The following is a 71,312-nucleotide window of genomic DNA, read 5'->3' as shown; positions in this document are numbered from 1 at the left end:
TATATAAATCAAAATATAAAATCAATAATCTTCATATCTTCTTTCTCATCACCCATTTTCTGAACTATATTTTTCTTACTCATAACACAAAGAAAATCATGGTCGTCAGATTGTCATCTATTTTCCGAAGATCAATTTTGATATCTAAGAGGTTGAGTATGGCAACAAGAAGAAGAAGGAATGTTCCCAAGGGTCACTTTGCCATTTATGTTGGGGAGGAAGAGAGAAAGAGATTTATAGTGCCCATATCATATTTGAACCACCAATGGTTCCAAGACTTGCTGAGTTGTGCTGAAGAAGAGTTTGGATTCAGTCATCCTACGGGAGGTCTCACTATTCCATGCACAGAAGAGGCATTCCTTAATCTCAGTTCTCATTGAACATGCTCTGTGATGGTGTATATGACCAGCATAACAGATTTCTGAATTTTCACTGTGTAACATTCTTTATATTCTTTATGTACTGAAAATAGAAACTAGTTCGTATAGGTCATATGTTTGTTACTGATTCTTGTGTATATATATGGATATACTTGAGCTTATGCCTTTTGATATGATAGTGAAACTTCAGGTTCTTTTTCTCATTCTATAGACTACAGAGGAAACTAAAGGGCAATAACTACTGTTTATGAATGGATCTTTTCTGCAATAAGAATAAATTCCTTGACTCAATCTATATCTCCTGGTACAATGTATCAAAAAAATATTTGCATGACTTGTCTGAAAAAAGAAGTAGAAGAAATAGTAAGCCTGATGTTGAAATTCCTAATATTCATGAATTCAGGACCATAACAAAGAGCCAAATTTTGGGTTCTACCGGCAAAAAATTTTCATCAAACAGGAGACCACTAATTGCTTTTTCCAATTTTAGCATACAGCATAAATTATTCAATCTCTGTGCAAGTTTTTGTACAAGTTGTGCTGCTTTCAAAGCAAGTTGTTGAAGAGGTTTTAATATTTGTCCTATTCCGGTCATAAATTCCTTCAATCCCATCTAATTCGCTCTATTCATGGAATGGAATTGTGGATAGCTAATAGCTTATCAATATATGACCCTTCTTTTTTTTTCTTAATTTTTTCAGAATAAATACTAATCAATATGTGATCTACAGTAACTGAGTAAATCATTTTATCAATTGGAATTGTTTTTCAAGAAGTCCTGTATTTTCAACATCTTTCGGTTAGTTGCTTCACAGACCTTTCTACCAACACTTTGGAAGACAATAAAAAAACTTAATGTAGAAGTGCCAAAGAAAAAGAAGAAATCATTGTTGTTTGATTAAAGCTTCTTGAAACGAATAATTGGTCAAATGGTCATAGAGGGTCATTGTGAATGAGTCAAGAGCAGACCCAGATAACGATTTTCGCTAATACCACAAACAGAGGACCTTAGAGTGGAATATACCGTGTTTGGATAATTGCTGGGGCCTACAACTAAAATCATCAAAAGGCTGATTATTAGCTAGTTGTCACAAAACAAAATGAAAAATCACTGAATTTCCCAAGTCCAAGTTCAATGCTTCTTTTGAATAAGCATAAGTGAAAAGAAAATCATAGAATCCCCTTTAATTGATACTAACCTTTAATGCCAACAACATGTCTACCATGAAAAAGGAAAACAGAAAGCAAGTGCTTTTTTAGTTGAAGCATTTTCAGATCAACCATTTTTTTTTTTAAATCCTTCTTCCAACTTGCATCTCCTTTTTCTTTGATTCCTAAAAGATGGTAGGGCATTATGTCCTATAACTTATCAGGCAAAACCATGTGAATCTTCAACAAGTCCTTCACCTGACATGTTTCTCAAACATTCTCTCACCACCTCTCTCACAGATCACAATCCTACTCATTTTTAAGGTGTTTTGCCTATGTCTATAATTATATAGGTAGTGACTGATAATCCAAAGTCAAGCCAACTCTTCACTCTTCCTGATCAATCATCAATCACTCTTTTGAACTTTCTTTTTCAATCTCAAATTTGAGAAACATTTATTTGTTTTTGATCATTTTTTTTTATTTTTTTATTTTTTTTTCTGAAATGGGTATCAGATTGATGGGGATAGCTAATGCAAAACACAAACTTCAGAGAACTCTATCAGCAAGATATGGAATATTGGTTGCTACAGCCACTAATTGCCATGATGTTCCAAAAGGCCATTGTGCTGTTTATGTTGGAGAAACACAGAAGAAGAGGTTTCTGATTCCAATTTCCTATTTGAATCACCCTTTGTTCCAAGATTTGTTGAATCGCGCTGAGGAAGAGTTTGGATTTGATCATCCTACAGGAGGTCTCATAATTCCTTGCAGTGAAGCTCATTTTATAAGTTTAACTTCAGCTCTAAGTTCAGAAAAAATGGCGTGACTTTGTCAATGTTGAATAATTCATTTGGCCTATAATTGGTCCTTTTTTTTTTAGTTTTCTTTGTTTTTATAATTTGATCTTCTTTCTTCAAAATCATCAAAGTTGAGACAAAAAATTTATCCAGTTTAGTCACTTCCAATTTTGTATTATATACTGTGGGTTTCTTGGAACTACCAATGAAATGATTGTACTTAATTAATTATTTTCAGTAATCAAAATTTCCTCACCCCTAGATTATGAGAATTTTTCACTAAGTACTATGTAAATAATAGACTTGTTATTGCGTTTCTCTTTTAAGTTTATATACAACCTTAAAATCTTTACAGGAAAAATGTAGTAGCAATATCCATATACTCCGTATATAAGGTACATAAGGTCCTGGTTCAAATCACTCAACTATCAATATATATATATATATATATATACATGTACAAGATTAAAAGGTAAATAAGTAAAACACTAAAAAGATAAAAACAATACAATGCAAAAATATACATATTGGATCCAATTTTTAATACTGAGCATACCAAATTGTTTTTTAAAAATTTTGATAACCAGCTATGTGATAATTTTTTAATGGTGTTAGATTGATATTGTCCTATATTCGTAGGAAGATAAATTATTTAAAAAATATCAAATCATGGATATCAAAATTTTAATTAAAAAATTTGGTTATTTTCGATTTATCCTTTAATAATTTAGGATACATTTAGTTTATAGAATAGAATAAGGATTCCTAAAATTTTGATATTCCTTTATTTGGTTGGATTTTTAAAATTTATCTTATCTATTCCTATAGAATTCTTATTCTTTAAAATAAGGAATTGTTATTCCTTCTAAAAATTTCAGAATCTGTATTCTCTAAAATAAAAAAGTACAAAAAATGCTATTTTACATTCTTTTGTTTTTTAAGCTTTGATATTTTTTTAGTTTCATATTAATTTTTTTGCCTTTTTTCTACCAAACTAAATAATAGGAATAGATATTTTATTCCACCTTTTTATTCCTAGGAATTACTAATCTTTAATTTTAAAAATAACCATTATTTTAACCAAACGTAAATGTGTCGTTTGATACCTTTAAATGTGTGTAATTTACTCAACTTAAATATTAATTAGTGGTAACTAGAGTTTATTAGATATCTAAATAAAATATAAAATTAAACGAGAAAAAAAAATACAACCTAAATTGAACAGAACTTTAATTTTTTTTTTTTTGGGGGCCAAGCCACCCTTATAGGATGTTTCGGTAATGGTAAAGTTAGTGAGAATTTAAAATTCTCTAAAAAAGTGAAAGTTTTTCCTGTTTGGATAATTTTTAAAAGAAAGAATTTGTGGACCTCAATGAAAAATAAATCTCATAATGTGGAAAACTAACAGGGAAAATGGATCCTCCTAAAGAGGTGTCATTCTAAAATTCTCTGAGAAACTGATATTACGTATTTTTTTAAATACAATTTTATCATTTAATTTTAATGTATAAATTTATTTAATTACTTGTAAGTCCTATTTTATTCTATAATTAACCAAACACTATAAAAAGAATTCCAAAAAAATTCATTTTCGGGAAACTGAATCCCAAGAATCAGTTTCCTTTAATACTTTCATTTTTATCAAACACCCTATTAAAGTATTATCTCAACTGTTTGACGAGGCAATTTGGTAACAGGGCTTAGAAAAATAATTCTAATTTTTGAATTATATTGGACCCACTTCTTAATGGTTTGATGTTTTAGGATACGTTAAACTTTGACTCCGGATATGAAATGTGAAAAATAAAGAGAGCTGATAAACGTCCTTGTAATCTTCCTTTCATTTTTTCTTTTTCTTTTTTAATTTTTTAATTTTTTTTTATTTGCAAATATGCACATCACAAGAAATACATAGGTACTCTTCAAACCTCAGAATTTTTTCTGACAGTACTTCAAATTCAATATCCAAATCACCTTCAAATTGATCAACATAAAATTCATCATGTCCAGAACAATGTATCTAGCATAAACATTGAGGACTAGCTGGGTCCTCTATTGTCTGGCACCAATAATAATATATTTGGCAGGCTTTTGTAGGTTGTGCTGGTCATAATCGTTATTAATTTATTACAGCATATATAAATACATAACTATATACAATATACATATACATATATATACATATACATTTACAGTAGTGCCATAAATATCAAGCAATTTATCAACTTGTTTATTAAATCATGTGGCAAAAGTAATGTTAGTTTTACAGTCAAAAATTAATATATCCTAAGTATATATAAGTGAATTTCTATACAAAAGAAGTGAAATTTAATACAAACTAATAAATAACTTAGTATTCCTAATGTTATTGAAAAATACATAATACAATTTTATATGTTAGGAAATCTAATTCTCGTTTTATGTTAAAATTTATTAACATAATAAGTTTCTATGATACATATTTATATATATATATATATATATATAATTTTTTTATGGTACGGATACACTCAAAACTGATGATTTTTAGATGAAAGCATCGGCTTTGCTGATACAGCAAAACCAACGTTTTCATCTAAAAATCATCAGTCAACATACAGATTTTTTACATTGTAGAATTCTCCTATATATATTTATATATATATATATATATATATATAAATTGATACGTCGTGGTAGGTATTAAAAAATTATTAATTTGATCTTTAAATTTAAATAATTAATTGAGATAACTATAAACTTAGCCTTATATTTGGAAGTATATTTCCTACGTAAGATAACTTTATCTATGTTCTGCCAAAAAGCCTGATGGTCACATGGATTGCTTTTGTTGAGTGTGCAGAGGCATACTGACGAAGACGTAGAATTCATGAAAATGAGTCCAGGTTTAAAGGATCGCCGATATTATTGTTTCTGCTGTTATATGTAAATAGATTAGATATATATATATATATATTTTTCCTTTTTTCCTGAATAATACATAGCTAGCTTAGCTATATATGGCATATTCTAACACATAACAATAATACCAGCAAGCAAACACCCCACCGATTCTATGTGAATTTTTGTCAGGGTTTCTTTTTATTATTTTTCCAAGTTTATCTTATATACGCAAGGATGCTGTTTACTTTACAAGTAGATCAATCATGCATATAAAAAATCATATCCTTTATACATACTTTCTAATTACCATGGCAGAAACGCTATAAATAATAGACTTTTTAATTAAGTGCCAGAAAAGATATAAATATCATCATTATTTATAGAATTTTGGATATATATATATATATATATGAATACTAAATATATATGATTCTTTATTTGTATATACAATCATATTCAAATTAGAATGGAAAATTGAGAATATCTTGAAAATTTATATCCCACAAATTAACAATAATTTACATAAAAAAAAATTGTTCCTCTAACATATTGCGTAACAAATTTGCTCCAGCAACATATTACAGAGATGTTGCAGAGATGTGCATCCACACTATATTTTCAACTTAGCATTTTCATTGGAATTAGATTGTATGTATATTGTTTCCCAAAAACATAAAAGAGTTGAAATTTCACATAAGTTTATACTTGTTGTGCAATGTTTACTAGACATGTATTGGCGTTATTTTTTCTTAATTAATGATTTTGCAATTTACATTAGTAAGAATATCATAATAAGTTATGTAGTATTTCAATATGTTTTCATATATGAATAAAATAATTAACAACAATTTTCTTTTAATTTTAAACTGAATTAATCTAAATTGACTAATTACTTTCTTGCAACTGACTGATTATTTTAATATGTTGTTTGACTAACAGAGTGATGCATGATGTAAAAAAACATGTCCAATTTTTTTTTTCTTTTTTATCTTTTGAAAAGAAAGTGAAATGCATTTTTTTTAAAAGTTATTAATAATTAATATTTTGATAAATTTATTAATAATTAATTTGATATATACAATTATTAATTTTTAATTCTTCAAAAAATAATTAATTTGATATATAGCCGTACATGAGCCTATGTTGACATGTCATTATCAATATTTATTATAAAAGCTAATATATTTTATTGAAAAAAAAATATTTAGTACTCCAATTCGAGTTGTACTCTCCATTACGTACACAAAGTGAATTAAACTAAAACATTTGCAAATGAATATAAGCGCTTTATATAATATTTGATCAAAAAATATAAAATTACTTTATGATGATTTTTTTTACTGGAATGATGATTTTTTTAAATGAGTTTTGAAAAATTACATAAAATGATTCTAGAGAATCACTCCCAAACCAACCCTTAGTGGGAGACTCATGTATTTGTGTGTTTGTGAGTAAAGAGTATGGTAGTATGAATTATTAAATATATTTACTAATAATTAAACCTCAAATCAAACACCTGATAAGAGGCATGTTCCTTTTTAGTTTCTAACACTTGTTAATAAATAAAGTAACAAGGATTAACATTTCCTTCACTTACCAATCTAAAATAAAACCTAATTTTCTAATTTTGTTTAAATTTAATTAATTTGACCAATAAGTACTTCAATAAGTTTATTCAATTTTTTTTATGATAATAAAAAAGAAAAAAGTTTATTCAATTTTTTAAATACTAACTTGTATATAATAATTGTATTTTGAGATACAAAACCGTTGTTTACTTAAATGAGAATATTATAATATAAATAAAATGCTAAGAAATTATAATAGTAATATAGTAGTAAATTATATATTTAATTTAATTGGGGTGGAGGAGAAATATTCTACAGTATTAAAAGTCCAGTACTTCGGATTTCATGTGAGTAGGGATGAGCATGGATTGAGTTGGTTCGGTTTTGGATCGGAATACAATCCTATTCATACTTATCAGTTTTTCTAATATGCAATCAAAACCAAACCATTAAAACGTTAAATCCATGCCATGGATTGGTTGATCGTTTGAAACTTACTAATTTATAAATATATAATACAAATAAAAAATTTTTCAAATATAAAATATAAATAATAAATTATAATTATCCAAACATAAAATACAATTAGAATAATACAACATAGTCTACAATGAAAAAAATAAAGAAGAAAATGTAGCAAATGATACACATCATGCACTTATCAAGTAGCAAGAATTAATGTCATCATCTCACTCCTACAGAATCAAATTAAAATTGTTATAACAAATAATGCAAAATAATACATTCATTAAAATTCATTCACTCAAGAATCGATTTGGGATTTGGGGATGTAAAAAAAAATATATATATATATTAAAAATTTATATATAAAAAATGAAAAAAAAAGTTAAAAATTAATATATAAAAATGAAAAAATATTAAAATTTATATATAAAAATAAAAAAATATTAAAAAATATATATATATATATATAAATTTTTAATTATATAATATATTATTTGGATTGGATTGGATTTATATTTCCAATTCATAACTAATCCAATCTATATATTTTATAATATTTTGAACCCAATACAATTCAATTGATGTAAAAATCCAATTCAAACCGTTAAAAATGGATTGGATTGGACGGATTGAAAATATTGGATTGGATTTTGTCCACCCTACATGTGAGTAAAAGTTTGTACTCCCGGAATTTTGAAGATTTGAATTTCAAATTATAAAAATTGTAAATTAATCAACCAACATTATATGATAAAGAAATCAGCAGTGATTGGAAGAAAAGCAGTATGTGTATAAAGTTGATCATCAAAACTCACAAGTTTGTTGGTTTCGAAATTAAACAAAAATTATGGTTCATGACAAGAAAAGAAAATGTTTGTCTTTATTTTGATGTTTTATAAAATTATTATTATTATTATTATTATATATACTCGGTTTTTTGGGCCTTAAAAGGTCAAATTGCAACTATATATAGCAATTAATGTTGGAATTAGTTGCGGCCTTTATCTTTTATCTGGGAAAATTTTCTCTTATCTAGGCAATCCAATCAGTCACTAACTAAATACCTTTGCCACATGCACTACCTACCTATTTGACCATTATTCTTGCCTTTTCAGATTTAGGAATACTACTGTTAATAATTTTTGTTTATTTATTTATCTGGGCCAAATTGCCTCTTCCAATTATATTTATTTACTTTTGTCTGCGTTTTTCTCAATATTTTTTAATGGATAAGATGATATACTCTCCGTGCACATGTTGTTGCTTCCATAGAATGTGCCTGACATCATCAGGTTTTTGCAATACATTTGAAAACAGCGGCTGTTTGTTTCTGAAAATTAACTATCTCTCAGTTTATAATAATTAAATAATAAAATTATATTTGTAATACATATTTATATATATATATATATATATATGTGTGTATATAATATTACTGAACCTTGTATCATAAATTGGAAAATAATTCTAAAAGGATCGAGTAGCATATAGTTTGGAAGATATAGGTAGATCGATGTGACAGATGTTAGATGTTAAAAGCGATTTTTATTTTTATTTTTATTTTTTATAGGATGTTACCAGTGAATTTAATAAAACAGTTAAATATAAATTGACATAATACTACACATTAAACTTATTTTTTTAATAGTTTAAGCTTTTAGGATTATTAATTTAATATTAGAATAAACAAAATCTAAACATTTAAGTTTAAATCACATTACTATTTCATTAAAAAAATTAATAATTATAAGATCAAAATGATTTGCGATTGAGGGAAATATTATGTACGTAGTTCTCTTTTTTTTTTTTTTTTTTTGAATAAAACAGGGGTATCTCCTAATAGTATTACAAACTTCAAGCCGAAATAACAAGTCTTAGTAATGTGATGATTTTATCAACTTCCACTATGCTATACTATCAGTGATTAAATGTTGACATAGTAAATGTGTATATATATATATATATCTAACAGTAATATGTGATAGTTGAACAACATAAGTAATCTTTAACAATTGTTATATGGATATGTTTCCCATATAAAATGGGAATTATATTTCGAAAATATCAAAATCCTAATATAATATAATATGATATTTTATGGAAACCTGTGGGCAAAGTACTATTTGCTATTTATGTATAAGTTGAGCCGGAATCATATACCAGAATCGTAATATATATGCGCAAGGACAAAAGTACATGTTTTCTTAGCAACCAATTAAAGTTTTTTTCCAAAAAAGGACAAAGTACATGTTGATTCAGAACTCTACTCCTAAACGGATTCTAATCAAAACTTTTTTCTCCTATAAATACCCACTTCTACTGAATCAAACCCTCAAAAATATTCTTCGAGAGAATTTCCTCTAAAAAATCTCTAGTAGTGCCATTGTTGTACTTGTGCGTTGTCCAAGCGATACTTTTCAGAGAAAGCTAGCTAGAAAAGTACTTATCCAAGCCAATTATGGGTGGTCTTCATCTTCTTAATGCGGTTCTTCATGCCAGGCAACACATTAAGCACTGGTCGGCGGCAGCCAAGCACGGCGCTTCCTCTTGCAGATCAGGGCATTTTGTTGTATATGTTGGTGATGATGAGGAACAAGGGAGGAAGAGGTTTGTGGTTCCTATTTCCTACTTGAAACACCCTTTGTTCAAAGACTTGTTGAACAAGGCAGCTGAAGAGTTTGGATTTGATCATGTGGGTGGTCTTACCGTTCCCTGTGATGAGAAAGATTTCATTGATCTTACTTCTCGAATTAGTAAATCCTCAAAGTCCAAAGAGTAGCTAATTGCTATAAGAATATTATCCCCAATTTTGTAAGAATATAGCCGTGTAGGTGTTATGTTAGCGAAGTATATTAATTGTACAAATAGTTGGAATGGATTATAATCATTCAATATTTTTGTTGTTATAGTGTATTTTAATCTTGTTGTGTGACATATTAAGATGATATGTGTAAATATTTGACCAATTTCTGATCAGCAGCTCAAGTTTTTGGCAATATTATTAATTTAATATGGTATCAAAGAATTGATAGAACATATCTAAAAATTTTGCATATTTTAGTAAAAGCAAAAATACAATTTTATTTTGTATCAAAATTGATTAAGGCTAGCATATATATGAACATGTATTAAAAATATAGTATAATCGTGTATTTTAATTGGGTTTAAAATTTTCTTTCATAACACCCAATTTAGTTGGACTTTAATCCACAAAAATGTGTAGGATATCAAAAAAAGTCTTTCGTAATATGCCGTGTGGACTGTGTTTGCATGTGACTACTTTCTTCAACTGATGTTGTCTTTATTGTCTGTTTTATTTTTTATATATAATTCTAATGTATAAATATACTATATATATATATATATATATAAATTCTGCTTTTAGGGCACCATAACGAGGAAAAGTTGAAAAACAGAACAAAAATTGATATAAAAAGAAAACCGTTGTTTGCTGAGGAACAAAATTTAATTGTGATTAGACGTATATCATAACATTTTATGGTATCTTATGTTTATTATTGTACCAAATATAGATTCAAAATAAAATATTTTTGCAACTAATTAAAAACTGTATTATTTTGTTTAATTTTTTTAATTTTTTGGTGTCATATGATTTATTGTGGTTTTTCTAATATCTTTTCATGATGCAGTTATCATAGCTACTGCTCTATTTTGAGAAAATAAAAATAAAAATTTTGATTGTGAACTGATTGACTGATTATATTTAAACAAATTAAAAAAAACAATAAATAGGTTTGCTATACTAAATAAGTATTCCCTGATGGAACAAGAATATTCGTTTAAAGGAATTAAAGATAAGGAGTATTTGGTTATGTCGATGGATTAGGTTTAATGATCTTCCTATTCTTTTGAAATTTTTAATATTTATTTTATTTATGTTTATGTTCTTTATAATTTTAGTTGAAAGTTTTGTTTATGTTTTATTAAATATATAATTTATTATTTCTAATTTTTAATTATTTTATATATACTTTTATGTTTATGTGATTTGTAAAATATTTGTTATTTTTATACTTAGATAGATAATACATCAAATTTAAGATTTTTAATAATTATCAATTGTATGTTTAAAGTTTACAACGATTTGGGTCAAGAAATAAGTATTCTTTAAATATTTGATAAGGATTAACTATTTATTAAAATAAGGGAACAGACAATTCCTGAAGAATAAGTATTCTCTTCGCATAGGAACAAATCAAACATAAATTTATCTAATCCCACCAAGTATGCACATGTCAGCAAAATTTTTATCGTATGATTAATTTGTACTCATAACATAATCACAATATATATTGTAGAATTTTGTATGTTTTAATTACAAAATTTCTATTGCTAGTCATGATCACTTTCCTTTATAATAAATAGAAACTATATATATTTCTTCAAAAAAAAAAAAAAAAAGGAAATCAGAAAAGTACATCATGTTCGTGTGCATTTAAATTATAAAAAAGCATCTGGATCTTAGTCAAAAGGGGGAAAAAAAAAAAAAAAAAAAACAAAAGTGTCAATTATATATAAATTAAGCATCAGAAAATTATATAATCGTACTTCCCGAATACTGAAGATTTGAATTCCAAAGAATAACAATCGTAAATTAATCAACTGACATTATATAATAAAGAAATCAGCAATAAAAGGTAGAAATAAGCTGATCAAAACCCTTACTTCAAAAAAATAATAATAATAAAAAATAAAAAATGGTGATCAAAACTCAAAAGTTTATTGGTTTCGAAATTGAACAAAAATCAAAGTCATGCAAAAAATAAAAAAATCATTGTCTTTATTTTGATTTTTGATGTTTTATAAAATTATTATATACATACTTGGTTTTTGGGGCCCATATCCGGCCATGATTCGGGTATGTGAATGGTCTTTGACTTACCGCCTGAGATCTGGATTCTGGACAGAAAACCGAGCCATACAGTGGTTCAGCACCTGTTTACAAACTTCTTCAGCACAAGTCAAATTCAAAAAACAAGACAAAGAAAGAACTGGGTCAGAGAGAAACTGGAAAATTAAATAGAAAAATTTAGAGCAAAGCCAAGGAATTTAATGTTTTTTTCTTTATTTGGGTTTTGAAGTGGTAATGGCATGAAAGTAGTGTAGGGTGACTGTGACCCACCTTCCATCTCACTTGCCACGTCGTAACCAATGTCTTTAATCTCCTATCCCTTTTTTTTTTTTTGGTTTAATGTTGAATACCTCACTTACAGCACGGGTGCAGAGAACTTCAATGAAACAGCCACCTGGCATAGTCCCATTTGTTTGGGACCCGACATATAAAAAAAAGTAATAATAATAATCTAACAAGTAACAAGTTCCAGATTTTGATTGATCATAAAACAAGCAATCTAAACTTGGCTTCGGCATAAGGATTTTGTGCGGTTCAAATCTACGGCAGAGACTTTCAAAGTAGAGCCTCCGATGGTGACTAGATCAACGCATTATTACTTCAAGAGAAGCTCCCATCGAAGTTCACTATGAACCTTTGGGTACCTGTCATGAGATTTATGGGTCCTATCTAATAGTAAGAAACATAAAAAAAGAAATTCTTTGTATATGCATTCGAACCATTGTTGGGTCAAGTCGTCTGTGTATCTTTCTGATCTCCTTTCCTTATATTTATCAGATCTTTGGCTTTGACTAATTCAAGGTTCAAAATAAATGGTGTTGGCTAAAAAAGGAGGAAGTTCTTTTCACCCGAACAGACTGAACTGATTCGATAGCAACTCCTATTGAGTTGCCTCTCCTAGGAATCAACTTGCCTGCTTCTACACATTTTCCTTAAGCGCTAGAAACCCACCCGATGGACTGCCGAGCTACAAGTGCCACAACACAGGTGTGGGATTCTTTGAAAAGCCAAGGTCGCGGGTGGCCAAGAGGGCCCACTTGGAGACTTGGGATCTCAGCAGGAAATGCGAAGGTTGCTTAAAGCCGGGCGGTCGATAGGCGAAAGAGAATCAACTAGTCTAGTTCTTATGTGAGTAGGCTTATAATAGGGAATACTCTAACCCTGGGAACCGAGAAATGTAAATGAGAGTCTTTCATGATCGACATTTCTACTAAGTAGAAAGGAGTATGAATCGATGTAACCGTGGTAATCCATCCGCAAGATACCTACTGCGTCTAGACCTTATGGCAGGTAGGATGGATGAGCTCCCTATTGATATAAAAGGGGATTGAGGTGCAGTCTGAGCCTTGGATGAGGGGGAAATATAGACACTGGGAAAGGAATCATGGGAGTCCGCCCGAATAAAGGGAGCCTTACGTGATAGGGCCCTTGAGGAGAATTGGAATAATGAGAGGAAGAAGCCCCTGGAATCATGGTAGTACGCCCCAAGATTGGAATGAGGGGAAAGAATGGAAAGAGAAATGGATGGGGAATCCCTCTATGTGCTGAGAATAAGAGGAGCCAACAAACTGAAAAATACCCATGGGAAAGCATGGGAGCCCCAAGCCTATGTAATAGTATCCACCCTTAGAAGATAGTTTAGCATCACCCTACCAATGCTTTGTCTCAACAAAAGAAAAATCGTTTATTCAAGGCTTTTTTTTTTTTAAGTAATTCAAGATTTTTTTTGTTCCTATTTAATTCTCATGTTTGTGAATACGAATCCATCTTACTTTTTTTTTTTCCGTAACCAATCTTTTCATTTACGATTAACATCTTCTGGAGTCTTTTTTGAGCGAATATATTTCTATGGAAAAATGAAAAATCCTGTAGAAGAATTTCTAATGATTTTCCGGTGATTTTATGGTTCTTCCTTTTCTTGACGCTTAGTCATCCTATTCAAATTTAGTTATGCTAATGGAACAAGAAAAGTTTTCAGATGATATGGACCCCCAAGAGATGAGCGAGAACCTCAAATTGCTTAGGGGTTGCACTCTGCCCTGCTTGGTGGACGAAATCTTCTCTCCTTTTTTTTTTTAGAATTCTTTCTCTCGGAAAGAACAATCTTCAAAATATATATATAATTTCAATATATATATATATAGTAGGGGAATTTGGCCCAATACCCTCTCTAGAAGGGCCATGACGATATATACCCTTATATTGGTAAACTTTTTTGTTTTGTCCTTCAATATCCATTACACCCTTAAAAAAATTTTAAAAGACCTAGATGTCCTTTATTTTAGATCTAATACAAGAAAACCTTCTGTGGCTCCTTTAATTCAGCTTCTGGGTTTTCATCCAAAACCAATGCTGAGATTAGAAAGAGGACCAAATCAAGGACAACAAGTTTGAGTTCGATGAAAGCAATGCTCAGATCTTCAAGCTAATGCTCGACGATGCCCATCTTCAATCTCGCCTTTATTTCTACGAGTATCGAAATGCTTTTACCTTCTCGCTTGTGGTTATTTCTTCTTTGTTGCTTCAGAAATACTTGAATGGTGGATCAGAAGAATCTGGGTCTTTAGCAAATGGCGATTTTGTTCCGATTCTACTAGGATTTGTGGGTGTTTTTAAGTTTTTGACGTTGCTCGCCAAGGTTTCTTTTGAAAAATGTGCATCAAAGAGGTCGGAGAAGCAATTGAATGTTCTCTTTGGGGCTTTGGAGCCATAGCTGGGAATATGGTTTGCTTCCTAATTAGTCCTTTGGTTCTGGATTTCAATTTTGGTCCACTTGATGGTTTTGGTAGATTTTCAATTGCTGTTTTAATGGCGAGCAACGTTCTTTGGTTCTAGATTACCGTAGGGCCTTCGAAAATTACCGATGAAACCTACGGTAATCAATTTGTAGTTGTTGGAAAAATTACAGTAGGTTTCATCGGTAATTACCGAAACCGGTATGGTTATCACATTTTACCAATTTTTTGGCTCCCACAAGTCCCCTAATGTGTGTTAAATGCAAAAACATTCAAAATATACATTCTTCAATGATCCTAAGGAGAAAAAACTCCAAACGTTCTGAAAAATTTCTCAAATTGGCACAAAAATTTGATTACCATAGGGCCTTCGGTAATTACTGATGAAACCTATGGTAATCAATTTATACTTGCTGGAAACATTACCGAAGGTTTCATCGGTAATTACCGAAACCCCTGTAATAATCACATTTTACCAATTTTTTGGCCCTCACAAGTCCCCAAATGTGTGTTGAATGCAAAAACATGCAAAATATACATTCGTCAATGATCATAAGGAGAAAAAGCCCTAAAAGTTCTGAAAAAGTTCTCAAATTGGTACGAAAATTTGATTACCATAAGGCCTTCGGTAATTACCGATGAAACCTATGGTAATCAATTTATACTTGCTGAAAAAATTATCGAAGGTTTCATCCTTTAATTACCGAAGGCCTTACAACAATCAAATTTTTTTGCCAATTTGAAAATTTTTTCAGACCTGTTATGGTTTTTTCTCCTTAGGATCATTGAAAAATGTATATTTTGTATGTATTTGCATTTAACACATATTAGGGGACTTGTGGGGGCAAAAAATTGGTAAAATATGATTACCACAGGGGTTTCGGTAATTACCGATGAAACCTTCGGTAAGTTTGCCAGCAAGTATAAATTGATTACCGTAGGTTTCATCGGTAATTACCAAAGGCCCTACGGTAATCAAATTTTTGTGCCAATTTGAAAACGTTTTTAGAACTTTTGGGATTTTTTTTTCTTAGGATCATTGAAGAATGTATATTTTGCATGTTGTTACATTTAACACACATTAGGGGACTTGTGGGGGCCAAAAAAGTTGTTGAATGTGATTATCATAGGGGTTTCGATAATTACCAATGATTTCTAAGGTAATTTTTCCAGCAAATATAAATTGATTACTGTAGGTTTCATCGGTAATTACCGAAGGTCCTACGCTAATCAAATTTTTGTGCCAATTTAAGAGCTTTTTCAGAACTTTTGGGGTTTTTTTCTTCTTAGGATCATTGAAGAATGTATATTTTGCATGTTGTTGCATTTAACACACATTAGGGGACTTGTGGGGGCCAAAAAAGTTGTCGAATGTGATTACCATAGGGGTTTCGGTAATTACCGATGATTTTTATGGTAATTTTTCCAGCAAGTATAAATTGATTACCGTAGGTTTCATCGGTAATTATCGAAGGCCCTACGATAATCAAATTTTTGTGCCAATTTGAGAACTTTTGGGATTTTTTTCTCTTTAGGATCATTGAAGAATGTATATTTTACATGTTTTTGCATTTAACAAACATTAGCAAAACTGTGGGGGCCAAAAAATTGGAAAAATATGATTACTACAGGGGTTTTGGTAATTACCGATAAAACCTACGGTAACCAAATATTTTTGCCAATTTGAGAACTTTTTTTGAACTTTTGGAGTTTTTTCTGTTTAAGGTCATTGATATTTTATCAACACAATATGATAGATGACTTTTCCAACAAAACAACATATAAAACCAACGTTTATTATGCCAAAACACACGTTATGCGGTTGAGCTACTAATTGCATTCCTTACTACATTGCATAACACACGCATACCACATAACATGCCCTCATTGTCTTAATATAGCGTAGAGCGATTTATGGTCCTTCAGTTGAATGGTGCTGTTGGTTGGCAGTGCTATCAAGAGGTATGGCGGCTGAGCATGATCTGCTGCTGTGACCAATCTGTTTGCACCTCTCGCATCTATATTGATGACACTTCTCTCCTTGAGATTGAATCCTCTTCTTTCTTGGTCTTCCTGACTGTTTGCCAATCTTAGGTGGAAGTACAAGCTGGTTTATGACATCATCTAGAGCATGCCACTGACATTTATCTCCAAGTGGATATATGGTTTCCGAATATGCGTCATAGAGTGAGTCAAGAAATATGTTGATGCTTACATGCTGAAATTGCATGGACACAAGGAAAGCCAGGTTTCTCTATACGGCATGTGCATTATCTGTCAAATTTAAATGAATAATATGCTTCAGTGACTACCAAATAAGGGTGCTTATGAAATGAATGATGCAATCTAGAGAAAATCAACTATAATTAATTGAAAAGTGTGCAAAGACTTTCAGACATAAATTTTACTAGCCTAATCAAGTATACTCCTCATTCCCAACACTATGATAAAGAAAGGTTGTAAACATGTCCCCAAAGAAAAAAGGTTGTATCCATGTTCCCAAAGAAAAGTTTATAGTATATGGTTAGACAACATAAAAGAAAAGCTCTTTAGGTAAACAAATCAAACACCGATAACATATAAAACTACATAGTAATAATTTAGAGAATGTCATATAAAAAAATAAAGCAAAAGGTCATCAAGTTATTTTCTCTCATGGACATAATAAAATCCATTTCCTCCAAATCATAGTTAACATAAGAGAGCTGCATTAAGAGGATAAAATGCTTTAAATTTTTTTTTTTTGAAAAAAAAAAAAGTAAACAACCAAGATATAGTAGTGTATTTAGATTTTAAATATATGAAACAACTTACATAATATATTAAACAATATGTGAACAAAACTATGATGCACATTATATGTGAGTCTACATAAATATGAATTTTGGGGACAAAGATATTGCACACGTGATATACATTATGAGCTAATTCACTTAGAAATTTGCTTTAGCTAGTTGATGGAGAATATGTCAATGTCACCATTCATATGAGCTTGTAATGCAAATAAACAAAATAAAACTTCAAGTTAAATAGAATATACAATTAAAAAACCAAACAAAACATAGAATTCTTCCAAAACTTCAATTTCTATTCTCCACAATTCAGTCTTCAATCTCCATACTTCTAGCATACAAAAAAATACAACATATAATTCTTCCAGCATACAAAATCCACATTCCTTAGCATAAAAATTCACATTCTTCCATACTTCATCAAAAATAAAGACAAAATTAGGGAGAAAAATTTAGGCTATGTACCTTTGAAAATTTATGCCACTGCCCAAATTTAGTCAATCTTTCAATTAACTGGTTCTTCCTTTCTTCATATGTGAGCTTCTTTAAGTTGAACTTGTCAAACAAAGAAAGAGAGCAACTATCGTCAGATTCTTTGTTTATAAAAGGAAAAACAAATAAAGAAAGTCATCCATGTAACCAAGTAACTATCGTAAGGGATGACTAATGCAGCTATGCATCGGAATTATTATTATCATATAGCAAATACACCTTCCTTTTCCAAATTTGTTTTAGGTATATTATCACCAAGAAATATAACTGCTATAAGAATTCTTCTGGTGAATTACCTGTTCTATATAGAATTTAAATAATCCACCCACAAGAGTTTATTGCAGTTGATAAAAGACCTTCAAAATTCTTCAACTGGGGTGCAGGCATTTTGCAAAATTTGTTAGGAGTCAAATTTCAAATGTACAAAACTAGTATCTCAACTTAACCACAAATATTAAATGTTTTTCAATGTACAAAACATATGAATATTAATTTGAGCAACAAATGGAATATAATGTCTGACTCTTATCCAATACCATAAGGCAAAGAATATTAACTCCAAAATATATAATCTTGTTGATGATTATTGGAGAAATTTCCAATTGGATCATCAAAATTTGCAAGTGGGATAGTTTGAGTGGGCTTAATGTAGAAAAATAAAATAGACTTTAAAATTTTCTAATATGTGATCATCATATTCTGCCATCGATATGTATTTGCAGCAACCCAAGAACTAAAATTATGATTTAATATATACCTTTTTTCTTGAAAGAATCATGACTAAAAAGTATGTAAATGTGAATGAAATAGAAATATATTTCAAATATTTACGTCTTTAATTGATAATAAAGTTGTGTAAAGTTCATTGAAATATACTTTTGGTTTAATATTATACCTCCTTTTTTGAGCCACCAATCTCCACAGTAACTTATTTTGCCATGGGAAGATGAAAAATGCAATCCTAAGATAAACCAAGCCCATGAGTTATCCTTTGAAAAAACATTATAACCCATTGTTACCGATGCATGTAATATATATATATATATATATATATCTATATATAGTCTGTGCATGAAAGAAATAAAAAACAGGGGCATAAATTTACTTTTTTACCAATTAAAATACAAGATGAAAGAATAGGTTTATATATTACCTTTAGGCAATCCTTTCCATAATTGTTATTGCAATTATTTCATAATATATATGAGGCCATTGTATTGTACTAATACATTTCTTCAATGCATCTATGTTAATATTTTTTCCAACGGACTACCAAGATAGCATAAGCAAAATATAAAAGCACACCGTCACCAATAGAACTACTAATAACATGTATAGAACATTGCATAGTTGTTATATAGCATGATTAAGTGGATAAACTAAATACACATCCAACTTAAGATTTAAGCTATAACATACCCCCAACTAGTAAGATTTAGTACATGTAAACTGTTTTGAGTACTAAGATCCTTAGCATATCATGAAATTTCTTTCTGTATGCGTATGATAAAAGTCATGCTGGTGATCCATGAAGATCTTCTACAACATTTTTCCTTGAAGTCACTCACTCCATAGTTCAGTTTGCCACTTCCAACAGGTACACTAGTTATCATTGTGATCCTTCTGGTAGGTAAGAACATCAAATGGAAGAAAAGTATGTCAAAATTAGAATAGATATATCTTGAATTTCAACTAGAAATGTAAAATGATAAATGTTTCTTGCACTTTACTTCATTTAATATGATATAAAAGCTATTCTAACTTCTAATCAGAAAAGGAAAATTGTGATTAAAAAAACAAAACAGCTAGAAAAGGGAAAAACCAAATACAAAAAACAAAGGTAAGAATTATTGCTCAAGCCTTGTAATATAATGTTTTCAGCAATCCCAAGATCCTTGAAAGGGTACTCAAGAGAGACGTTGACAACCCTACAGCAAATAAACAAGAACACTATGGTAAACCTCATGCACAGAATAAGTTTATATTAAAAGGCTTGGAAGGTTGCGTCTGAAGAAAAAAGTAACAAGGACTTGAGATTTGTAATTATATCATGTATCCTATAATAAATATTATGCAATCTTACCTCTTAATTTAATATTGAAATTAAATTAAAAAAGCTCAAAGCAAAACAGAGCATGCTATCTTATTGTTAGAGTAAGTCGTATTCGAGATGGTAACCAAACAAAATTGTCCCAAGACAAGCAACACCAACATAAATTGTCTGTTTAGTTTTCAGTAACTATCAAAGGCAGTTCATGACTTCAAACCCATGTAAGTTTTTCTTGTTAAAATCTTCTCAAATAGATAAGGAGCAAGAAAATTTATGGTCATTTACATTCATTATCATTTTTTTTTTTTTGGTACTCCATTGGTTGTAAATTTAATTTCCATGTATAGAAGAAAATAACCAAAGATTGTTTTAATACTTTTATTACAATAAGAGAGAATTTGTATTTAACTTTAAATTATTGTTTGAGAGACTAAATCTTCTCAAGGCTAGGATATTTTAGGTTCATTAAGTTTGCATAATATTTGAAGCTGGGCATCTTTCCGCAAGGTAACCTCCAGCAACATATTAGGACCCATTGATGGTAATATTTTCATACTTTTCTTTGTTGTATGAACTATAAGATGAACATGCCAAACATTTATGGCAAATAAACAAAACCTCAAGCCCTAGTTTTTATTATTATAAATTCTGAAAACAAACTAGCAAGCATTTTGTCTAGAAAGCTATGTAAAACTTAATATAAATCATTATCAGCATTGTAACTTTTTATTTATTATTAATTTAAGGTATATAATCACAGCATGGTCCACATTAACATTTAGTTATCTTCCATGATCTAGTCAATAAACTTTTAGAGCCATAGAAATTATGGGTCAAGGACAAAGAAATGTCCTTTTAACTTTCCATTTCCAATTTACAAACCTTCAAATGGTTGAAGCCGGTCTATTCAAATAATCCATAAGAAATTCAAATAGAAGATATATTGCCTAGAGATAAACATCCAAACTCTAAGCACTTTAATTTACAACACAAGAATGATAAATAATTGACTCCATTAGAATTTTTTTTTTTAGTAGTCCAATAAGAAATCTTAAGGAACATGTTTTCCTTGTATGAATAACACACAAAAAAAAAGACATTACAGTTTACAAAGTCATGTTCCTTTATAAAATATTTTTCTTGAGAATTATCGGTCTACTAAATAAGGAAGTGAATAATTCAAGCAAAAACTAGATAATGCCATTATCTTTTGTCTAATTGTGACAAACTATGAATGAAGGAGTAATTTAGAAGTTCCAAAACGTTGAATCTTGATGTGAAATTAATTATTTTTAGAAAAATAAAATAAAATTAAGAATATAAGTTATATAAACATATTTCAGAGCAACTTACCTCTAGAGTTTGATGGTTTGGTTCTGCTAATCCTTTAGCATCCATGCACTCAGCCTGATATTTTGAAACAGCCAGATTTGACTTGTCCAACGACAAAGCATACATCACCTGCAAATTCCTAGATAGGCTTTCAGTTTTACGCTTTAATCCCTACCCTTTCATCTTAGATTCGACAAGGAAGAAACCATCTAAACCATAATTATTGACTTTCGTGCCTCCTCCTAAAGAACTCTTTGGTCATCCCAAGCCGTTTTGCCATTCTTTCTCACTTTTTCTTTCTCTCCTTCTTCGTCATACTTCGTTTAAAGCTTGATTTTTCTTTTTTAATATTTGAAAAAAGTAATTTAGAAATATATAAAAATGAAAAAGGAAAACAAAAAAAATTCAATAAAGGTGGATAGATTTCATTAACATCTTTCAAATAAGATATTGGACCAAATTCTCCTATATAATAAGTAAGTAGGGCCGAGAGCTCACAGCAAATATTTACCAATGGTACGAGTGGCCATGGTCCACATTTAGAGACTCATAATTGCCTGAAAGTAATAAATACATGTCAGCACTGTAAATAATATATGACCTTCAATCCAACTTTATAATGGTCGGGTAGAATTAAATATTTGTTAGTATAATTATTTCTAGTGAGAAATTATAATTTTATAAAAATATTGATATTGATGAAAATATCAATATAATTAAATTATATAATAATAAAATAATTTATAATTATTATAAATAAAAAATATAACATTTGTTAAATATTTAATAAATATTTTACACTGTATTATATATATATTTGATTATAAATTATTAGTTTATACTGTTGTTGTGATATATATAATTGGAAGCTTCACTCATAGTCTATTAAATTAAAAATTTATTTTTTATAAAAAAATAAAATTAATTAATTATGTTAAATAAATATAAATTTATTATTATTGAGCATAGGTCGTGTTGCTTTTATAAATATGTAAAATAAAAAAAAAAATTATATTTTAAAAAAATTAGGAAAAAATATATATAAAAAATAAGAGTTTTATATTAAAATTAAATGAATGGCAATATGAACACAAAAAAATAAGGTGAAATTATTATTTGAAACAGCATATTGGTTTTGGAAAGTTGTAAGACACACATGTCAAGAAATGAGTGAGACTTGCTGGCCATCCTCATTAATGTATCAAAAGCAAACCAAAGGAAAGTGATCGGAGTCCGCAAAAAAGAAACCAAAAAAAAAAAAAAAAAAAAAAAATCAAAACAGGAAAGTTAAATGGAAGGAAAATCAGGGAATGAGCAGTGATTTCGCGATTAGCAAATATGATTCTAATAATCACCCTCTCTTTTTTTTTTCTTTTTTTTTTTTTTTTCTCTCTCTCTATCGATGGTTCCTTTGTTTTCTACTGACATTTTCTAAACCCATAGGTTTTTAGAAACCTTTCTTCTTCCAAAATCCATTTAAAGGCCATGAAATCGCACTCGAAAATCCCTTAAAACAACAAGAGAGGTTCTAATATCTGCGAAATTTCTTCCCTCCACCATCATTGTCGGTATTGACCGAAATTCGATATCGTCGCCGACATTTCTCTGAAGTCGGCAACTTTTTCTTCACTGACTATTTCTGGCAAATTGACATCAAGAGCAATCACAGTTTCAGAATTACATACCAAAGCTAAATGGCTGAAAAAGAAAAAGTCGCATACTATTCTACAATTGTTACTTAGAAGTATCTGTTGTACATAAAAAGACATAAAATAACCTATATCAATGAAACAAAATGAAAATAAAACACCATAAATAAACATTCTTTTATCAATTAGTAAATTGATTGAAGGTTAAATTAAAATTATATTTATTTCTAACAATTCTCTCATGTTTTGTTTTTTCTATTATATTTTATTGCAATTTTTTTTATCACCTATCATGCTTTTTTATTATTTTTTTAATCTTATTTCAATTTTAACTTTACACTACTCAACAATTTATTATCAGATGAATTACACTTAACATGTTTTTACATAATTAATCTTAATCTTCATCTTGATCGGTTATTTTTTTAATTCTTTAATTAAATTTCTATTTTTAGTTTTTTTTTTATAATTTTATAATTTACTTCTTTAAATTTTAATTTTTTATAATTTGTTTTAACTTATTATATAGTATTGCCAAAATTTAAAAAGGAGATTTTGCTTTCCACTTTTTTTTTCTTTTTTTTCATTACAACAAACTCTAAATTAAAGGAACCTCACTTGACAACAGGGATGAGTTAATTAGGGTTTCAAATGATTGAGTTAATTAGGGTTTATTAATGGTATATACATAGTTACCAATGCTATATGTCAAAAAATGGCACAATGACCAAAACTCAGGATTGCAAACACGTACCGTGGCCCAATACCATGTAGTTAACCCGCTAAAAACGTTCTTTACCATCACAATCACATATATAGGCCACTCTTTGTCATCTTGTTATGAATTTCGATTCTCATTTGGTCAAAGTACTGCTGCTGGTGCCCCCGGCCCACACGGTCAGGATTGATATCGGCCGTGAAAGACAGCTTTTGTTTGAGTGGCTAATTAGCTAACCTGTCTTGACACTAATCTGATCATATGAATACTCAAAATGTATTTACTAGTTCTTAAACCTCAATTCAAACACCTGATCAGAGACATGTTCATTTTTTAGTTTCTAAGAAAAGGTTAGAATATTTCACTTGTTAATTACAACCAGGATTAACATATGTGTATTTCTTGAGTTACCAATCTAATCTTAAACCTAAATTAATTTCCAATTCAGTTTAAATTCAATTAAATTCACTATGAAGCACTTCAATAAGTTTATTCAAACATTTTAATACTAGCTAATTTGTAATAATTGTACATTTGAAATACTCCAACGCCAAAACTGTTGTTTAATTACTGAAAAGAATTAAATCATATGATTTATGAAAATCTTAATAAAATTATACAATTAATTTGATAATGTGGACCGGATGGATCAGTCAATATATCCTATTTTTTAATATGTTGGCGATGGGGAAAAGTCTACAGTATTAGTATTTCGGTTTAATATTTGAAAATACGGAAGATTCGAATTTGAAATAATAACAATTGTAAATTAATCAACCAAACGATACATAATAAAAGAAATCATCGAATGGAAGAAACAGGCGCAGTATGTGCATAAAGCTGAAAAAAACTCAAATTGGTTTCGAGATTAAACAAAAAGGGTCATGAAAAAAGAAATATATGTGTTTATAGTACAGTTGGTTTTCTGGGCCTTAAAATGCCCAATAGCAATGTTTGCAATTAATGTTAAAAAAATAATAATAATAATAATTAAAAAAAAAAAAAAACTCTTGTCTGGGGCATTCCTAATTTATCATTCTTTCTTTCCAGATTTCGGAAGACTAGTATTACATTTTTCACATACTTAATTATTTATCTTTATTTTTTTATTGGGGCCAAATTGCCTCTTCTGATTATATTTATTTTCTTTGTCTGCGTTTTTCCCAATATTTGTTAATGGATAAGAAGATACACTCTCCATTCACATGTTGTTGCTTCCAGATATTGTACCTGACATCATCAGCTTTTTATATCTATTTTTGAAATATTTGAAAAAAAAGAATATTGGCGTTTGTTTCTGAAAACTATCTGTTAGCTTATATCATACTACCGAGTTTTCGGTTATAAACTGGAAAATAGTTTTCTAAAACCATCATTTACTATAGTTTGGAAGATAGAGAAAGATGTTACAGATGTTAGATGTTACAAGTGGCTAATAAAACAGATAAATATAAATCGACATGCTGTATATACATATTAAATATATACATATTAAATATATTCTTAATTTTTTGAATCAATAGGAATTCAATATAATATTATAATTCAAATTTTTAAATAGTTAGGTGCAAATTACAGTACCACCTATTAAAAAAAAACATGATGGTACTTGTAAGGACAAAAATTATATCTTCATAGGTTAGTTAAATATACATGATATACTTTCTAACAAGTTGTCATTGGTAGATGTACAGAATTGTATCCTTAGCAATCGTTATGTCCATAGGTTTCCCATAGCTAGGAACTATATATATTCCCAAAATATCAAAATCAAAATATATAATATGACATGTTTGTATGGAAAACTGTGGGCAAAGTATTTGCTACTTATGTAAGTTAAGCCGGAAACATATATCAGAATCACACAAGCGGTTACCGATATATATGCATGCAAGGACAAAAGTACATGTTTCCTTAGCAACCAATTGAAAAGGACAAAGTACATGTTGATTCAGAACTCTACTCCTGACTGCATTCTAATAAAAACTTTTTCTCCTATAAATACCCACTTTTATGAATCAAAACCCTCATCGATTTTCTTTCAGAGAATTTTTCATCTGAAAAAAAAAAAAAAAAAATCTCTACTACTACCATTGTTGGATAAGTACTTATCCAAGCCAATTATGGGTGGTCTACGTCTTCTCGATGCGGTTCTTCATGCAAGGCAACACATTCAGCGCTGGTCGGCAGCTTCGAAGCACGGTGCTTCTTCTTGCAGATCAGGGCACTTTGCTGTGTATGTTGGTGATGATGAGGAACAAAGGAGGAAGAGGTTTGTGGTTCCTATTTCCTACTTGAAACACCCTTTGTTCAAAGACTTGTTGAACAAGGCAGCTGAAGAGTTTGGATTTGATCATGGAATGGGTGGTCTAACTGTTCCCTGTGATGAGAAGGATTTCATTGATCTTACTTCTCGAATTAGTGAATCCTCAAAGTCAACGCCTAGCTTATTACTATAAGAATATAATCCCAATTTTGTTAGAATATTGCCCTGTAAGTATATGTTACTGTGAATTATATTAACTGTATTACATAGTTGGAATGGATTATTTTAAATCATTCAATATTTTTGTGTTATACTATAATTTGTTTTCGTTATGATGTTTACTTATTATGAGATAACATGTAAATTTTTACCATTTAATTTTAACATTAAGATCATAATTATATTTTTACAATATTATTCGATTACAAATATTAATTTTTTATAATTTTTAGTTATTAAAATTAATTAATAAAAATTAATAAATTTACCTTTTTAAAAAATATAGAAAATTTATAATGATTTTTCAAAAATTTCAAATTTAAGTGTAACTATCACCAAAAATTTAAAAAAAAAAAAGAGTATTTAAATAAAATTTTGCCCTACATATTTTGCAATTTAAAAAAATAAAAAAATAAAAAATAAATAAAACTATAGTTTTATTTTTCAAAAAGAAAAAAAGAAAAAAGAAAATAGAAATTCGTCAGCAACCTTTTTTGTTTTTTTTTTATTGGGAAGCCAAAAACGCAGACTAGTATTGACTGGTGATGACGCCAGGGTTTGCATCATCAAAACAGAAATATTCGATAAGACAGGCACGCATGAAAACGATATCTAGTCGCCAAGCTTGCCAATTTTTCTGGGCATTCATTCCTCGGCCACATGCATTGTACTCTTGGTCTTAATTTCCAGTCTGAGAGCTTTATATTCATCTTCTGCACACTCTTTTCTTTCTTTCTTTCTTTTTTTTTTGGGTAATATTCTGCACCTCATATATGTACACAGATTTGTATTATATAATATGCAATATGTTAATATATATATATATATATATATATTTTTTTTTTTTGGGTAAATATATATATATATACCTATATTGCAGCGTATAATAGATATATATATATATATATATATATAACGCTGACATGCATGCACTGATTCCTACGTCAAACACTTTTCCATATCTGAAGGAAAAAGTACATCGTGTACATTTGATTTCAATTATAAAAAGCATCGGCATTGATCTTAGCCAAAAGGGAAGAAATGTAAATAAAAAAATATGTTAATTATATATTTTATAAATAAAGCATCAGTAAATTAAATTTTGAGCAGCTCAGGTATATAGATATGAGCAATTCCATTGAGCAAAAGAAGATGCCAATTCAAAAAATTAAAAATTGTCTCACTTACTATTTATAAAAATTGAAAAATTAAATCCTAAAATCTTAAAAGCCAAAGTGCAAAAATGTAATTGATCCGAATAATAATCAAATTTATTCATTACTCGGGGGGTTTCTAGAAAAACCCATTTATAAGTCAAGACCACCACGGAAAATCTCAGACAAGTATAAAATTAATTAATCAAAGGAGGTATACGTACACTAGTACAGTTTATTTTTTTAATAAAAAAATAGTTTAAAAGGCAGAAATTAGTACAGTACTTTGCAATTCTGAACGGTGGCCATCCGTATCAATCAGATAATGTGATTGAATTGTCACAAAAATTTAAGCTATATAATTATGAGATGGATTTAACTATTTATTTCTCTTTTAACACTCATCTCACAGTTTGTGTTTTATATTTTGGATCGAGATGTCAAGTTTAAAATCTAAAATGTCAATAACTTTTATTTATTTATTTATTTATTTATATATATCGATATTCAATTAAGTTATTATTTCTTTCAAAATTTAAGTTATTAAGAAATAGTTTATTATTGTATTAATATTTATCTTATCAATCCAAACAATAATGATATTCCATCTTATCGTTTTGATGAATATCATGTATCTTGCCAATCCAAAATGTAAGCAGCCACTGCGTGCATATGATAGGTAGCCGGCATGTACTAATCATGAATGGTTGTGGAAAACAAATAAACGGTGGGTGATGCATGGAAACCAGTTATTCTATTCACAGTAAATATACAATGTACAACATATATTAATATATATGTTGGTCACTTTTAGTCAACTTGAGACAGCTGCAACATGACACAAACCTACCAATTTCTATAATGCAAGAAAATAAGCCGACCCTTATCTCCAATATATATATGCAATACAAGTTTCGGGTTTAGAGAAAAACCTTTGCTGTATATTTATATTATAGCTATATATCTGGGTTTTGTGCTTTGTGTTTGTGATTATTCATTCTGAGAAAATGATAAGAAGTGTTTGTTTTCCAGAGATGGTTGTTCATGCTAAAAAAATGATTCAGAGAAAACATCATCATCATCTTCCATACAATAATCAGAGGAGGTCATCGAGTAGTAATTCTAGTTGCGGTGTCGTGCCAAAAGGTCATTTTGCAATTTATGTTGGAGACGAAGAAGAAAAGAAGAAGAGATTTGTGGTTCCTATAACATACTTGAAGCATCCTTTGTTCCAAGATTTATTGTTGAAAGCTGCTGAAGAGTTTGGATTTCAGCATCAAATGGGTGGAATCACCATTCCTTGTGCTCAACAATATTTTATTGCTCTCACTTCTTCTTTAAATGATTTATAGCTCTGCTTCACTGTAACATTTTTCCTTTTCTTTTTTTTTTTTTTTTTTTGCTTTTTTTTCATATATATATATATATATATACACACATATATATAGCTGTATAAATTAATGAAGGAGCTAATTAATTATTTAGTACATCAGATTCAATATACATATGTATATAGTTGTTTCAATTTCTTTTTAATATTGTTTCACTGGTTTGGAGCAACTCGTTATTACAGTAAAACATGTGGAGATAGCAAGATTTTTTTTCTTTTCTGGAAAAAGTCTCTTTTTGTTTACTTACAACTCAATTAAAATACTATCAAGAGACAATTTAAATATTCTTCCCCCAAAAAAAAAAAAAAAAAATCAGGGTAATCTTTTTCTTTTTTTTTCAATATGAATGTCTCAATTAAAGTTATTAACCATGAAATATAAAAATAACCCCATCAAATTAGATAATTTTAAATTTAACCAAATTTGATTTGACATGAATTTAAATAGTTTAAATTCAATCTAATCTAATCCTGCATTCCAAATGGGTTCATTAATGAAAGGCAATCATCTAATAATCTAGAAAACTATTATACAATGAGTCATAGTACAAGTACTCTAATTATATAACACATAAAAGAGTACAGTTCATAGGAATCATAGAGTACTTGCCCAATGCACACTATTATTTGTAAATACACTCTCTCCATGCAAGGTGTCTTCGGCGAACAATCCAACGGTGTTATTATTATTTCAGGGATATCAAAACCTCTATTTCCAAGAAATAATATATATATATATATACATATATAATTTAATAAAAGAAGAGTTCTCAATTTTATTATTGTTATCTCTTGTTAGAAGTTGAAATCATCCACTTGCTCCATCGATGAGTTATCTCCAATGCAAGAATAAATGTGAACGTTTTTGAAAAATATCAAAAATTTTCTTCTTAACAATTTACAAATCGTCCACTTCCTAACAATTTACAAATTGTTACCAATTATATATGCATCATAACAAGATGAGTTGGTAATTAAATATGGTTACCAAATACATATATATATATATATATATACATATATATATATATATATATATTTTATTTTTTTTGAAATCAAATGTTATACTTCTTTTGTAGACAAATAATTAACTCTATAATAAATTTTATGATTTGTCCCATTTGTTGAAGAATATATATCGGCTTAAAAAGTAAAGCATAATTTTTTTTTATTTTAAAACTATATATAATATCATTCTTATTATAAAATTAAGCATAATAAAGTTGAATTACATAATTCATAATACTATTACTGATGCCAATAATTAGTTGTGGTATACTTCTCATTATCGGATTTCATAAATCTAACAAAAAAAGTTTATCCATGAAGGATAAAAGGACGAAATTAAGGGATAAGGCCACAAAAGTGGAAACTTTCTTCTTCCAGTTAACCGGTTATTTAAAATTAAAAATAAATAAACAAATGAAACATATGGGCCTTCTTTAGGTAGATCATAGATGTCATCAAATAATTCAAAAGGAAAAAAAAATAAAAATTAATTTCATTTATTAATTTATTAAACTCATTCAATGCTAGCATAATGGTGAAGCATATTGATGAACACAGATAATTAATCAATAATTGAATTAAGGACCTCTCATGGGTCAGTAATGATTTCATTCATTTATTGATTTATTAAAAAAGAAAAAAAAAAAAAAAAAAAAGTTTTGGGGTCTCAATTCATTGGCCAAATATCCTGCATATCAACAATCCTGGTATTCCGTTGGCATCTTTGCATGCTTTCTCTTTCTGACAACCTTATATTATTACTATTTTTTTCTTTTACTTTAATATTCTAAATGGAAAAGTTTCAACTCGAATAATTATTCAAGACAATAATCACTTTTTTTTTTTTTGGTTGAAAATTAGCACTTAACCATTGTCCTCACAGAAACTATTATATTATTAATACAACTGTCAATTATCAGGTCCAATCTAAATCTAGCTATCTATAGTTTTATACGGTGCGAATCAACACAAAACAATTATCAACACCAAAGAATTATTAAATATTTTACTATAAATGGCTCATTATACCAAGTTTTTGCAGCGATGGCCATGGAATGGAAACCTATCTCTCTCCATGCATATGTCCATTTTTTTTCCTGTGTACGGCCATGGTTTTTCGTGCATTGAAAATTGGGCCAACACAGTGACGCTGGCCACGAATGTTTAATCGGACCATAACTCCATGGAAGCAAGTGGACCTGCTTGCTCAGCTTCATAATTTATTGGTTAAAAAAATATAAAGAGAGAGAGAGAGAGAGAGAGAGAGAGAGAGAGAGTTGTTGAGGTAAATGGGCAAAGCCATGTGGGGGTTTGACAGAAATGGGTCCTCGTAAAAGATACTGGGAAAAAAATGAGTAGGTTGTTAATCCATTTATTTCTATATAATTTTTTTATAAATTTTTATATATCATAAAAAATTATTAATATAATTTAATATTATTACAGTTTTTGTCATATTAAAAAATTTATAAAATATCATATAAATAGATGATTCAAAAATACATGATTTAAAAATTACCTGATTTTATCTTGACACCTAGGAGCTCTCCACTTTTCTGACCTCACACCCACCACACCACAGCCGTACTTGAAGATTGTATATCTCCTAAATACCCACCCCTATAAATACTTAACAAAATATAATCATAAATCTACAAAGCCTAAAAGCCCCCAAAAAAAAAAAAAAAAAAAACCACTACTACTTTCAAAAACTTCATAATTCAGAGCAATCTTCTATGGTGAAAATGGGCATTATGAGGTTGCCAACCAGAAGTCTGAAAATACTGCAATCTCTTCCTTCTAGAAATCATCACCACCATCAATCAAATGTCCCAAAAGGGCACATTGCAGTTTATGTGGGAGAGATTCAGAGGAAGAGATTTGTGGTTCCCATATCATATTTGAACCATCCTTCATTCAGAGAGTTGCTTAATAGAGCTGAGGAAGAGTTTGGATTTGATCATCCAATGGGTGGTCTTACTATCCCATGCAGGGAAGACACCTTCATTCATCTCACTTCTCAGATTTCTGAATAATGCCTCTTGGAAACAAAAAATAAAAATAAAAAAATAAATGGAAGAAAAAAGAAGGAGCCCCAATTTATTTTTTTTGTCTTTATATTGTTTTCTGAGAAAATCTTAGATGTATGTTGATTTAGAAGAGTTTTATTGTAGGAGAGAGCTAGACCCATTATCAAAATGATGGCTTTTTTTATGTATATTATAAATATTAGGTGGTGAAAGAAATTGTTTTTCTTCCCACCTAAAACATCATTTGAGAAATGAGAAAAAATCTTCAACTTTGAATAATTATATCCTTCTTTCTTTGTTTTGCGTTTTTTTTAAATTTATTATTATTGTTATTATTATTATTATTATTATTATTATTTTGTTTTTTAGTATTATTATTATGAGATTTACTTTAGTACAGTTTTTTTAATTTTAGTTGTGAGAGTTTGATTTAAATTTAGTATCTGTTATAGACTTATAGTATGCGTATGAGAGAATCTCAAAGGAAAGATTTTGGCCTGGGTAGATTTTTGTTTTAAATACAAGAAAAACTGATGAAGGGAAAGGTCAAGTCATAAATGTAAGGCAATTTTTTAATATTGTTTAGTATATTGAGCTTTCCCAACAACAATCACATTCAAATATGTTTAAATAATAATAATAATAAACCTATAATCACATAAAAGGTTCATGTTTAAAGGATAGTTTGTCATTGCCTTTTCACAACATTTGAAATTGTAATGATCCTTCTTGATAAGTTTTGTATTTAAGATTTGGTGCTGAAACCTTTTCCCTCCAATTATTAAAGAGAAAAGTAAAAAAATAAAATAAGATAAAATTATATACTCTATTAAAATTTGATGAAAATTCATTAACGATCTCCAAATTTTAAAAACCATTACACCCCGAGGTTTAGAAAACTTATCATTTATTATTTTTGAGTAAATTTATTTATAAAAGCTCTATTTTACTCCTTAATTTTAAAATAAATATCAAAATTTTATTTTATGAGACTTTTTTAATATATATATATATACATATATATTAAAACGTATAATTTAGTTATTATTTTTTAATTGTATTGTTTGTTTATTATGAAATTTATAGTAAATGATATTTTTTAATGTATACTATTATCAAGTAAATAATTATGTAATATTTACTTTGATTCATAAGAGTAAAGTAGATTTTTCATAAATCAATTTTTTTCAAAAATCAACTCTTATAACAATAAATGATCATTCTCAAAAGCTCACAAGATAAATGATAATTTTTCGAATATATGATAATTATCAAAACCACACGAAATAAATGATGATTTTTTCAAATCTATATCAATAATTTTCATCAAACCCCATAATGCAGATGAAATTTTCCCCAAAAATTTATTCTACTGTCATCAGGTTTCCCTATGCAACCATAATCGTTATTAAGTATATACATTTTTACATATACGTTACCCCAACTGCATTAAAAAGAAAAAAAGAAGTTATATGCAAAAGTGAGTGAGGATATGATAAACTAACTTAGCATTGATTTTTGGGTTAAAAAAAATAGTAGATAAATCATTCTAGGAACAATCATATACATTACAGGGAAATTCAAATTTCAACCAATACGAGAATCGAGATTGATAAAAAAAGAGGAGGGCCTTGATAGCTTTAGGAATTTTCGCATTTTGTTCCTTAATTTTACGAGAGACAACATCACATGCGATTGTTTTTTTTTTGTTTTTTTATTTTTATTATTATTATTGATTTGTTTGTTTGATGTGAATGTAACGTTTGGATGTCCTTTTGATTATTTCAGGGGACCTCTGCTTCATCAACCACATGGTAAGTGGGGTTGATCATGCTGAACCGTGGGGTTGATCATGCTGATGAGCAACAGATTCAAAACCTGTGGAGTTGCTTTCTGTTTTGGTTGAACAAAAGATATTATTGAGTTTCAGTCTTTAAAATCTTAGTGGAACATTAAGAACTTTGCAGATTATTTTCATACAATTTTTAGGATCTACTCCAAAATTATTCTGTCTGTAAACAGATTTTGAGAAATTTCTAAGTATAAATCAATCCTGTCCATTGGCAAACCATACAGAAAGTTGTGTTTGTAGAAGGAAATTGTTACTTATTTTCTCAGCAACAAAATATTTATATATATAAAAAAATGTATATATATCTTCTCTACTCTTTATTCCGAAAACAAAATAATAGAAAGAGGCAGAGAGAACTGAGCCTGAAGCTATACTGCCAACAGAGATGTGTTTGTCTCTTTTATTCGACAAACTTACAACAGCATCTTTAGAACCTCGCGATTTAGTGACCCTTATATTGCCTACCGAGTCGGACGTCCAATGAAAGCTGCTGGAGACAAGAAAGAAACTGCAATGGTGGTGTGTGTATTGAGTGAACATGTCGAAATGGAAATTTTCATACTTACACCATGCATCTCTCCTCTCAGCATGAATTTGACTTTCAAGTCCATAAGGTCCTTTCGCTTTGTTATTCCTCAGCTCACGAAACTCAGCTAAGATCTTATACTCAAAAGGAAGAGTGCTGTCAACTAATGTTTAAAGTTTCTATGTAAAATTTCTGAAGATGGAGTAGAGAGTTGGGTTTGTGGTAGAAATAGGAAAGCAAAACTCAGAGAGCATCAGCTGAAGTAAAGCAAAATTCATGAGATGCCCAAGGGAGAATATAAACTTTTTCTCCCCTTAATCCAATGATAGATTGGCTGTTCGAATGTTACGCTGCTGATGAGAAATTCCTCTTCCTAGTCGGAACTGAGGTGAGCTTAGTTCTTCTGGTTTTCCACTGAAAGGGGAAGCAAGCTTTGGCTGAAACCATCTTTTCATGGCTAAGCCATTAATTCTGATTTTTCCATGGGATTCATTTCCTTGGTAAGGTAGCCTAAGCCTTCTCAATAATGCTGCAACTGCCTGGCCAACCCTGTTAGAGCAAAAGATGTCACATTCATAGCAATAAATAATAAAAATTTCAATCAATGCAAATTATGCATCTGTCAGCAGATTGCTAAATTATGGACCGTACCAAAATATCCTACCTTGTAAATAATTACATGTATAAAATTTAAGTATTAGATATGAATACCATGTTAAGATAGAGATCATTACTACATCTTTGCTTCTTTCCATGACAAAATCCTTGCAGGCACATATGAAAACCACAATTAAATGCATGTCTTAGTTATAGGTACCATCAGCATGTGGCAGACACAACTCTATAAGATGGTATCCCAGGAATTGCAATGCTGAGCTAGTTAAAAATATAGTATTGCATTATTGAGTTTGATCAATCAAAAGTATTCATGTGATATTTTCTCGTGACCATCACTTATAGTACAATTCAAATGTACACCAGCTGAAACTTCTATAACCATTTATAGCCAAAAGTGGTCCATGAAGGTGGATGCAGATTAAATACATGATATCAAATAAACATTTCCAAATGCAGATTAATAAATTTTATTTTCCTTTTTCTTCAATTTCTTATGAAAATTGAAATAATCATTTTATAAATATTTGTGATTGAACAACCAAGCGTGCCATTTGGCTATATGTATAAATTTCATAACTTGTAGCTACACAATACATATGCAGGCAAGAAAATACATATGCAGCCATCTTGTCGGTTCTTTTACCCATACAACAAATTCTACTATACATTTTTATCTTTAGGAAACAGACAAAGAAGTTCAGTGAACAGGCATTTGATTGCTTTTAGTAATTGATAACCTACTCTCACCTTCCTGCAAGGTTGATTGTCTTCTCCCCTTTGGGAGATATAATTTGCGTCTTCTCAACAGGCACTAAAATGGTTATGTTAGGTAACTTTGAACCTGCAACAAGAAAAAAAGGTTGGCAGTAAGTATCCATCTAAATTATTGTACAGGGGAAAATTTTTCACTCCTTTATACCCAGCACAATTCATCCATTTTAGCAAGCACACTCAAAAGCTGAAAAATATCAAAATATCAAAATCTCAGAAGAAAAAAAGTAAAGAATAACGAGACTATCTTACCAGCAGCAAGCCGATGCTTGAGGGCTCTCAACACAGTTAAAAGGTACACCTGGGAAGTTTTAAAGTAAGATTTGATTAATATGAAAATTTCAGCTTCTATGTCTGAATCTTTAAAAGAATCACTGTGCTGTTGTTGGTGAATGAAAATAGGGGAAAAAGAGATCTTGCAGCACTTAGCAAAACAGAAGAGATAGAAGAATAAAATATAGCTGCAGCAAGTCTTTAAATAAAACAAGAAAAGAAAGAAAATGGAAAAATATAATTAGCATATAAGGAAGGAAGCATTGGATAAAGACAGACCACAAAACATGTAAAGTCTGTTTGTCGAATGTAAAATGATCAACTGTCAATTATGAAAAATATAAAAAGTTTGGAAGCTTTCCAAAATTCAAACAGTTACATGAAATTATAGTCATATAATCCGTATTACTTCAGGTTTAAACAATTTTTTCCCCCCCTTTTATAGATGTTGATGAGCATGATAATTCTCTATAAAGGATACAGAAATTTTGTAAACCTAACAACCATAGTTAAAACGTTGACTTTACTATGGATAGACTCACCTCAGCTGTATGAGTTTCTAATTTCCTTGCATCAACAACAACCGGACTTTCTTTGAAGGATACACATTGAACAATTCCAATAGAAGCAGCTTCCTGAGATTGCATTATAATATTAGATGGTTGCAAGCTAGTTTCATCACACAGTACATGTGTCCAATTAAAAATATACATATATATATATATATATATCAGCCCAACTAACCTCAAGTAACGAAAAAGCACGGGGATCATATTCACAAAATCCATCTATCAATGAATAAAGCTTTGACGGTCTTGATGTGTCAGCACTTACACCCATATTCTCAATGAGCCTATTTTTCAAGGAAGCATCATAAGGGAGCCGCAAGCATCCCAAAACTTGTGATAGTACCTCAATTGTAGGCATCACACCAGCTACAATTGTTTCACGGTAAACCATTAAGGCTGATGATGTCCTGTAGATTAATTCAGTAGCACAGATATTGTTAAGTAGAATATAACATACCCAAGAATAACATAACCAATAATCCAAACTTAGGAAACTTCATAGCATGTAGACAAATTAGATCAGTGAGTTACCAGTATTTATCTTTTAAATTCTATTATCCCATACAATAAGTGAAATTATAGGAAGAAAAAAATAAGATTTGTTATCCAAGTACAATTAAAAAAATTATTCTAATGTTCTCACTTTTCAGTGCTTTTTATCAATTGAAAATTAAAGTCTGGTGTCATAAATAAGACATCAACAAATGCATCACTTTGTGGACTATACATAAGGTACCATTTCATGGTCAATGGAAGCAGTCTTACATAATTGTTGCACTTACTTTTCCAAAAAGTTAAAAAACAGAAAGTAAAAATAAGCGTTTTACAATTATGCAAGATAAAATTACCCTCTGCAGGTACATACTCATATATGTTGCTTTTATTTCCCAAAATTAAAGAATCCTAGGAAAATTTGAACAGAAGGTGAAGTATCAAATACCATTTATTTTCAACTTGTAGCTGGCCTGAGTTAAATGAAAAAACTGGCTCACCAACTGTACAAGCCTTCTCGAATCTCCGTAGGCACATGCCTTCAAAAAGATTTAATAAAACAATAAAGAAAATTCATAAACAGCAAACACCAATAGCAATAATAATTTAACATGCTTCAAGTTTCCAAAAATATTAACAACAATAAACCACCAAAACTTCAAAATCCAGTATCTCTTTCCTTAAAGCTGATAGTAGCAGACCATAGAGTCAATGGAATGAAACGGATATATGCATGTATGTGTACGTATGTATATGTTACATGCTATTATAAATAAGAGAAGAACCACCAAAAACTGGTAAAGTTAACATCATGAATTGAAGCATTAGAAATTCAAAGAATGCAAGTTGCTGATATTTTGCTAGCAGGGACAGAAAGTGCCCTGGATTTTTCAAACACTAATAGTAGTTTTGACATTCCTACTCACTTGTAGGCCAGTGCCTTATACATGCAGATTAATTAATTGAAATAATTGAGGGTTACTAATTCTAACACATGATTTTATAAATAATAAATAAAAGGCTATGTAAATGTTAAGTTACCAGTTACCATTAATCCCCAAAACATAAGCTAATAAGATTGGGCCCGACTATAAAGTTTACAATAGTAATAGTTTTAACAAAACTATTTCCAATTTTTAAACTCCTAAAATTGCATTAATTTAGAAATTAATTTAAATGACAAAAGAACAGGAGAGGAAGATTCTACTCATTTTGATGCCACATAGAACAGAATGAAAATACATGATCAAGGGTGCAACAACAGAGCTAAAATTATTAAGTACAACAGAATAGAAATACATGATCAAGGGTAGAACAATAGAGCTAAAATTACTAAGTACAACAAACTTACCAATTATGCATCTACACATAGTGAGATTGAGGGGAATCCCATCCTTTTTTGCTTGAGAGAGGAGCATCAGGCCTGCTTCTAGATCATCCTTCCTACAAGTATGGTGCAGAAATAACGACATAACATTTTGAGTTCATCAGAAACAAATTTATATGCAGAGATAAGTTTGCTTAACACTAGATCCAGCTCTAGAATACTCACCTATCACATGCTACCACTAGCACAGAATATGTTATGCTATCTGGGCACAATCCTATAGCCTTCATTTCTGAGAGAACTTCTATAGCCTTCTCCAGTTGATCACCATCGCCTGCAGTGGAAGAAATATAACGATGTAGCATTAACATCCCATTTTCGTTTAAAATTGGTGGTATTCACTCAAATAATTCATATAACCCTAAACATGTTTCAAATTAATTTTAATAAAACTGATATTCACATAATGCTGAGATGAGAAACAAAATTGAGAACTACAATATTCCATTCTTTTTTATTTAAGCTTACACATCAAATTTCTCACGAAAGTTGGCAGAAAACTTCTCCAAAATCTAAAATAATTTAGGTCTCTATTCTGGTGGAAAGGTTTTTTGCAATTTCATAAAGTAGATACGCTGAAATTTTATGCCATGCTAGGTGCTAGGCTGCTTAAAATAAAAGACACTGGAAAGAACAATTGCTTACACAGTGCAGTGATCAAAGCATTGACAGTGGAAACAGTTAGCTCCAATTTCATAGACTTGAGATTGCCATATAGCTCGAGTGCTTTCTGCCAATTTTTGGCCTGGAACAATTAATGAGAAACTTCTTTGTTATTACAGCAAGCTCAGCAGAAACTTATGAAGAAATTTCTCATCATTTTATGACTGCATAGCTAGGTAAGTATATGCCTAGACACCTAGACCTACATGCCACTTCTGCCAACCTGAGGCGAAAGTATAAGTTTCAAAATTGGAAAGTATCCTAACAAACTTATACTTTCACCTGTGATTGGAAGAAGTGGCCTGTAAGGTACCCTGTTAGAGTCAAAGTTAGAAAAATATTAAAGAACTTTTAATAAGTATAAGCCTTCAGTACCAAAATTTGGTGGGGGTTTAGTGGGAGCACAATATCCTCTAATGTACATGCTCCATAGATAAGTGTAGAAATTTCTGAATAGATATTCATTTTCAGTATATATTTTCAAGACTACTTTTTGAAACACAGAGAGGAATCATCTGTGCTAATTAAAACAACTTTTCCGATCAGATTGCTTTGGTGATACATACATTGCAACAGGCTCCCATCAATGAACTATATGACATAATTCCAGCATGTACTCCTTGATTGCTAACTTCTTGTAGGATTTCAAAGGCATCATCTAGGTTACCAGCATGTCCTGCAACATCTATTAATGCACTGAGAAACATCTGCCAAAAAAAAAAAAAAAAAATTGAAAAAACTTGCAAGGAACCATTCAAATTGGAACAAGAGATTATATAAATGGAAACTGAGAGCAAAAATCACATGTACAAAAGATATGCAGGTATACTTATCAAAACTGTACATTTACTAAATGCATACTAGTACACATCAAAAACAATATCGTGCTAGTCAATTGATGAGAAACAACTAATGATAGCGAGATTACCTCATCAGGGATCACACCTTTCTTAGTCATGTCATCATACACATTGCGTGCAAACTCCCAATCACCAGTTTGGCTGCAACAATTTACAGCAATTGTGTAAACCTCTGGGGTGCCCTTAATCTTATATTTATGGATCATCTTATACACTTCTTGCGCTCGATCGACCTAGAAACAATACAGAGTTCAATGTTAATGAAAATCAAGAAACACATATGCGATGAAACACTGCAAACAACCATGAAGAAAATGCACCCAAACTTTTTGGAAGACAGGAAAAAGGGATAATTTTATCAACCTCCCCTCAAATTTTGTATAGATACAGGAAGGCACCAATAATTTTACAATTTATTCAATTTATCCCTAACCCTAATTGTTTTAAATTACCAATTAACTCCCTTATTCCCACCTAAAATTTGTTTCAAATGATGGAATCTAGCTAGTTGTAAAACCATTGGTAGCTCTCTGTAATTATGTTGAACAACAAAGGAGTCCAATTATATTTTCCCTAATGAGAAATCCTACCTGACCAGCATTCATGCAAGCCTTTATCAATGCACCAATAGTTATATGATCAGGGTCTATAGGCTGTGTCTCCGTTGTCATTTCTGATAACACATCAAAAGCACGATCAACAGCTCCTGATTGACCACATGCTGTAATAAGCGCATTGAATACAACTCGATCTGGCTTCACATTCTACTGCATATAACATCTTATCGGCATTAATGCTTATCCAGAAGTTGAGATCATTATGCATTGCAAAAGAAGAAAATGGACTGAAACCTTCACCCAGAAATCAACAAGAACCTACTGGGAGGGGGGGAAAAAAAAAGCGGCAACAACAAAAAAGACTACAGTGTTTCTGACTAGAATCATACCTTAGACCTCATTATACCATAAGCACCAAATGCCTTGGCTACTTGCCCAGCTCTAGCACAACCATCAATAAGCGCACCATATGTGTGAACATTTGGTTCCACACCAGCATTAACCATCTCATGAAACACCTAATGAACAATACCATGTGGTTCAATTAACATAAAAAATCATTGACACATAATAACCATTTTTTTTTTTTTTTAACATAGACAATGGAAAATGACTACTTAACAGCTCATAAGTTACAAAATCAGGCAATAAACAAATGTTTTAAAGTTTAAACAGAATAAATCCTGAATCCAAAATAAGTCACAGTAAATCTCATCATATATAAAGATTTCCAATAGAATTACAGCTGAGATATATGTGAATTCCACCAATATTAGTTTTCATGGTTAATTCTGAAACAATCTCAGTTGGATGGTATTCCATAATTGTGAGGAAGATTTCAGCTTCAGGCTCTCACATAGGAACGGAAAAGAAAAGTTTTTTTTTTTTTTTTTTTTTGTTTTTTACTCCTGAAACCAGCCAGTTGAGCTGTTTTGTCCACCCCATTTGGTGATGAACATAAAGACAACAAGCATTTAGACAGAAAATTAATCCATCACATTAATTGCATAAATATGACAAAAGAAAATACGTCCAAAAATTAAGCATGGAACCTCAGTTAAAACCCCAGGGCAAATATCATACTTTAAACATTGCATCAACTTTGCCACTCTTAGCACAAGTAGATATTAGGGTAGTGTAAAGTTTGCAGTCAGCTTTTAATCCAGCATCCTGGGCAAGTCTCAGAACCTGGAACGCGCCTAAAAGCACAATACAGAAATAATTAATTTGTGGCACATTTATGTAACAATGAAAGGCCCTAACAAAGTATCCAGGAACCAGATAAATAGAAGTGGCAGATGGAATTTAACTTACCCTCTGAATATTGAGAGCTTGCACAGACAGACATGAGCATATTAAATGTACTCAATGTTGGATTAGTAATCAATTTGAAGTAACGGAAAGCTTCATTAATAGCCTTTTGACTTTTGCATATTTTGAAAAACTTTGCATGGTAAACCTGAAAATTAGAGAATATAATAAAAACGAAATCTCTATGTGCACAAACATGAGGATTAACAGCTAAAGGGACAAATTCTCACCTTATTCATGTCTAACAAACCCCTTCTTTCCATATCTTCAAGCAGTTCAACAGAGTCAGTTAACCTAATAGAAGCCACGTTACTCAATGATAAGCTCTAGGGTGAAAAAAAATTTGTTAAAAGGAAAAATCTTCATACAGATTCTATCATCATAAAATAACAAACAAACTTTCTTTTACAGTTTAAATTAGAAGATTTTAAAGCTATCATCAACAAACTGTATGCTACGTGTAATTTCTCAAGAATGATAGCAAGATACCTCCCATCCTTCAGCAAACGGTTATAAGCACTTAATTGCTCTGAAGTATGATGTCTATCATCGACATTCAACTCATTTAGGTCAGGGAGCAGGGGCAAAATTTTGTGATTATTCTGAGTAAAATGTCTTGTTTCTTCATTATTCCTTGAATGTCCATTGCCTTTTCCCGAGTCTTTTCTACTGCAGGGATGACCTGATTTGTAACTTGCAGAAGGTATTTTTCCTTCAACATACTCTGAAGAACAAAGACCCTTTATACAAAGTCAGTACAATGGGGAAACTCAAAATTATGGAACTGCCTGCTGTAAAATAGCGCTAGGTGGAAAATGAATACTCTACTCTACGTGAATAAAACAAATAGGAAGTATCATTTTTTTTTTTTTTCAATGCAATTACCTGATATTTTAGGGGAAACCTGAGCAGATACATCTGCTCCATCTAAGATGTTGTTCTTCAATGATGAAGAGAATGTACTGCCATCCAAAAGGGAGGCATGGGAAGAAAGTGTTCTTTTACCATTCAAGTTTTCTAAATTTTTAGTCATCGATTTGGACCTGTTTGCCTCATAAAACATGTAAAGCTCTTCTCTAGCCGGTTCTCCAAGAAGGACATTAACATAGGTGGCAGTTTTTCCCTCCTCATCAAGTTCATTCTTTTCATTTTTATGTTCATGCAATCCTGCAAGTGAATTATTTACATGAATAGAACCATTGCTCAACTTAGATTCACCCATTTCGCCATCAAACCCAGAGTCGGACTCAATTTTCTCTTGTAATTCTTCCAATTGCAATCCAGTCAATTCATGGGGTAAATGAAGAGATTGCAGAGTAGCTGATATCGAAAACGCAGTTGAAAGAGACTTATCCATAACTTCAGAGTTATTTGAAAAGGCAATATCAATATCCCCGACACTAGAAGCAACTACATTATTGGAACCTGGTGACTGTACTGAGTTGGCGATTAGAGCCTCTTCGTGAACCCAAGCAGATTTCTGATACTGCAGTTGGGCCTCTTTATCCTCAGATGCATGGCTTTTCTCTCGGATTTCATTCTCCAGCATTTTATGAACTTTCACATCATGAAAATCTCCAAGACCCAGAATCTGGCTCTCCATGTCCTGGTTCTTAAAATTTCTGCCTAGTTCAGGCAAAGCAAAATTCGGAGGTCCCCACGCCTATCATCATCATAAATATCAAAAATTAGTTAGGAAATTCGCAAACACAGCCAAATCCATCTATGAAATCAGCTACAACTTCAAAAAACACCATTAAAAAAATTAAAAAAAAAAAAAAAAAAAAAACCCAACAACAACAACAACAACAACAACAGCGAAATTCACACGTAATTATAGAATTAAATGCTAAGTTCAAGCAATTAAATGCTCCATTAAATATAAAATCTCCTTCGAGTACAAACAATTTAAGATAACATCTATCATTTTTTGGAAAACCAAATGTAATCACTCAGTTACTAGAAACATTAACTCACAAACTCCATAACTAATTAGGAAGCAAATAACACATTCCATAAGGTGGTGAGTTAAAAGAAAGAAATTAATAACCAAAAAAAAAAAAAAAAAAAAGAACTAAATTCAAAGTTGAAAACTGACCATTTTGGCATTCTTCTTGGACCGAAATCGATTCCAGTAGAAAATGGAAACAGCAGAGAAAGTAACCACAGCGACAACGACTAGAACCGAATGAGAAGTGAGAGAAGCTCTGAAGCGAAAACGAGTGGAGTAAAAGTAAGGTCCTAACTTCCCATTCCTTCTCCGATAGCGAAGAAGACCACCTGGAGGCCTGAGGTTATGACCGCAGCCGAGAAATTCACTTCGGATTGATCGGAGTTTTGAAGGGGAAAGAGAAGAAGAAGTAGAAGCGAAGTGGTTGTACGAAAACAGAGTCAGAATTTGAGGCTTCGCTGAGAAGCTCACGTCCATGGATGAAAATTTGCAGAGGAAGATAGATAGATAGAGAGAGAGGGAGAGAGAGAGTGGGTTGGATATCAGGATAGGAAGGAGAAGAAGGAGTGACTGAGTGTAGAGAGAGAGAGAGAGACTCAACGTTTCTGTTTTTAAAGTTGGTTTTAGTTTTTAATTTGTTTGGTGGTATGGTTTTTGCTCATCCATTTCGTTGCTTACGTGGCACTATTCCCTTTGCTTTCCATTTTTTTCTGTCTGTCTACGCTCTACTCCCAAGAATTCTGTTTCTCGTTATTACTGGTGGCTATCTCATCATCCTCCTCCTGCTAGTTCCAACGACCAGCTTTTTCATGTCGTTTTAGGCGATCCGCTTTTAAACGACCATGCCTTGTCGTAGTCTAATTTCTGATGCCAATTTTCCTGAAGATATATATATATATATATATTTTTTTTTTTTTTTTAATTTAATTTCCTTCTGCTGCTGCCTCAATAATTTGATGAATGCCCACTTGGTGTCGTTCCGTCATTTGTCAGCCACCGTTTTAACATCTTTGGAGTCGTTTGGCCCTTGACTTTTGCTCAACATCATCTCTTGAAAAGTCATCAATAATTAATTATTACGTTAATATATAATTTTTTTTTATTTAACTAAAAGGAAAAGGAAAAAAAAAAAACTACTATAAATTAAAACTCTATAATGGATATAATATAATTTTTATTTTTAATTAGTTTGTCAATCAACAACATACTACCACATTATGTATCATTTGGCATAAAAAAATTTGTTAACAAATTTGGTAACTATAACAAAAAAATTTATAATTTCAAAAAAAACAAATTATATATTTCTTTCTTTCTTTTCTTTTTTTTATAGAAATATTTTTTAAATGTTATTAATTTTTATTTTACTTTTCCAAAAAAATTATTTTACAAAATAATCAAAAACTATTTTTTTCCCCTTTCTTGAAGGAGTTCCCCTTTTTTTTTTTTGGTTGATACAGAAGGACTTGTACATTGGTATTGAAACGACCTCCAAGATCCCGCCCAAAATTCACACGGTTTGGTTTTTCCGCCCATGAAAAAAAATCCGACCCGTTTGGAAAACTATAATAAATCCCTATTTGTGAAAATATTAAAATAACCGGCGAAAGAATTAGTACCTTTTCGTGGAATGGAGTCAATTGACGACGTACACATTAATTTTTTTTTTTTTTTTTTAAAGTGCGGTTTAACTCTTCGAAAGAAAGTCGTATAAATTCATCAATTTATCCTGAGTACTCTTCTTTCTCTCTTTGAGGAAGTCACTTCTTGCATATATACTTTCTCTGCCAAAGTGTAGAAGAATCAAATTCTCACAAATATATAATTCTTTTTTTTTTTTTTTTACATTAAACCTCTTAAGTTGTAACGAAATTAAAGAAGAAAAATATAACAAAGAAAGATCAAACCAATTGAAGTGGCAAACGGCAATGTTGGGACATTTTCTCTGTCGGGCCATTCTGTATGTAAACCATGTTGCTTAGTTTTTAATTAGTTAATTTAATTTCCATTGTTAATTTATTTTCTATTCTATAAAGTATTTGGTTGTTGCAGGATGGTTTTTGGTTATGCATATCCGGCTTACAAGTGCTTCAAGACCGTGGAGAACGAGCCTCAAACTGAGCATCTTCGGCTATGGTGCCATTACTGGTAATCTTACCACTAATATATTACAAATTTATATACACGTGCGGGCACATACATAGCGAATATATTATTTTAAATTACATATAATTCAACGATCACGTTCGCGATGACATTAGTATGTATCTCTATTACATCAAAATTTTATTTATATCATATAATATATATGCATATATATTTTCAATTTTCTGGCTTGTAACTCACAAAAAATTATTGATTTTTGCTGTGTTAGGATCATAGTTGCTATCTTTACAGTCCTTGAAAGAATCATGGATGCCTCTGTCCCCTGGTATGCATTCAAGCTTTCCTTTCATTTTTCTTGAAGTCTAGATATTTGGGGCTTGTTTGGCTGTAATGGCTTAAACTGTACTATTTAAAATCTTTATGGAGTCAAATTACAATTTATCACAGTCAAACATTCCAAAAAAATAGAAATAATAAACTAAACATTTTTATTTAGTATATATTCTGCTTGTTAACTGATTCATCCAATTTTATTGTGTTCTGATGGTTTTGAAGGTTACCAATGTATGCAGAAGCAAAGTTGGCGTTATTTATATATCTATTGTCTTCCCAAATGAAAGTATGCATTTATATGTGGAATTTAGTTATTATTTATTAGAATATTTATTATATATATATATATATATATATATAGTATAAAAAGAACTTGAATTGTTTATTTATTTAGTTTAATTGTTTTTCAGGGGGCGGAATATTTATATAATAGCTTACTAAAACCATTTCTGGTAGAGCATGAGGCAGAAATAGATAGAAGCATAAGGGAAGTGAAAGTGATGGCCGGGGATGCTATAGTTCGGTATTGGGGAAGGTCATTGACTTTTGCGCAGATCTGTCTCCTTGAAAGTTTTCGTTATGTTTCTTCACTCTCTGCCTTGCAAGCTTTTCTTCACCCACCTGCCACCGCAGCCCAAGATACTAAACAAAACTAGTACTACTTCTCCTCTGCACATTGATATATGTATGTATTATATATAACTATTCAATATAAACCACATATATACAATGCTATTACCAATTCTTTGATGTTTCTTCTTCCTTCTCGTATTTAATTTTATAAATATTAGTGTCACAAAACTATATATTATTTTTCTAATTTTTGGTACCAACTTAGATTATTTTTCAAAAAACTCTAGAGAACAAAAAGGAGACACTTGTTGGGCCTTGGGGCCTATCGTATGATGCTCATAAATGGCTTTTTCTTCAAGGCCCATTAGCTGATGCTGAAGGCAGACAGCTTGCTCGCCAGCTTCTTGAGGGTGATTCTATATACACCCGTCTTGGGAAGGATTTTAAATTTAAACTTTCTTCTTCTTTTTTTTTTTTAAAAAAATAAAAATAAAAATATATATATATTGGAGGTAAGAGAATTCGAATTCAAATTGTAAATTTTATAGGACCAAAAAAAAAAAAAAAAAAAAACGGAAATTGCAAATTTTTAAGTCGTCCAGCATCTTATGCACATTCTCGCCCTTTCCTCCCTTTTCTATTGTATATATCTATATGATATATCAAAAAATGCATTTGTCAAAACATCCAATCAAGGAACACTCAGCATCTTGCTACCAAAATTTAACTTGTATTACGTCTCATCCCTTGTACACGGATCTTGTTAATTTGTTAACAAATAGTATGTCACATCATTTGGTGCTATAGTTACACTTAAACTTTCATTAATCAAATATGTTTGTTATTTTTTTAAAGATAATAATATGCTTATTATTATTGTTCTTATTTTGGAAGTGGTTGCCCAGGAAAAAAAAAAAAGCACTATATGTTAGATATAATGCAATGACCTTCAAAGAAAATCATTACTAACCCTTTTCAAGGATCTTTTTAATATATACATTGACGTTTATCTTGTAACAATTTTATTATTATTTTTCTTCGAAACCATTAATATATAAATTCCTAAACACATTATTTTTTATACGATAAAAATTTTATAATACTATTTTGTTTTTACTTTTATGTTTAAAGAAAGAAATTAATATTCCTAAAAATAAATAAATATTTTTAATTTTTTTTTTAGGGCACGTCTTATTATTATAATAATAATTTTACAATAAAAGTACGAGTGGTCAATATTTATTACCCAAAAAAAGAAAAAGGAAAAAAAAGGAAGAAAATCCATAAGTGAAAAGTGACACGTTGCGGTTTAAATAATCGCAAAAACCACGTGACATAGACAAGACAATAATCAATGACGGCAATCCTTTTAATTTTATGTAAGAGCTGAAGGCACGGGCTGATCCGAAGTGATTGGCCCTGAATTACTGGATGATCGACACGTAGCAAGGAGGCGTGCGAAATACGCACTGCGAGCAGATTAGACCACCAGACCTCTCTATGGCCCACGCGTCGTGCAGATACGGGCAGACCACAATAATAATAAAAAGAAAAATGGTATTAACTGTGGTGATCTCTCTGCCCTTTTCTTTTTTAGCTTTTTTGAATATTTCTCCCCAACCGCCCCACGTGTCCCCGCCACATATTCATTCGTGGTTACCAATCCATCTCTCTCTCTCTCTCTCTCTCTCTCTCTCTCTTTTTCTTTGGCTGTGTTTGATTCTATTTCTTTGGTATTTTAATATTTTCTAAAACACACACACAACATTATTACCATTTTAGTAACGTGGAAAACATGTTAATTTAATTTCAAACATCGCTCAAAAATCTTATTCTTATAACACTCAAGAAACATATAATAATATTTTTGCCCAATTCTAATAATAAGGTAGTCAACCTTGTAAAACAATCAAAGATTTTATATTTATTTATTTATTTATGTGGGAGTATAGATATTTGAATACAAGATACTTCTCTCTCTACCTACACTTGAACCTTTGATCTTGATGATGTGGAGCTAACCACGCTCAACCAATACAAGATGACTGTTTTTAGATATTAGTGGTTTGGTTGGTGGACGGTCCAATCAAAGGGACAAAAGAAATTATAAGTTAAATTGACATTTCGAAGTAATAGTAGAATATGGATGAGTTTTCTATTTATCTCCATTGTTTTATTTTTTATTTATTTATTTTCTTTCCCTTTTAGCATTGATGTCATATAATAATACATACTTAGATGATAAGATATCGTATAGTATGGAATGGAGAATTTAGTGGTGATTTCATTTTTGTTTATCTGAAACATTAAATGCAATGAAAAAATCAAACCACTACACAAAATGACAAAAACCAAAGTCCATACATATATTTATAATAGTTGATTTTTATATTAAATGAAATGAAAAAATCAAACCACTACACAAGATGACAAAAACCAAAGTGCATACATATATTTATAATAGTTGATTTTTGTATTATCTTTTGCATTAATTCTCTCCTTTTTGATTGGAAAAAGAAATTAAGGGAAAGAAAAAATCGTTTTGAAAATGAAAGCAAACAAAAAAACATGCCTGTCAGCAAAACATATTTTATTTTTTAAAACTTCAGTCGTGGCCAGTTTACATTTGACCAAAAACAGCCTTGCATTTCCCAGAACCTCCATATAATATAAAATGGAAGAAAAACACAGACTCAAGAGACCCTCCTACACTTTTTATCTCTCTCTCATATTACAATTAAAACCTCCCCCGACAAAAAGAAAGAAATAAGCAGGCACAGAGAGAGAGAGAGAGAGAGAGTTGGAGCAGAAAAACTGAGTGACTTTTAGTTAACTGGTGTGATTCACGGGACTCACAAGAAAGCAGAAAGTAGACAAAGAGTTAGAAGGCAAAAGAAAGAAGAAAAAGAGAGAGAAATGGAGAGGCCAATTGGTGAAAAAAGTGGAGAGGTTCTGGATGGTTCGAATATAATGGAGTTGGTTGGGAATGAGAAGGTATTCAGTAATTTCGTGGAGCATAAGTTCAAGGAGTTGGACACAGACAGAGATGGTCAACTCTCTGTTAAGGAGCTCCAACCTGCTGTTGCTGATATTGGTGTTGCTCTTGGCTTGCCTGCTCAGGGCTCTTCCCCCGATTCTGATCACATCTACTCTGAGGTTTCTTTACTACCTTTTCTCTTTTTATTTTAGTTCTCTCTTTCATATATGTTTTATATTTCTTTCATGAATCATCTTCTTTTTTATATGGCCCTTTTTTCTTTATTTTTTATTTTTTATTTTTGGGTTTTGTTAGAGAAACAATTGGTTTCCTGCAGATGGGTCAGTGAGATTCCTAGTTTATTCTGCATTCATATATATATATATATATATATTATTCCATGAATCATCTTCTTTCTTGTATGGTTTATTATCATATTATTATTTTCTTTTTGGTTTTGTTAGAGGAACAATTGGTTTTCTGCAAATGGGTCACTGAGATCTCTATTTTATTCTGCATTTTTTTTTTCTTTTTTCTCTCCTTTTTGGGTGTTTATGGTTCACATTTGTGAAATTGCTTTTTGATTGTTTGAATTCTATCTAATTTTCTCCATGTCGACTTTCAAAGATCTGGAAAACCAAAATGGTTTTTTGGCTCTTTGGAAATAGATGTTTGGGAAGATAAGAATGAATTTTTATTTTATTTTTTAATTTGATGGACCGAATATTTATGTTGCTTAAGCGAACAAAAAGGTTAGAGACTTAGAGATCAGATAAGATAGACGTATGATTTTGACTTGGAGCTTTTATTGGGTTTAGTAGAATTATATTATATAATTCCCACCTTCGTTACCTAAGTATATAATAAGTTCACCTTTTTTTGTCCCCTTTTGATGCTTAATGCAAGGTATCAATCATCCCCCAAAAAAATAAAAATAAAAGTATATAATAAGTTTAAAGAATCATTACCACAAGAAAAATAATAGGTTCAACAAATGAATGTCTTTTAATATATAGTTCTATTTGACATTTTATATTATTCAAAGGGAGAGAAATGTACTTGCATTCTTTGGTCGGTCTAAGAAAATAATTATTATATATATATATATAAAAAAGTAAATTTCCATTTCTAGCAAGCTCGAGAGACATACAAACGCCAAAGGTTTCAATTCAACCTGTGTGGGTCCTTTTGAAGGACTTGTGCTTTTATCATCAGTTGGCCTTTTTCTTTTCCTTCTTTCCACTGATGACTTTTCATTTTCTCACTTATATCATTGTAATACCTTTTCTTCGTATGCAAGGAGGAATCTAGTGACGAAAATTGCTTTGAAGCTTTATCTTTATCTATCTTTTTTTTGTACTGGAAATATTTTATTTATACCTTTTTAGATTTATATTAATTTTAATTTAGTACATGAGTTCAAAAATATTATTTATTTCTCGTTAGATATTAAATAGTTTTCATTTTCTTCCTTGTGATTTCACTTATCTTCTTCAAAATAATTTTATTTACAACCCATGTAAAAGTGTCAATTGTAATTTTCAAAATTTAAGGGATTAAATTGAAATTACTGTAAATCTGATAAGAGTCTAGATGAAATATTCCCTTTTGAATTTATTTCATATTAATATATCTATTTAAATATGTATATATCAATAAGGCTTCATTCAGGATATTTTTAATTTTTTAAATTGAGGATTCATTTAGAGTTTTTGAATTTAATGTCATATATTATTTATCAAATTCAAGGGCTCTAAATAATTAGATTTATCTATCTTTAATTTAAAAAGTTGGGAGACACTTTTATTAGAGCATTTTGTATGCATATAACAATAATAATAAATGATTGTGAGACTTGATTAAAAAAAAAAAAACAGAACAAAAATGATGGGACTTGATGGAGTGCCAATAAATTAATATTGGCCAAATTAGGCAATCTTTTTGTGAAACAAGGCAGAGCATTTTGTATGCATATAACAATAATAATAAATGATTGTGAGACTAGATTAAAAAAAAAAAAAATGATGGGACTTGATGGAGTGCCAATAAATTAATATTGGCCAAATTAGGCAATCTTGTTGTGGAACAAGCCAGAAAAAGGTTTTTCTAAAGGGTTATCTTGTATTTGAACAAAGTAATTAAAGAAATTTGTACCTAATCAGTTTTAGTGTTTAGACGGTGCCACAACTATAAATTTATTATTATACTTGGATATGCTTCTCAACAAATGTCACCTGTATAAAGTCCTATGGTCCTTGTCAACGTGGTATAATTATATCTTAATATTATAATAATGAAAAAGTTTATCGGTATTAGGAACCTTGTAAAAGGGTTCTGATTAATTTAGCTTTAGGATATGGTGGTCGGTTCATAAAGGGATGAGATCTATGTTTTATTTTTACCAGGTCCATGAACCATGGCAAGAAAAAAGTTATATTGCCCAATTATTTTTTTTTAAAAAAAAAGAAAAAAAGAAAAAAAGAAAAAAAATTAAAAATGGTTTTGGATTTGTATATCAAATTCAAGATGGAAAAGTCCTGTTGACTGGTTTACTCTCTTGAAATCTTAGTATTTGTTTTTTATTTTATTTTTGCTTTTCAGATTTTATTTGACACTCTCTTGAAAACAGAAACAAAAAAATGCGCTTTCTGTTTTTCCTATTTTTCCCTCTTTTTTTTTTTTTTTTTTTTTAATTACTTCAAAAGTCAAAGCTATTTCATTTTCTTGATTTTTTTTAAAAAACAGAAAACCAGCTAAAAGATACAAAATGAGCTAAACCCATCCAGATGATAAATTCAAAGAATGAGTGGAGATTACAAAGTATCTGAAAATGTACTGTCTTTGGTATGATTTCTAGTTTTCTGCCAGTTCATTTTTGTGGAGTTTTGCAGGTATTTGGAAGGGTTAATTTAGTCCTATGGTATACACCAACAATCAGCTGTTATGTTTGACCTTTATGTTTATAAGTTGTCAATAGCAAGATTTCTTACAAGATATTTGTGTGTCTAAAAATAGCTCTCTGTGTTTGGTAAGACACCTTTCCAATTTCACAAGGCACTGAATTTAGATAATTCTTGCATATGTTTTCCATTATGCTGACATATAATAATAATAATATATATATATATATATATATATAGGTATTGGATGAATTCACCCATGGAAAACAAGAAAAAGTGAGCAAGACAGAGTTCAAAGAGGTTCTTTCAGATATTCTGCTAGGCATGGCTGCTGGATTGAAGAGAGACCCTATTGTGATCCTCAGGATTGATGGTGAAGATCTGCTTGAATTCGTCAGCAGCCCAAGTTTCGAGCCAGAAATGGTTTCCATATTTTCTCAGATTGAGTCTCCTGAAGAATTGTCCCTACGTGATTCTATCGTTAAGGCCTTGGAATACCTCACGGTTGATCAAGGAATGCCCCCTTGTTCAGATTCTTGGGTAAATAATCCGTCCTTATACTTGTCCCCTTCGTCGTTAATTTCATTGATTCGTCTTTAACTTAATCTTAGCATAGGTTTTAGATGATTTCATCATAACAAGTGTAATGTTATCTCATTTTTGTTGCTTTTTTTAAAAAAAAAAAAAAATTGAAGGTGATGAGCAATATTGTGGAACCTGTTCTTGAATCATGCCATGGCGAAGATTGGGAGAAAAGTGTGTCTGAAGAAGCCTTTCTTGTCGAATTCAAGAAAGTAGCAGAGTGTGTGGCTAAACGTCTTAAAGAGCAACCTGTAATTGTTGCACATAGTGAAAATGCCTTCGATGGAAGTGACATTAAGAGACTGTTGTCAAACAAGTTTGAGCTAGACAAGGTGTTGTGTGATATAAGATTTCATTTAATTTTCTATTATCTGAATGTGTCTTGGAAGTTCTTAACTAAATTCTCTATGTTATATAGACATTGAACGTAGCATTAGAAAGTGTTCCAAAAGATCGGAATGGGAAATTGTCAAAAGAGCATTTGCGTGTGGCCCTGGATGTCTTGGCCCCATCAGCTGGTCTACCACCTCTTGGTGCAGTGGAACAGGTACACTTTCTCAATTGTCATCGCCGTAAGTTGGTAAAACAAGTTGGTGTTATAGTAACATTATCATTAAACGCAGGAACAAACCTGATCATGTATATATACATATATATATTAGCTTTTATGATTACATTTTTAATTTGGAATTTTGGCATAAAAAATTGAATTGCAGATGGACAAGGTTGTAGGGGAAGCGTTCAAGATGGTAAACGCAGATGATGGAAATGTGGTTAAAGAAGAAGAGTTCAAAAAGATATTGACAGAAATACTAGCAAGTATAATGTTGCAGTTGGAAGGCACTCCAATCTCTGTTTCTTCAAATTCAGTTGTCCATGAGCCTTTTGCCGCTTCTTCCACATTGTTGCAGCCAGCCACTTAAGAAAGCATGCATACATGTGTTCAATCTGTCAACAGCATAACAGAGTCGACAAGAGGGTCAATAAAAATTTTGATAACAATATATAATATTATATATAATCACTAGCACAGGTATGTGTCTTAGCTAATATATTTTGCTTTGTTATGTGACAAAATGCTTGAAACATGCAAATATATAATTAAGAAGTGAGATGTGGAGCCAATAATTATCAATGGATATCCACCTCCACTGCCCTTTTTTTTTTTTTTTTTTCCCTTTTCTTTTCTTTCCTCCTCTCGTTATCAATTGAATTCATCTTATTGCCTTCCATCTTTCAATCCACTTATCCCAAATCAATTTTAACTAATAAGCTGATCGCATTGTGTTTACATTAATTTTTTTATCAGTTATATTTTAGATCTTATTCAATTCATATGTATTCCTATATGGGTAACAATGAATCTAGACCTTTATTACTCGTTATCAGATTGCTTTAATGGTTGGAGACTCATATAATTTATAAATGTATTCTTATGATTTTAGCTTTTAAAACAATTTATAAGTACGTTGAGATGGTTTTTTATTATAGGTGAGGATATAACTCATTCATACAAACAAAATTAAGGGGTCCAAAGTCCAAAAATCAAACCCACTGAAAATTAAATTTTCTACCTTAGAAAGTTCAACTGCATGTATAAAATAAAAGTAGTAAATTCAAAACTCTTATCACTTTTGAATATAAGCTGTGGAACTGGTTGAAAAGTATCTTTATCACCCATCCAAACCAGACCATTCTTCGGAAAAAGTCCTTACGGGGAAGATAATAAACAATGCAAGCCGAAAAAGGTCCAGGCCAGAAAACCCATTGCACATCCCAAAGCTCACCGGACCCTTCCAACACAGCCAGCCCAAAACACCTCGCCGCCAGAATAGCCAGATTCCGGGATATCGCTACGGAGACGAAAATCACAACCGCCATGGCAGCTGCCAATATCCGTTGTGGTTGCTGAGCTTGCAGCCGGCTAACAGAGTCTTGCATGTTACGTCGTCGTTTAATACGCACTTGATGAGGAAGAAACTGAGGATGCCGCCGGCATTTTGCTCTGTGATGAAAGTTCATGGAAACATTATTACTATTAGTTCGTGGTTTTCTTTTTTTTTTTCCCCAAAAGAAAAAAAAAACAAAGTTAAATACATTAAACTCAATATGCATGTGTTTTGAGTTCGTCATACGGTACCATATAGAATCCATAGTGCATGCCACTGTGCAAGATGTTATTTGTAATATGGTAATGTCGGAAAATGGAATATGACGTAAATACATTTCCAAGTCCCCCCCAAAAAAAAAAAGAAAAAAAAAAGTTAAATACATTAAACTCAATATGCATGTGTTTTGAGTTCGTCATACGGTACCATATAGAATCCATAGTGCATGCCACTGTGTAAGATGTTATTTGTAATATGGTATTGTCGGAAAATGGAATATGACGTAAATACATTTCCAAGTGACAATTCTATGATGGCATTAACGTGACAAGTTCCTTTCCATAAATTGCTCAACGAATAGTTACCATATATATCAAAACTTATGCATACTTAATAGTTAGTGTCTTATTATAAGGTCAATCTAGTATTTTACATTTTTTTTTTTTTTGGGTGGAAAGATCTAGTGATATACTAAAGACTAATCAAATCAAATGTTCATATATTTTTGGCTTAATTAAACAAACTTAAGCAAATTCAATAGATATTTTCGGCTTAATTAAATAAACTCAACCAAATCCAATAGTTATGCATAAATAATTTAGTATAATATTATAATGTCAACCTAATAAGAGATTTAAGAGGGATATATTCAATTTTGAATTTGATGGATTTAAAATGAATTATAGACTTTAAATGATTTGATGAATTGTTATGGAATTCTACAGACTCCATAAAGATTTTGTGAGAATCCAATGAAATCTTTGGATTTAAAGGTGGATTTCATATTGAAAATTTTTTTCACAATTTCCCTGTTAAAATCCTTTCAAATCCATTAAAATTCATCATTTTTTAAAATCTTTTAAAATCAATGACTTTTTGAATACCACCAAATTTTAAAAGAATTCTATAAAGTACTAATTGAATACATCTAGATTTTAATGGACTTTTATAAAATTCATCAAAATCTGAATTGAATATCATTAGATTTGTATGGACTCCTTTAAAATCTAAATCGAATACCTCAAAACTTTAAAAAACTTTTAAAATCCTTCAAATTCTAAATTAAATACATCCCCTAAGTGTTTATATATATATATATAAGAAACCAAGTAATATTATATGAACTGCACACCACGGTGAAATATATATATATATATATATATATATGCTGCTATATTAAAGCTTAAAAATATATAATTACCTCATGGAAGAAAAGTTCATGGGCACCAACGAAGGCAAGAAAATTTGTGGGTTGGGAGTATGTTGCTGAGCTGCACTTTTCGCCCAATGTTTTTGGATGATCATGATTCATTTCATGGGATTCCACATGAATTAAAATCTAGAGATCAAGAAACCAATAATTAAAAATATTCTTGCAGTTACAATTTATTAGACCGCAAATATACAAAATTCAAGCCCTCTCTAGGTAAACTCAAAAGAAAATCCACGATAAACAGTACAAGCTAAAAATGAAAAGTGAAAAACCTTTCTTGATTCCCAATAAAAAAACTGAATAAATAAAAACCTGTCTTGCTTCCCACGGGAAAAATAATAATAATAATAATAAAATAAATAAGTAAAAACATATATATTAGAGGTGGATCTCCCTCCACCAAATAAACACGAACATGGGAAGTACTGATCCGAAGGATCCTCCAGAGGCTTGTGGGGAAGCCAATCCCTTTCATTCTCTGGAAGACTTAAGTCTCTGGACTGGTGGGCAGCTCGGCTGTCTACTTCGGCCAGGGTGTGTAAAATTCGCCGTCCGGTGGGCGGCTGGTCGGCGGCTCCCATGCTATGGGAATGAATGCGCGTCGTTTGCCTCGTGACGCCGCGAGATTCGCCGTATTTTTGTGGGTTGCATAAGGATTTAAATGCAGCATGGCTCAATCTAGAGGAAAGGAGCATCCTTGGAACAACGTCATAGCCGCCGGAGCCGCTGGTGGCCTCATACCGATCCATCGGGGTCTCCGAGCATCAGCTGCCATGGCTTTTGTTGTTGGTGCTGTAGTAGCCTTGTACGAAGGCTCTGTAATCATGGTCTACAAGCTGAAAGAAGCCAAGCTTAGTAGAGCCAAGTTTCTTGTATAAGTGATTTTTTGTTGGGGGAATTAGAATATATTAACTTTTATTAATTGTAACCTAAAATTATTAGTTTTACTTGTTCGTTGTTAGGACTTAAGAGCTAAGGTATACATATGGTTTTTTCATGGGGAGTTTTTAATAACAATTATTTGCTTTTTCCTTTTTTTTTTTTTTAAGTAATTTATATGATAAATTTGAGCTGTGCTTAGAATCCGTTCCTGTTCATAGTAAGTGTAGAGCATCTTGTAAAAGAATCTTTTGAGTATATGAAAGTCATTTTCATTTGTATGTTTTAATAATATTAAAACATGTAGCTTCCTTACAAACACAACATGGTTGTTATTAGGCTTACGCTATGGTTGTAGAGCATCTTGATGTTTTTTTCTTTTTTTCCTTGATTGCCATCTTCTTTATATATTTATTGGTTGTTGGTTTTCTATTAGCCTTTTGTTTGTTCTTAGCTTTGTTAATTTCAATATTATTTATCTACCCCATGGCAATGCCGGCTCAAGGCATTGGCGACTAATCATGAATTAAGGTTATGACATAAACCACTTTGTAAATTAATCAATCATTAAGTATGAAATCTAATTATATCTAGGTTTGGCAAAATCACACACAATATGATAATACGAACCTCACTATAATTTACGTATTTGGGTTGATAATTTCGTATCAAATTCATATCAGTGTTATACAGTAAAATTCAATAAATTAACGAGTTTTAACAGGTGAAATATAATAATACGCTATAAACTGATTAAATTCGTTAAGAAGAGATATTTTTGTAATTATCCAAATTTTATAATATTAAAAATACTTAATTCACTATTAAACATATATTGATTTATTGTTTTTTAATTTAATTTTTTAAATATCTAAAACAAACAAGTCTATTTTCAAGATTTTTGTTTTAAAAACATCATTTTATTATTTAAAAACTATGTCAAATTTGAATTTGTAAATTTATATATATTTTTAATGGATTAATGGATTTGATTGCAAGTTATATGATAATTTAATAAATAGGATTGAGTTTACCAATTTTCATATGAAAGCTTAAAAAGTTAGTTTGGGTTAGTTAAATTTCACGCAAATACAAAATTACATGACACAATATATGATTCAATACGACATATTGCCAAATCTAGTTACATCATCTTGGAACATGGTTTTTCAAATTTAATAAAATATTAGTCGATTATAATATTCAATCATAGAAAATCTACCTATTGTACTAGACAATATTAATGTAGACTTTTTTTTTTTTCCTTTCTAAATATAGATAGTCATATATCTCAACGGTTGGATTAAAAAAAAAAAAAAAAAAGAAACCATGATTTTACATCGCAAAAACAAAAATAGTAATAACAAAAATAAAATAAAATTTCAAATGGCAAAAAATTAAATAAATTTTAAAATCATTTATTAATCTTCAATATGGTAAGTATTTGACAAGCTTAACTAAGCTTTCGCCACCTTCCTTGAAAATCAACCTTTATATATTTACGGTAATAAATAATAATCAATAAATAAAAGTTTTCTTTGGGCTTGTGTCGCCTTTTTTATCAGAAAAGTTTTTTACACTCCTCATATTTAGTACAAAACAAAAGCAAAACACAAGTCATTTGAGTCAATTATTCGGATGCAAGGCTACATCGGATATGAGACTGTACTATTTTACAAAATTTCAATTTCTAATTAGTCTAAATTTAAAACACAATCTAGTACTATCCAATGCCACATTGCATTCCAAATGAACTAGTCTTTAATTATTTCCATCAATTTAATTACAAGTACAAAAAAAGTACAAATTTTTGGCCGAAATATAGAAACAATTTTTATTTTTTATTTTTTATTATTGATTCTTTGTTTTAAGCGAAGCACGTATTTTAGTGATTCTCATACATAAGCACCTATATTAATAAGAAATAGTGCTTTCCTTAGAACTGTTTCCACACTAAAATTTCAGACATTGCTGTTATTTTTCCTTTCAACACTAGTTCTAAAACAATTCCGAGCCAACCTCAAAATATCATGTTCACCATCTATAAAATTCAAGCCCTCTCTAGGCAAACTCAAAGAAAATCCATAATACAAAATACAAGCTAAAAATGGACCAACCCAGAAAACCCAATGTCCATCCCACAACCTACCACCCACTAGCAATGCAGCACCCAAACACCTTGCAGGGTTCAAACCCACACCACCATAACCACCGCTCCCAGTCACCGAAATCGACACGAAAACCGCAACCCCCATTGCTCCGGCCACCACAACACAAACCATTACTAACCCAAGTTGTTTGCTCATGTTCTTATCGAATGCCACCGTTACTCCAATCAAAAGCACCAGAAACGTGCACGAGAACTCCAAAACCAAAGCTGTAATGGTGTTTATCCCGGTTGTTTCATAACCATTGCCGGTTATTGAACATCCTCCCAATGAATATTTCCGCGCTGCGCTTTGGTTCATCACTCTTTGGAGTAGGAAGAAGGAGAGAATTGATCCGAGACATTGTGCGAATACATAGATGAATGCACGAGAGAGTGTTATTAGGCCTCTTAAGGTTGCTATGAAAGTGAAAACAGGGCTCATATGGCCTCCGGATAATGGGACAGTGACGAGTAGGAAAAGGAATGCTATGATGAAGACAGCAAATGGGATTAGAAGTTTCGGGTCCGTTGATTGTGATTCTAAGCAGGAGATGATGGAGGATGTGAGGGAGAATATGAGGAAAGCTGTTGCCACGAGCTCTGTCAACGATGCCCTCCATACCTGGAAAGTTAAACCATATCAAAAGCAGAGGATCCTAATTCTATTAATTTACAGAAAACCTGATTAATTAATGAAGAAGAAGCAAAATTAATGTACTAATTGCGGAGTGGAAATTAACTTAATTACCTCTGGTGATAGGAAGTCATGGGCACCGATGAAGGCAAGAAACTTTGTCCAAATGGTGGAGTTGGTTTTTATCAAACACTTTGCCATTTCAAAATTTTCAACTGATAATGGATGTCGTCTTGTTGGCTCTGCATTATTAGCTTCAGTTTGGGAGCTCATGACCAAATCTATGGCTGTCTCTTAGTACAATACTAGCTATATATGATCACTTTGTACAAAATTAATGTTGAAATATATATTTATATATAAATCCAGAGTAAGTGCAATGCGTGTGCTAATGGGCATATCCACCATGTTTTGAGGTGAAAAGTCCAAATGATAAAAAGCCACGGAAAAGGTATAAATTTAACAAAAACATCGCGGTTTTTAGCTCCGATTTAGAGGGCAGTGAAAGCCTCAGAAATTTCCAAAATTTAAAGTTGACCTGACGGCCATGCAAGCACTAAGAACAAGCATATAAATATAAATATGCCTTGTATACGAAATGATTCTTTCCTATCTTTCCTAAGGGCGTTAAAGCCGAAATTTTCAGCTTTTTTACTTGCAAATTAATTAAAGCATATTCATTCTGCATAAACAAGGATTCGATTGGGTAACTCAAATCAATGCAAGTTTTTATCAATATTACAGAAAATCATAAGCGAGTACCACTCCAAGCATATCCACATACAGCTAGGTAGCCATCGCCACTGGCAGATTACAATTTTTTGCAGCAGTTTTCACCTCTGTTTCTGAATTAGCAAATAAAATTAAAATTATATGCCACACATATATAAAATATTCCCATGTAGGCCAAAACCTTGAACTTTAAAATTATGTTGCATTTTTCATCTTTTGGTTACTCGTGGATATAATCAAATGGTTAGATTAGATTACTAGATAAGAGATGATTATTCGTGGCAGATAAGCATGCATTAGTTGGATATATATATATATATATATATATATATATTGCCAGAATCAGAACATATATATAAATTACTACCTATTTCCAATCAGTCCATTAAATAAACTGCTGTATTGAATGCAACAGACAAAAAAGATCTACAGGCTTAAAGCATAGTCCTCCTGTTAGTGATAGAAAACTACTTTCTGCTTAATTCCTTCACATCTATTTTCAAACAATAAATAATAGTAGTCATTAATGAATATAATTTTATTTTTATAAATGGGAAGGGGGGATTTTAGTAAATTAGAGCATCCAATATTTAGCAATTTTCGGTAGTAAATGATGTGGTGATAAACATTATTTTATAAGTTTATATTCAATCATTAATGCTACAATATATTAGTCAGCAAAATTTTGGTGAACAAAACTGGTGACTAAAATAAAACTGTAATGAAATGATTTGCTAGAGAAGCAACCACCATTGCCCACTGTTTAACAAAATTTGCCACTCTTAGTACAAGGCCAAGCCTTGAGCTAAAATTCCTGTGCCTTGGACATCAACAAATGGGAGAACTCTTTATCAATGAAAAAAAAATAAAAAATTGAAGCACTAATTATAATAAGTAATAACCCATTCTTTTGTTTAGGATTTAGAATCTATCATAGAAAGAAATATATATACATATAAATTTAATTTTATTGTTGATTAATAAAAAAAATATATACATGAATGGAATAAAAACATTTTTGAAATTTGAGTTTTCTATGAAAATATAGGAGAAATCCTTTTCCTCTTCACGTTCTGTTTCAAGGAGATTCCAAGCTCTATATATACACATCTATGATCATGAAAAATGAAGATTGATGGGGGCAGACCCGGAGGACGCCCAAAGTTTAAAACAACCCTCGGCCCAATTTCTAGGTCCTGTATTCACATGGGGCCCAAACAGCATTTTATTCAAAATTACCAACAAGCGTAGGCCTCCTGTAATAAGTAATTACACATTAGTGAAGCATTTTTTTTAATTTAATTTAATTTTTATTTTTTGGGTAATAGATTAGTGAAGCTTTAAGTGTATCTGCTTCAACAATGAAAGTGGAGCCGCCAATTTCACATGAAGCAAGCCATGAAGGATCGTAAAAATCTGTTTTTACTTATGGCTTGTTGATTTAGTATTATTTTATTGGTTAATTTGAAAAAAATTGCCCAGAAATTATCCAAAAAAATATAAAAATTTGCCTAGAGGTGGTAATCATTTGGGTACCGGGGCTTTGAATAAAAGAGCGTTATATATGTATATGGATTTTATTTTTATTTATTTGTTTATTTTTTGCTACAAAGCGTTATATATATCTAATATATCTAACAGGAAGTGGACAAACATTACTTATACTTTTTAACACATACTTGTTTGAAACAATCTGGAAAACAAATGCTCTTTTATGTAAGTAAGACCTTACAATTGTTAAAAATTGGAGTTGGTTTTATAGAAAGTAGTAGTATCTACCAGGTTTCTTTTGTAAAACTTTTTTTTTTTTTTTTTTTTTTTTTTTTTTTTTTTGCATTTTTGGTTCTTAAAAACATTAAGAAAAAAAATGTATCTTTGTTTAGAAATGATTCTTCAAAATCCATATCCCAATTTCTTCTCAAATCATTTTTTCTCCATTTTTACCCTTTCTCTCATTTTCTTTATCTTTATGTATGTAACATTATTTACACATAATCTTTAACTTTAGAAAATTATTCCTAGATTTTGTACTAAAAAAGTATTTACTAATTTTATTCTTTAGATATTATTTCTATTTTCTGTACTGTTACTCTTTACCACCATAACTATACCACTGTGTTACGCCAGCTTTGCAATTTATCCTAATGTTCCTCAGAAGTTTGGTTTACTTCAAGTTCTGCTCTCTGAAGCAAGAGAGAAGAAAAGATATATATATATATATATATATATATAGGAAAGAGTTATAAGAAGCTAACCCTTGGTAAGCCATATTCTAAAACTAACCATTTTATGGGTCAAATTTGTTTTGTCAGTTAAACTATCAAAATTATTCTGATCTTTTTTAGTTTGAGTAGGGTTTGAAAGTGGATTTTTCTTTTGGTCAAATGGGTTTGGAAGACCAAGTACTCTGTGCCGCCCTTTTAAAAGTATCTAATAGGGATAATGAGTAAGACAAAATGGAGCTTCCGAATATTTTCTGTTTCTTAACATGCATGACCTGTCTAATTCCATCATGAAAGAACCTAGTCAATTTTGGATTTGTCTGCTTTTACCCCAGTTGATATTTCCAATAATTCTTGTTTGATTCCAACCATGTATAAGGATGAATACTAGAAACTGGTGGATTTTTCTCTAGAAGTTAATATAGAGCATCTGTTTCTTATCTTTGCTAATTTAGTCCATGTTGAAGACCATGTTCTTTTCATTCTAGTACAACTTTGCTCTCCATCTTTACTGCTCATCCCAAAAGAAGAAGGAAAAAAAAAAAAAAATGGCAATTATCCTTTTTTGTGTACGGCCCTTTGTACTGATATTGATATTATTAGTTGCTATGTGCAGTTTATCAGGCATCATACTTTTCCTATGTTGCTCTTTTGATTTGGAATTTTTTTTTTTTGGGAGAGAACTTTTTTATGAATCATGTTCTGCTTTCTTCTGTTTTTCAGATTGCTATGATCCCATGGATCCAAATGGTAACATTACAGTTACTTTTGATATTCATCAATGGACTACTGATGGCTATCTGGTTAGTGCTGTATTTCATCTCAGTACTGCACTTTGGTTCGATCGTATAATATTGTGAAACAAAATATCCAACTATGAGAGAAAGTATGTGGCTAATGTTTATGATTTGGGAATTTTCTGTTCATTTCACTTAAAGCTTATTTGCTTCACTTTGGTTTTTGATGAAGGGCCTACCTTCATGGTCAAGTCGTGAGTGCAAATTTTTGCATATAAAGGGAGATTCCCAAATTTATTTATGAAGTCCCTTTAGTTGTATTGTCAGAACAAGCTTATTTAGATGATGCGCCTCTGAAATACATTTTACAAATTTTTATTTTATTCGGGTGTTAAGGAAGTCTACTATACGATTCATGGGTGCTTTCATGTAACAAAATGTTTTAAGACTGGGAAATATTGTTTGCAGGCAAGAGTGACAATCCAAAACTACTACCAGTATAGACATATTGACAAATCTGGCTGGAAGCTAGGGTGGAGGTGGGCGAAGGATGAGGTGATTTGGTCAATGAGAGGTGCCTTTGCAACTGAAGGGGGAAACTGCTCATCCTTTAAGTTTGATATACCACACTCATGCAAGAAAGATCCTGTCATAGTTGATCTCATGCCAGAAGGTTTGCCCGAAAACAAGTCAGAGGACTGCTGTCGTGGTGGCATTCTTCATGCCTGGGCTGTTAACCCTTCTATGTCATTCTCTTCCTTTGAAATGAAAGTTGGAAACTTGGGGGGTAATACTACTGGATATGCACCCCGTAATATTACATTTATGGCTCCAGGCCCTGGTTATACTTGTGGTCCAGTTATGGATGTTGCTCCCACAGTCACTTCAGCTATTGGGGGTAGAAGACAAGTTCAAGTTTTCAGTAAGTGCTTCTTGCTAAATGCAAAACAATTTGACATTAGAAAGTTGTTAAATGCACGAAGTCTACAGTTTCAGTTGTGAAAAATTTGATTTGGTAATGCAAGAGTTTGAAAAATAGCCATCTATTGACATTAAAGGATCTGATGGCATATAATTAGTAGTTAAAATCATATAAGTAGGTTGAAGCTTGGCATTTAGGATAATGATAATCCATATGTTATTTTAGAGCTTTACCTAAACAGGAAAAAAGAAATGTAGGAGGTTGTGAGATGGTAAATTGATGGGAGACTGTAAACATTAAGTAAACCATTGAACACCGTAAAATCTGTGAACCTTTGTTTTAACGTTATGACCATATCTTGTTTTTAGTATTGAAGAAAAAAGAGAATGAAAAGGACAACTTTTGCCACAAAATTAGAAAATATTCTCTCAAGTGTTTCGTACCAATTCTTATCATTCATTATTGTGTTGCAGGAACATGGAAGTCAAGTTGCACGTATTCCAGTTTTTTGGCTAACAGAACACCAACATGTTGTGTTTCACTCTCTACATTTTACAATCCTAATGTCACATCATGCCCTTTATGTAGCTGTGGCTGTAGAGAAGCAAGTGAAAAATCACATACATGCGTAAGGTGAAACCTTAATTCTTAGCTACATTCTAAATAGCTATTGGGCATCTATTTCTATCCATATTTCCAACTTTAAGCACACTTGTCTCTCTCTCTATCTCTCTCATGCTACCAGAGAAGGAGGCCCTTTACCATCATCAATGATTGTTGAAAATCTCGACACAGTGCAATGCACTTATCACATGTGCCCAATTCAAGTTCATTGGCATGTTAAGAACAACTACAAGGATTATTGGAGGATAAAACTTACAATTTCTAACTATAACTACAACAGAAACTACACGGACTGGAATGTTATGGTACAGCATCCCGGTTTCAACAAGAATACAACAACTTATAGTTTCAACAGCACTGTGCTTCCCTCAGTTGGATTCGAAGGTACTTAAGAAGACATTAACAATGCTTGCTATGCTTAAGAAAACATTAATAATGCTTCCCTCAGTTGTTTCTGGAGAGCTTTTTTCTTGGATACTTGCTATACTGTAATGTTAAAACGCCAATAACAATGCTTACTTCATACTTAAGTTTTAGCATCCTTAAATCGAAAGTGTGACATCACAACATTATATGCATGACTATTGATTCAGGGCTTGGTAATCTAGTGAACCCAGATCATATCATATATGAAATGCTAGCGTTTCTCAATTGTTAATTCCTTGCATAAAACTTTGAGGCTTTATGTGTATGACAACTACCTCAATCTTAACTTCTCTTAGCATAAAAAAACAGAATTCTCTGTTCCTTAGACTCTAGCCAGGAAATGGTAAGATGTCTCTAGTAATTTTTACATGTATGGTTGTATTTATAACTTTATTATAACAATTGAAATGTAAGATTTTGATGGTTAATTTACATCAAATTACAGAACTTCATGCATAATATCTTCTAGTACTCTTAAGTTTGTCGTGTTTCTGAATCGGTTTGAATGTGGCAGATGATGTTGCCCTCTTCTGGGGAATAAAGTACTACAATGATGTGTTGTTGCAAGCGGTTGAGGACAAACCGGGTTCAGTAACTACAGAGATACTATTAAATAAGGAAGACTCATTTACACTTAGTAATGGCTGGGCTCTCCCTCGGAGAATATATTTCAATGGTGAGGACTGTCAGATGCCTCAACCAGACAATTTCCCAGCATTACCAAATGGTAGCTCCATGCAAAGACCCCTTCACTGCATGCTCATTCTCTTCATCATCTTTCTTAGAACACTAGTTTCTTGGCTTTGATGATTACAAACTATACACATTCCTTTTTACTTTTTTCGAGTGTTTTTTCTTACAGATTTAAAGCTATAGGCATTCCTTTTTTGAAGTGCTTTCTTACAACTTTAAGCTATTGAGTTGTTTTGAAGGTAGTTTATAATACCAAGGTTTTGATAATGTACATATTTTGCATAGAGAAATATATAGCTGCAATGTGTTTGTGAATATGTGGCAGTTGGTTCTCCTCAAGTACAATATTTGTAATTCAATTGGAATTTATTTGACTCCTGGGTTCCTTTTGAGAATTCGTAATGATGATGATACTACCTCTTCATATATATATATATATATATAGATATGTATAGTTAACAATAAATTGAAAGTCTTTTTAGATTTTTATTTTCTTTTTTTCCGAATCAGACATATTTGTCAAATTCATAGCGGAAAGCTGCAAACTGAAACAATGTATACCAATCTCAGAAAACAAAAAAAGCATAATTTACAATCAATTTTAAAAAATTTAAGTGAGATTAGTGTTTTTTTTTTTTGGAAATAGTATAATAATTTTTTTACTGACTTAAAAAACTTTAAGCTATTAAAAAGTAGACCCGCTATATATTAAAGCAACAAATAGATTTTTTTTTTTTTTAAAAATATTATCAAATAGTTGTAAACAAGTTTCAATCGGAAGTAAAGATGTTATTATTGGGTATATTGATGTAGGACAATCTAAATTTTCTGGACAAAACCTTCTAGAGGAAAGATAATGGATTCAATAATCTGATTCTCCCAAAGAGTTTTTTACTTCTTAATATTCCTCAGTAAAATGCAATTCCTAAAGCTGAAGACTAATCTAATAGAAGACTTATAGACGACGTAGTTTCTTAAAAAATTAAAAGGCTAAACGCATCTATGCTGAACCAATTACACTGAGCCATATATTTCAACAAAACCAAGCGTTGTCAATGTCATTAAGAAGCAAATCCCAAAGTTTCCTCAAAAAGCCACCTTTGCATGAAACTAGGAGGAAAAGTTGTCCCTCATGTGGATGTGCACTGGATTAAAAAGAACGTTGCAGATAATTTATAAATGAACGGAGAAAACAATAATATAATATTTATTGGTCTGGTTGAAAAGAAAACAAGATAATTGTCTCCTAGATCCCTCATCCATGTAAAACGGTCCAATGCTGGAGCTACGTGTACACAACTAAGTTTAATTTTCTTTCGTGATTATTCCTTTGTTCTAGTTTATTTAACGCAGATTGAGACAAGGCTGAGGTTGAGGTTTTTTTTTTTTTCCCCTTTTAAAAAAAAAAAAATTGTTGGCAATTTGGGAGTTGAGGGGTTAGGTTTGAGAAGTGGGATTTGACACTAATTAGTGATTAAGATGAAGATTTAATATTAAGAAGGAATGGATATTCCTCACCTTAATTATATCTTAGCAATGTTAATTGTAATGGGTTATGATATCATTTTTACCTTTTCCAATTCTGACATGTTTTGACAAAAAAAATTATCTCCAATGATTGAGCATCTTTATCTATGCCACATATAAGTTCGAATCATATACAGATGGATTTTGGATATTTTGTAATGCTCAAAAAAAAAATTTCTGGCATGTTTTTTCTTTTCAAAAAATAAAAAAACAACTATGGCATGTTTTACACTTTTACTTTCCAAACAATAAAAATTCTTATATTGCTGTTGAAATTATTGGTTTTCTCGATTCTTTCGTCCAATCAAATAGTTTTGTACCATTAAATTTAGGGTTATTATTACTCGATTAGTCATTGAACCATACCCTCAGTTACACTTTGGTCCTAAATTTGTTTTTTGACATTTTAGTTTTTCATACACTTTAATCTTTAGATTATTTTGCATATTTTTTAACAATTCTAGAACATGCAATGCACTTAATACAGCAAACAACAGTTTGTAAGGTTGTCAGATTTTCTAATTTTGTTATTTTTTGTTACAATAGGTATACTACATACCTTAAAATATAACATACAACAACCTTTTATGATTGTTGGATTTTCTAATTTCGTTATTTTTGTTACAATATATATATATATACATATATACATATATTGCATGCTCTAAAATTAAAAAAACAAAAAGAAAAAACCAAAAAAAAAAATCAGTATCTAAAGTACAAATATAAGCATAATTTAGGATTAATAGAGTAGTTTATTTATTTATTTATTTTTTATATTGAAGGTGAAAAGATTTAAACTTAAATAATTAGAAACAATAATTTTTAACGTTAGACTGTCTGTGTATAAATTGGACTAATATAGTTAAACACCGTTAAATTTCATAAAAATAATCATAAACAACTAATGAAATTAAGAATTTAATTGTTACTAGGCATATATTTGAGTGGCAACAAGTTTTGGTAAAGGTAATAAGGAAATCATTGACTTTAATATCTTAAAAACTATCATGTTTTATTAATATGTGGGAAAAGCAGCCTTTGTCCGTTGATACATAAAATTTAGAAAATGAACGGAGAAAATAAGAAAGGTTTGTCAAATAAATTTAAGAATATAGGTTAATAAAATTTTCAGACCTTCAAATTAATTTTTGCAAAATTATCAAAAAAAATTAATTTTTGCAAAAAAAAAAAATGTAAATAAAATTTTTAAAGGTAATTTAATTATAACAAAGGTATAAAAGCAATTTTGATTATCACTAAGGGATTTTAATAATTTATAAAAAATTTAAAAAATATTTTTATATTTATTCCCTACCTGAAATGTAAATGAAATATTGGTTAATATTAATAATAATAAAAAAAATATACTTTCCATATTTATTTATCTTATTTATTTTCTTTTTGCTATTTACCTTTTTCAAAAAGTTTTATTAAGTATTTCCTCTCTTTTAAAAAATAAATCAAAGAATGAGATGGAAATTGAAAATATTAATTAATTAATTTAACTATATTATTAAATGAGATTAATTCAGTTGATTAATTATTTATATTTATATTAAAAAATTATAAATTTAAAATATTAAAAAAATTATATATGGTAAACGATAAAATAATAATAATAATAATAATGTTTAATCGTTTGGAGGATGTTATGTTCTCATTTTCCAGGATGTACTTAATATATCGGTGTGTTTGACTGATGTGGTCTAGATTTTCAAATGATCATATTTTATTTTTAAAACTAAAAAGGAGGTTCTGTTGAAGCAGAAAAATAAATAAATAAAAGGATTCCAATGACTTCCGCGGACCCACATGGGGCCCAATGCCCTCCTCAATTTTCTTGTTTTATTTTTAATATACTTATTTGCCTTTTGACCTTGTTAGAATAGAAATCTATAATTGTGCCCCCTCTCTTTCCTTCCCACCGCCACACACGTTATATGTTGTCCAATTTTTTTTTTTTTTTTCCCTTTTCAATTGTTTTTGGAAATTTTTAGTTTAATTATTAAATAAATTCTATATAATTTTATTATAAAATAATATTTTTATTTTTATTGAAAATTATTATTAATTAAATATATTTATATATATATATTTTTTACTATTGTATAAGATTTGAAATTTCTATTTTTTTTAAAAGTTAAAAAAAATATAGATTTTAAATGGAAATGGATAGAATTTTCATATTATCCATTAAAATTTTTATGGAAATTTTGGTTAAAATATTCACATTAAATTTTCAACAATTTGATTAAAAAATTTATAATATCCATCGAAATTTTGAAATTTTCTATAAAAATTTTTAAAATATCTATAAAATTTGTAAATTTTTTTTATAAAAACAATTTATCAATATTATTGATGTTTAATAAATTATTTTATGAAATTAACTATGGTTATATTTTTTTTAACTTTTAATTATTTTTCAAATATTTAATGATATAAAAAAAATGAAGTTAATTAAATTGAGTAATCTTGATAGGTTTTATTTATTAATAAAGTTATATATACTTATTATATATTTTATATAAGATAGATTTAGATTCATTAGAATTCTATAATTACAAATTAATAGTTGATTATATAAAAATTAAAAATAATAATATAGAAATACAATATTATGTAGAATTGGTATTGATAATATTTAAATTAATAACATTAAACATATAAAAAAAAGATAGAATATATTATACTAAACATTAAGGATAATTACATTTAATACAAGATTTTTATGGTTGACATGTTAATAATTACATGAAAAATTATCAAAAAGTTAGATTTTTTAATTATTACTTTTTATATTTCACATCTTAAAATGATAACTAGAAAATGATCAATAATTTGTAACCATTGAAAAATTCTACGAGTATTGAGATGATATTTACAGAATATAATGTAATTATAATAATTGTTTTATCTTAATTAATAAACAATTTTTATCAAATATATACATTTTTTCATATTTTTATTGACAATAATTTATTTATTAATATTACCACTTACTATAAATTAAATTAATTAAGAGAAATATAATATCTATTTAGTATTTTTACAATTTTTATAATCAATTAAATAATTTATTGATTAAATAAATCAATTTTAAAATTTCAACAAAAATTTTCATTTTTTTAAAATAATTTTTCATCATTTTTTGTGGATTTTTATCGATATTCGATATTTTCCGGTATA

The 71,312-nt window shown here is 30.2% G+C and overlaps 9 protein-coding genes across 12 annotated transcripts; 7 read left to right on the top strand and 2 right to left on the bottom strand.

Annotated features, from left to right (window-relative positions):
* The first annotated feature begins 1,636 nt into the window (after nt 1–1,636).
* LOC107427419 (auxin-responsive protein SAUR23) lies at nt 1,637–2,534 on the top strand. The gene has a single exon (XM_025077169.3). It carries the CDS (start codon nt 2,035–2,037, stop codon nt 2,356–2,358), a length of 324 nt encoding a protein of 107 aa, XP_024932937.2. The 5' UTR covers nt 1,637–2,034; the 3' UTR covers nt 2,359–2,534.
* A 7,169-nt stretch (nt 2,535–9,703) lies between these two features.
* Nucleotides 9,704–10,024, top strand: LOC107427418 (auxin-responsive protein SAUR21). The gene has a single exon (XM_016037806.2). It carries the CDS (start codon nt 9,704–9,706, stop codon nt 10,022–10,024), a length of 321 nt encoding a protein of 106 aa, XP_015893292.2.
* Nucleotides 10,025–26,009: 15,985 nt separating this feature from the next.
* LOC107427416 (auxin-responsive protein SAUR21) lies at nt 26,010–26,345 on the top strand. The gene has a single exon (XM_025077504.1). The coding sequence runs from the start codon at nt 26,010–26,012 to the stop codon at nt 26,343–26,345; it is 336 nt and encodes a 111-aa protein (XP_024933272.1).
* A 5,267-nt stretch (nt 26,346–31,612) lies between these two features.
* LOC107427415 (auxin-responsive protein SAUR21) lies at nt 31,613–32,150 on the top strand. The gene has a single exon (XM_016037803.4). It carries the CDS (start codon nt 31,660–31,662, stop codon nt 31,957–31,959), a length of 300 nt encoding a protein of 99 aa, XP_015893289.2. The 5' UTR covers nt 31,613–31,659; the 3' UTR covers nt 31,960–32,150.
* Nucleotides 32,151–33,986: 1,836 nt separating this feature from the next.
* LOC107427483 (pentatricopeptide repeat-containing protein MRL1, chloroplastic) lies at nt 33,987–44,428 on the bottom strand. Its single transcript, XM_016037855.4, has 19 exons — nt 43,931–44,428; nt 42,718–43,495; nt 42,322–42,556; nt 42,063–42,126; nt 41,836–41,980; nt 41,605–41,720; nt 40,911–41,039; nt 40,555–40,728; nt 40,033–40,197; nt 39,671–39,811; nt 39,087–39,186; nt 38,607–38,715; nt 38,406–38,497; nt 37,503–37,593; nt 36,738–36,969; nt 36,536–36,628; nt 35,973–36,021; nt 35,697–35,790; nt 33,987–34,880 (listed from the first exon to the last, which is right to left on the bottom strand). The coding sequence occupies exons 1-19, from the start codon at nt 44,258–44,260 to the stop codon at nt 34,646–34,648; spliced, it is 3,372 nt and encodes a 1,123-aa protein (XP_015893341.2). The 5' UTR covers nt 44,261–44,428; the 3' UTR covers nt 33,987–34,645.
* Nucleotides 44,429–45,530: 1,102 nt separating this feature from the next.
* LOC107427485 (HVA22-like protein i) lies at nt 45,531–46,964 on the top strand. The gene is made up of 5 exons (XM_016037862.4): nt 45,531–45,743; nt 45,836–45,931; nt 46,158–46,214; nt 46,445–46,508; nt 46,633–46,964. The coding sequence occupies exons 1-5, from the start codon at nt 45,712–45,714 to the stop codon at nt 46,876–46,878; spliced, it is 495 nt and encodes a 164-aa protein (XP_015893348.2). The 5' UTR covers nt 45,531–45,711; the 3' UTR covers nt 46,879–46,964.
* Nucleotides 46,965–49,456: 2,492 nt separating this feature from the next.
* Nucleotides 49,457–54,423, top strand: LOC107427486 (uncharacterized). Of its 2 annotated transcripts, XM_048481217.2 has the most exons (6): nt 49,835–49,951; nt 52,664–52,800; nt 52,913–53,212; nt 53,368–53,586; nt 53,673–53,801; nt 53,971–54,423. In XM_048481217.2, the coding sequence occupies exons 3-6, from the start codon at nt 52,997–52,999 to the stop codon at nt 54,175–54,177; spliced, it is 771 nt and encodes a 256-aa protein (XP_048337174.1). In that variant the 5' UTR covers nt 49,835–49,951; nt 52,664–52,800; nt 52,913–52,996; the 3' UTR covers nt 54,178–54,423. The 2 variants fall into 2 exon arrangements, with proteins under 2 accessions (XP_048337173.1, XP_048337174.1); XM_048481216.2 differs by lacking the exon at nt 52,664–52,800 and having other exon boundaries at nt 49,457–49,951.
* Nucleotides 54,424–59,415: 4,992 nt separating this feature from the next.
* Nucleotides 59,416–60,510, bottom strand: LOC107427414 (aquaporin TIP1-2). The gene is made up of 2 exons (XM_016037802.3): nt 60,352–60,510; nt 59,416–60,225 (listed from the first exon to the last, which is right to left on the bottom strand). The coding sequence occupies exons 1-2, from the start codon at nt 60,508–60,510 to the stop codon at nt 59,416–59,418; spliced, it is 969 nt and encodes a 322-aa protein (XP_015893288.1).
* Nucleotides 60,511–63,083: 2,573 nt separating this feature from the next.
* On the top strand, nt 63,084–67,009 carry LOC107427413 (COBRA-like protein 1). 3 transcript variants are annotated; one of them, XM_025077779.3, is made up of 6 exons: nt 63,084–63,229; nt 63,915–63,994; nt 64,397–64,850; nt 65,324–65,483; nt 65,596–65,858; nt 66,415–67,009. In XM_025077779.3, exons 2-6 carry the CDS (start codon nt 63,929–63,931, stop codon nt 66,705–66,707), a joined length of 1,236 nt encoding a protein of 411 aa, XP_024933547.3. In that variant the 5' UTR covers nt 63,084–63,229; nt 63,915–63,928; the 3' UTR covers nt 66,708–67,009. The 3 variants fall into 3 exon arrangements, with proteins under 3 accessions (XP_024933547.3, XP_060667426.1, XP_060667427.1); XM_060811443.1 differs by lacking the exon at nt 63,084–63,229 and adding an exon at nt 63,248–63,415; XM_060811444.1 differs by lacking the exon at nt 63,084–63,229 and adding an exon at nt 63,447–63,760.
* The last annotated feature ends 4,303 nt before the right edge of the window (nt 67,010–71,312 follow it).

Source organism: Ziziphus jujuba, chromosome 9, assembly GCF_031755915.1.
Source record: "Ziziphus jujuba cultivar Dongzao chromosome 9, ASM3175591v1".
Taxonomy (NCBI): Eukaryota; Viridiplantae; Streptophyta; class Magnoliopsida; order Rosales; family Rhamnaceae; genus Ziziphus; species Ziziphus jujuba.
Note: the sequence above shows the minus strand (reverse complement) of the source record. Positions and strands in the feature narration are given on the sequence as shown.

Excerpts from the sequence above, each read along its gene's own strand:
- LOC107427419 (XM_025077169.3), top strand. The coding sequence starts at position 2,035 with ATGGGTATCAGATTGATGGGGATAGCTAATGCAAAACACAAACTTCAG.
- LOC107427418 (XM_016037806.2), top strand. The coding sequence starts at position 9,704 with ATGGGTGGTCTTCATCTTCTTAATGCGGTTCTTCATGCCAGGCAACAC.
- LOC107427416 (XM_025077504.1), top strand. The coding sequence starts at position 26,010 with ATGGGTGGTCTACGTCTTCTCGATGCGGTTCTTCATGCAAGGCAACAC.
- LOC107427415 (XM_016037803.4), top strand. The coding sequence starts at position 31,660 with ATGGTGAAAATGGGCATTATGAGGTTGCCAACCAGAAGTCTGAAAATA.
- LOC107427483 (XM_016037855.4), bottom strand. The coding sequence starts at position 44,260 with ATGGACGTGAGCTTCTCAGCGAAGCCTCAAATTCTGACTCTGTTTTCG. Across the intron at positions 38,716-39,086 it reads TGCTTTGATCACTGCACTGT|GCGATGGTGATCAACTGGAG; the intron begins GTAAGCAATTGT and ends CTTCCACTGCAG. Across the intron at positions 38,498-38,606 it reads CTAGTGGTAGCATGTGATAG|GAAGGATGATCTAGAAGCAG; the intron begins GTGAGTATTCTA and ends CCATACTTGTAG.
- LOC107427485 (XM_016037862.4), top strand. The coding sequence starts at position 45,712 with ATGTTGGGACATTTTCTCTGTCGGGCCATTCT. Across the intron at positions 45,932-46,157 it reads CGGCTATGGTGCCATTACTG|GATCATAGTTGCTATCTTTA; the intron begins GTAATCTTACCA and ends TTGCTGTGTTAG. Across the intron at positions 46,215-46,444 it reads ATGGATGCCTCTGTCCCCTG|GTTACCAATGTATGCAGAAG; the intron begins GTATGCATTCAA and ends ATGGTTTTGAAG.
- LOC107427486 (XM_048481216.2), top strand. The coding sequence starts at position 49,712 with ATGGAGAGGCCAATTGGTGAAAAAAGTGGAGAGGTTCTGGATGGTTCG. Across the intron at positions 49,952-52,912 it reads CTGATCACATCTACTCTGAG|GTATTGGATGAATTCACCCA; the intron begins GTTTCTTTACTA and ends ATATATATATAG. Across the intron at positions 53,587-53,672 it reads ACAAGTTTGAGCTAGACAAG|ACATTGAACGTAGCATTAGA; the intron begins GTGTTGTGTGAT and ends TATGTTATATAG.
- LOC107427414 (XM_016037802.3), bottom strand. The coding sequence starts at position 60,510 with ATGAGCTCCCAAACTGAAGCTAATAATGCAGAGCCAACAAGACGACAT. Across the intron at positions 60,226-60,351 it reads ATGACTTCCTATCACCAGAG|GTATGGAGGGCATCGTTGAC; the intron begins GTAATTAAGTTA and ends TTAACTTTCCAG.
- LOC107427413 (XM_060811443.1), top strand. Across the intron at positions 63,995-64,396 it reads GGACTACTGATGGCTATCTG|GCAAGAGTGACAATCCAAAA; the intron begins GTTAGTGCTGTA and ends TATTGTTTGCAG. Across the intron at positions 65,859-66,414 it reads TCCCTCAGTTGGATTCGAAG|ATGATGTTGCCCTCTTCTGG; the intron begins GTACTTAAGAAG and ends TGAATGTGGCAG.